This window comes from Tachyglossus aculeatus, chromosome 4 (genome assembly GCF_015852505.1).
Source record: "Tachyglossus aculeatus isolate mTacAcu1 chromosome 4, mTacAcu1.pri, whole genome shotgun sequence".
Lineage (NCBI taxonomy): Eukaryota > Metazoa > Chordata > Mammalia > Monotremata > Tachyglossidae > Tachyglossus > Tachyglossus aculeatus.
In genome coordinates, this window is record NC_052069.1 from 83,512,757 (window position 1) to 83,584,845 (window position 72,089).

Consider the following 72,089-nt stretch of genomic DNA (forward strand, 5'->3'; position numbering starts at 1 on the left):
GAGGGATGTGTGCAAGAGGTGGAGACGGCTGGTTCTGGGGAGCTTGAGGGAGCAAGGGAGGGGGACCCAGCTCTGGCCATCCTCTCCCGCTCTCCGGGATCAAGTCTGTTCTTGACCCCCATATGCCATTTCCCCCAAAGCTTCCCCAAGCTGCCACTCTCCAACATGACTGGCAGAACAGATTCGTTCATTCATTCAATTGTATTTATTGAGCGGTTACTGTGTGCAGAGCACTGGACTAGGCGCCCGGGGGACTGCAGTGCAAAAATAAACAGACACGTTCCCTGGCCACAGTGAGCTTACAGTCTCCTTTGTGCAGGTTCTCCATCTTGAAGCCTTAGTACCGAGGATCATCAGTCGTTTCTGACAGGGTGCATCATCATCACAGTGTATTATTATTATTATTATTATTAATGGTATTTTTTAAGGGCCTACTATGTGCCAGACACTGTTCTAAGCTCTGGGGTAGATACAAGCTAATCAGATTGGACACAGTCCCTGTCCCATGTGGGGCTCACAGTCTTCATCCCCATTTTGCAGATGCGTGAACTGAGGCCCAGAGAAGTGAAGTGACTTGCCCAGCGTCACACAGCAGACAAGTGGCAGAGCCGGGATTAGAACTCAGGTCCTTGTGATGCCCAGGCCCATGCTCTCTCCACTAATCCGCACCGCTTCTCTGTATCACTAACAGTTCTGCACATCCTTGGAGACTGTAAGCTCTTTGTGGGCAGGGATCAGATCCAACAATTCTGTTGTACTTTCCCGGTGCTTAGTACAGCGCTTGGCACACAGTCGATGCTCAGTAAATACCAGTGAAGCTCTTCACGGTATTCTCGTCTCTGTGATAGAAGGTATCCTTGTTTTACAGGTTAGAAATCCAGACATGGAACAATTGAAGTGATTTTGCCTGGGGTCCCATGCCGATCTAATAGAGCTAAAACAGGAACCTCCCCCTCCTTGCCCCTGCAAGTTTTGATTCATTAGTATTGACCTCTCTGATAAGAAAAAAATTTAAGTTCTGCATCCTACACTCCCATAGAGACCAGCTCCTGAACGCTTCTTCCTATCCTAACTTGCACTTCCAGGAATCAAGGCTCAGAATTAAAACATAACTCACCCTGGAATAGTCATTCCAAAAGATCTTATAAGTCTAATAAAACTAATGCAGTTTCATAGTAAATGTAGATTTGGTTTGACCCTGCTGGGCTTGGTTTTTCATTCTTCAGCAGTAACTAAAATGTGTAGGTCAATTTTTTTTTTTCTGTTTTTGTTTTCCTCGCTCAGTCCCCTCTCCATGCTGAAACTTAATTGTTTTGGTTGGTTGGTTCTAAACAGCAATTTATCTGTGTATTTCACAATCTGACAAAACACCTAAAATAATAATTATGATATTTGTTAAGCACTTACTATGTGCAAAGCACCGTACTGAGCACTGTATTGCCGCATTAATGCAGGTATAATGCAATTATACCTGTATATATGTATATATGTTTGTACATATTTTTTACTCTATTTATTTATCTATTTTATTTGTACATATCTATTCTACTTATTTTATTTTGTTAGTATGTTTGGTTTTGTTCTCTGTCTCCCCCTTTTAGACTGTGAGCCCACTATTGGGTAGGGACTGTCTCTATATGTTGCCAATTTGTACTTCCCAAGCCCTTAGTACAGTGCTCTGCACATAGTAAGCGCTCAATAAATGCGATTGATGATGATAATGCAGTCACTCATCCTATCCCACCTGGATTACTGCATCAGCCTCCCTGCTGACCTTCCGGCCTCCTGTCTCTCCTCACTTCAGTCCGTACTCTCCTCTGCTGCCTGGATCATTTTTCTTCAAAAAATGCTCAGGACATGTCACCCTGCTCCTCAGAAAACTCCAGTGGTTCCCCATCCACCTCCGCATCAAACAAAAACTCCTCACCATTGGCTTTAAAGTACTCCTCCTCCTCGTCCCCTCCTACCTCAACTTGCTTCTTTTCTTCTACAACCTAGCCAACACACTTGGTTCCTCTGGTGCTAAACTTCTCACTGTGCCTTGATCTTGCCTATCTCACGGCCGAGTCCTCGCCTACGTCCTGGAGCGCCTGCCTTCATCAAATCCGACAGACAGTGACTCTCCCCCTCTTCAAAGCCTTATTGAAGGCACATCGCTTCCAAGAGGCCTTCCCAAACTAAACCCCATCTTTCCTCATCTCCCACTCCCTTCTGCATCACCCTGACTTGTTCCCTTTGCTCTTCCCCACTCCCAGTCCCACAGCGTTAATGTACATATCTGGAATTTTGTTTATTTGTATTGATGTATATCTCCCCCATCACCCCCCGACCCCAACGAATCAGACTGTAAGCTCATGGGCAGGGAATGTGTCTTTTTATTGTTGTATTGTACTCTCCTAAGTGCCTAGTACAGTGCTTTGCACATAGTAAGTGCTCAATAAATATGATTGCATGAACTGGGGTAGACATAACATTATATTAGGTTAGACACAGTCCCTGTCCCAAATGGAGCTTACAGTCTAGGATTTAATCCCCATTTAATAATAATAATAATAATGATGGCATTTATTAAGTGCTTACTATGTGCAAAGCACTGTTCTAAGCGCTGGGGAGGTTACAAGGTGATCAGGTTGTCCCACAGGGGGCTCACAGTCAGTCCCCATTTTACAGATGAGGTAACTGAGCCACAGAGAAGTTAAGTGACTTGCCCAAAGTCACACAGCTGACAATTGGTGGAGCCGGGATTCGAACCCATGACCACTGACTCCAAAGCCCGTGCTCCGTCCACTGAGCCACGCTGCAGATGAGGAAACTGAGGCGCAGAGAAGTGAAGCGACTTGCCCAAGGTCACAAAGCAGGCTAATGGCAGAGCCGGGATTAAAACCCAGGTCCTCTGATTCCCAGGCCGTCAAAAAGTTTATCCTCTCTTGGGTGAGCTAACTCTACTCTAAGAAAGAGCAATTATTGTACTGCTAAGGTAGAGAGAAACCTCAAGATTCAAAATGCGTTCGGTAGGGCAAGGAAGAAACTTTGTTTTTCCAAAGTGTAGTTGATGAATAACCAAAGCTGCTATTTTTTTTTGAGTTCCACACATCTGTTCGAATTGGCAGAACTCCTGTCTTGCACATTCGTTCCTCCTTTGCTCGAAGTGACGTTTCTGGTTTCAGCCACCCTGGTTACTGTACTTGTAATCTGTTGTTGCACGTAAACATTCTCATTAAAAACTTCCATTATGGTATTATTAAAGATGATCCAGATCTGCTTGTTACTACCTCAAAGTAAACAGCGTAGTTGCATTTGCAAAATACAGTTCAGGTCCCTGGGGCAGAAGTGTTTCAATGATTTATTTATTGATGTCGGTCCCTCGGCATTTTCCATACGCGTTGTTGATGAATATTTTAAATAATAGCATGAAACAGCTCTGTCTCTTTATTTTGATTTAGAGAAGCAGCGTGGCTCAGTGGAAAGAGCCCGGGCTTGGGAGTCAGAGGTCATGGGTTCTAATCGCGCTTCGCCGCTTGTCAGCTGTGTGACTTTGGGCAAGTCACTTAACTTCTCTGTGCCTCAGTTACCCCATCTGTAAAATGGGGACCGAGACTGTGTGCCCCACATGGGACAACCTGATTACCTTGTATCTACCCCGGCGCTTAGAACAGTGCTTCGCACATAGTAAGCACTTAACAAATACCATAATTATTATTATAATTATTTTGATTTGTTTTTTGAACTGAAGATTAGTATTGCTCCTTTTTGAGTGAAGCATGTTTACCCATCACAGCTACTGCCCTACCACGTTTTAGTGTGAAGTGTGTCTTTTGTATTTCCCTAAAAAATGTGTGAAAGGCAGCATTCCCCAAGTTAAAGAGTATCTGAGAGACACACACATACACAGATTGCCTTTTCTCAGAGCTACTTGTGTTTTCAATTTACACATAATGTGGTAAATTTGGGCTCTGTGAATTGAGTAGGGCCAAACATTCTTCAGTGTTTTTTAGGGGAAAAATTTTGTGGGTGTGAATACTGTGGAGGTAATTACTTTTATGATTTGTTGGTGCACTTTTAAATATAAAACGTATATTAGAGGAGATACATTAAATGGCGAATATTTTAATGTGCCATTCTTGTGAGTAAAGTGTTGTCGGAAAACATGGATTATTTTTTGTGTATTTTATGTATTTTTCCTATCCAGACATCCAGTATTATTCTAGAAATGTGGCCCAGGTTGGGATTTTGGTGGTATTTTTCATCTTAAACTCATTTGGCAGTTGTAAAAATAATGCTAGTCAGAATTATACCCAGATGTTAGGGTTGAACCCTAGCGTGGTTCTGGAAAGTGTTTCCAGTTAAAGTGGACAGTGGAAAGTGTCACAGAAACATAGCAATTCAAGACTACACAGATTAAAACGAGGCCTTTCCCTTCGCACCTCAGTTGAACCCGGGACGTCTGAGGTGACTGTCTTGCCTTATATGTGCGGTGAATTAAAAAAAAATACTGGTAAGAAGCTTTTTAATCAGATCCAAGTCTACGAGTATTTTATTCTAAATCAAGCTCAGTGCCCATATTAATTTCCTAATCTTCCTTGTTGAAGAGATCAAAGTTGAACTTTAACACTCGTACCATATGTTCCAAAAAACTACTTTTTTTTTGCATTTCAGTGTAAAATTACTACATTTTCCTTGGGACATGCTGTATATAAACAGTCGGCCTTTCCACGTACTGGTTTTGCTTGGTTTTTTTTCCACTACTCATGTACAGTATCTCAGTTGACTTCTAATTGAGGAGAAGCAGTGTGGCCTAGGACCTGGCTTCTAATCTCAGCTCTGCCTCTTGCCTTGCTGTGTAACCTTGGGGAAGTCACTTAACTTCCCTGTGCCTCAGTTTTCCCAACTGTAAAATGGGGACTAAATACTTGTTCTCCCTCCTAACTTAGGCTGTGAACCCCATGTGGGACAGGGACTGTGTCCAGCCTAATTAACTTTTATCTACCTCAGTTCTTATAACAGTGCTGGACACACATAGTGGCTTAACAAATATAATGATAATAAAAAAAAGAAAAAAGTATTTTTTGTGTTTGCTTAGTTTTGTTGAGGGGAGAAAAGCCCTTTAATATGATTAAATTGGTAAAGACTCAGTTGTTAGGATGACCGAATCACCTATTTTCTTAATTGCTAGTTTGATTTGTAAATGAGGTATAAAAATTGAGCAAATGAAGTGTCCCACATTTTATATGGAGTGAAATCTCTCCAAGAGCATTTCCAGCAAGGATCATCCAGTTCCCGATGGGCGTCTTTTTGCCCAAAGCAGCTTTTTGCCTAGACATTATCCCTGGTTTTAATTTTCCAAGCGATTTCATAACTTTAAGTATATAATTAAACTAAGATGCGTGTGTTTGTTTTGCAGATCCCCTCTAAGAGTCACCTCCTGGAAATGATGCCTTTGTGAAAAATCTCTGGAAAGAATTCAATCTGTCAAGTAGCCTTAGTTCACAACATGACTTCATCTGGACGCAAAGACAGGAAAGCTGTTTTATCTTTTCACTTGAACTCCGATTAGCGTTCCGGGCTAACCGTGCCCCGGTTTCCGTTCTAATGAGTATCCTAGACATGAGTCTGCGCCGGCAAATGGGTTCGGATCGAGACCTGCAGTCTTCCACTTCCTCCGTGAGCTTGCCCTCCGTCAAAAAGGCTCCCAAAAAACGACGCATTTCCCTCGGCTCCCTCTTTCGGAGGAAAAAAGACACCAAGCGGAAATCGAGGGATCTAACGAGCGGAGTTGATGGCATCGCAAGTATCGAGAGCATACATTCTGAAATGTGCACGGATAAGAACTCCATCTTCTCCTCCTGTACCTCCTCCGACAATGGCACGGCCCCCGGCAGCAAGCAGAGCGGCGACTTTCTGGAGTGCCCCTTGTGCCTCCTGCGGCACTCCAAGGACCGATTCCCCGAGATAATGACCTGTCACCATAGGTCTTGCGTGGATTGCTTGCGACAGTACCTGAGGATAGAAATATCCGAGAGCAGAGTTAACATCAGCTGCCCGGAATGCTCCGAACGGTTTAATCCTCATGACATTCGCTTGATATTGAGCGATGACATCTTGATGGAAAAATACGAAGAATTTATGCTGAGGCGGTGGCTCGTCGCGGACCCGGATTGCCGGTGGTGCCCCGCTCCGGACTGCGGGTAAGGTGTCCCTTTCTGGTTCTCGTCCTGCTAGGCCCGTTAGATGATGATAATAATGGCATTTGTTAAGCGCTTCTATCTGCCGAGCACTGTTCTAAGCACTGGCAAGGTGGACAGACTGGACACAGTCCCTGTCCCACCTGGGGCGCACAATCTCGGTCCCCATTTTACAGATGAGGTAACTGAGGCACAGAAAAGTGAAGTGACGTGCCCAGGGTCACACAGCAGACAAGACGCGGAATTGGGATTAGAACCCATGACCTCCCACTAGATGTGCAACGTTTACTGTGTGAAGCGCACTGTACTAAGTGCTTGGGAGAGGACAGTACAGCAGTAAGCAGACACATTCCCTGCCCACGTGTTCGGTCTCTCTTGAAAGGAAACAAGAATTTGCTGAGAATTGAAAGGTGGAAAATTCACTCATTCGTTCATTCAGTCGTATTTATTGAGCGCTTACTTTGTGCAGAGCACTGTACTAAGTGCTTGGGAAGCACAAGTCGGCAACGCATAGAGACGGTCCCTACCCAGCAATGGGCTCACAGTCTAGAAGGGGGAGATGTGAAGTCTGAAACATCTGGGCATGGGAGTCAAGGGATGAGAAACATTGTGGAAAGAGAGCAGAGTAAGAGCAGGCGACGAAGAGTTTGAGGTGGACAAAGTCAGCCTGGTGTCTGGATTTCCACCATCTTGAGCCCAAAAGCGGAGGAAGCGGAGGTGATCCACGGCTGTGGACCATCGGCAGAGGGATGGAGAGAGAGGAGTTGAGTTCAGTGGAGAGAGTGGAGTTGAGGGTGAGCATGTGTGTGTCAAGAGAAGGTAGATTGGGTATGGAAACCAGACGGGGCAGGGTGACCTGGCATAACTGGGGGAGGTCGAGAGAGATCGGCAGCCTCTGTCAGGGACAGGGTAGACTTGTGGGGAGTTGGTGTGTAGGAGAGATGGCGTGTGAGGAGGTTGGGGTCTGAGAGTGGGAGTTCCTGAGTTAGTTAAGGTAGAGACCGGACAGTGTCAAGCGATGATGAGATAGAGCAGGTGTTCGAGTTGTTGGTAAAGTGGTGCAGATCTGTGTTGTAAACACCCTGAGGGCAGGGTTTGTGTCTCCCAAGCACTTAGTACGGTGCTCAGCACATAGCAAGTGCTCATTAAATAAGAAGCAGCGTGGTGTAGTGGATAAAGCACGGGCCTTGGAGCCATGGGTCATGGCTTTTAGACTGTGAGCCCACTGTTGGGTAGGGACTGTCTCTATATGTTGCCAACTTTACTTCCCAAGCACTTAGTACAGTGCTCTGCACACAGTAAGCGCTCAATAAATGCGATTGATTGATTGATCCTGACTCCGCCACCTGTCTGTTGTGTGACCTTGGGCCAGTCACTTCACTTCTCTGGGCCTGTTACCTCATCTGTAAAATGGGGATTGAGACTGTGAGCCCCACATGGGATGGGGTCTGTGTCCAACTCGATTCACTTGTATCCATCCCAGTGGTCTGTACAGTGCCTGGCACATTCATTCATTAATTCAATCGCATTTATTGAGCGCTTACTGTGTGCAGAGCACTGTACTAAGCGCTTGGGAAGTACAAGTTGGCAACACATAGAGACAGTCCCTACCTAACAACGGGCTCGCAGTCTAGAAGGGGGAGACAGACAACAAAACATATTAACAAAATAAAATAAATAGAATAGTAAATATGTACAAGTAAAAGAGTAATAAATCTGTACAAACATATATACAGGTGCTGTGGGAAGGGGAAGGACGTAGGGCGGGGGGGATGCACATAGTAAGTGCTTAACAAATACCATCATCACCATTATTATTATTATTGTTGTTAATAATTATAAAAAATACCATTGTCTTATTGATTGGTAGTAATAACAGTAGTTCAAGTGCTTACGTGAGGGAGCAATGAAGCAACAAAACATTAAATCAGCATGAAGGTCGAGGACAAATGCATAATACAACAAATAAAAGGAAAAATCAGTAGGGAGCTGTGGCTCAAGGAGCAGGCTAACTATTCAGAGGCCACAGCGTCCCCCAAAGCCACAGCAATGGCTACTGTAGCCACCAGCCCACCCTAGGTTTTAGGAAGCCTCATGCTGCAGAGGTTGTTCTCTTTCCCGCAGAATGCCAAGGGCAATCAGTCGTATTTATTGAGTCCTTACTGTGTGCAGAGCACTGTGTTCAGGGCTCAGGAGCGCTTAGAACAGCGCTCGGCACATAGTAAGCGCTTAACAAATACCATCATTATTAGTACACTACAACAGAGTTGGTAAGAGACATCCCCTGCCCACAATGAGTTCACAGTCTAGAGGGGCAGGATTTATTGAGCACTTTGTGCAGAGCACCGTACTGAGCTTGGAACTCCTCTCCCCAAATTCAGTCAATCAATCAGTGATATTTATTGAGCGCTTACTATGTGCAGAGCACTGTACCATAAAGCACTTTGGAGCATACAATAGACTCTGGACTGTGAGCTCGTTGTGGGCAGGGAATGTGTGTTTGTTGTTGTATTGTACCCTCCCATTCATTCATTCTTCAGTCGTATTTATTGAGTCCTTACTGTGTGCAGAGCACTGTGTTCAGGGCTCAGGAGCGCTTAGAACAGTGCTCGGCACATAGTAAGCGCTTAACAAATACCATCGTTATTAGTACACTACAACAGAGTTGGTAAGAGACATCCCCTGCCCACAATGAGTTCACAGTCTAGAGGGGCAGGATTTATTGAGCACTTTGTGCAGAGCACCGTACTGAGCTTGGAACTCCTCTCCCCAAATTCAGTCAATCAATCAGTGATATTTATTGAGCGCTTACTATGTGCAGAGCACTGTACCATAAAGCACTTTGGAGCATACAATAGACTCTGGACTGTGAGCTCGTTGTGGGCAGGGAATGTGTGTTTGTTGTTGTATTGTACCCTCCCATTCATTCATTCTTCAGTCGTATTTATTGAGTCCTTACTGTGTGCAGAGCACTGTGTTCAGGGCTCAGGAGCGCTTAGAACAGTGCTCAGCACATAGTAAGCGCTTAACAAATACCATCATTATTAGTACATTACAACAGAGTTGGTAAGAGACATCCCCTGCCCACAGTGAGCTCACAGTCTAGAGGGGCAGGATTTATTGAGCACTTACTCTGTGCAGAGCACTGTACTGAGCTTGGCACTCCCCTCCCCAAATTCAGTCAATCAATCAGTGATATTTATTGAGCGCTTACCATGTGCAGAGCACTGTACCATAAAGCACTTTGGAGCATACAATAGACTGGACTGTGAGCTCGTTGTGGGCAGGGAATGTGTGTTTGTTGTTGTATTGTACCCTCCCATTCATTCATTCTTCAGTCGTATTTATTGAGCGCTTACTGTGTGCAGAGCACTGTATCATACAGCACTTTGGAGCATACAATAGGCTCTGGACTGTGAGCTTGTTGTGGGCAGGGAATGTGTGTTTGTTGTTGTATTGTACTCTCCTATTCATTCATTCTTCAATCGTATTTATTGAGCGCTTACTGTGTGCAGAGCACTGTACTAAGTGCTTGGGAAGTACAAGTTGGCAACATATAGAGATGGTCCCTACCCAACAATGGGCTCACAGTCTAGATGGGGGAGACAGTAAAACAAAACATGTGGACAGGTGTCAAGTCATCAGAACAAATAGAAATAAAGCTAGATGCACCACATTAACAAAATAAATAGAATAGTAAATATGTACAAGTAAAATAGAGTAATAAATCTATACAAAGGCACTTAGTACAATGCTTTGCACACAATAAGCACTCAATAAATACGATTGAATGAATGAACAGAGTTGGTGGACACATTCCTTGCCCACAACAAATTCAGCAGGCCGCAACTCTTCCCATATTCAAAACCATCCTAAAATTCCACCTCCTTCAACTAACCTTCCCTTGTTAATTCCCAGCACCTGAAATTGGGTGATATTATCATTCATTCATTCATTCAGTATCATATTTATTGAGCGCTTACTGTGTGTACTAAGTGCTTGGGAAGTACAAGTCGGCAACATATAGAGACAGTCCCTACCCAACAGCAGGCTCACAATCTAGAAGGGAGAGACAGACAACAAAAAAAAACCATGTAGAAGCAGCATGGCTCAATGGAAAGAGCACAGGCTTTGGAGTCAGAGGTCATGGGTTCAAATTCCGGCTCTGCCAATTGTCAGCGGTGCGACTTTGGGCAAGTCACTTAACTTCTTTGGACCTCAGTGACCTCATCTGTAAAATGGGGTTTAAGACTGTGAGCCCCCCGGGGACAACCTGATCATCTTGTAACCTCCCCAGTGCTTAGAAAAGTGCTTTGTATGTAGTAAGCGCTTAATAAATGCCATCATTATTATTATTATTATATAGAGAGGTGTCAGCTAGCTCTTGCACCCAAGAACTTATTCATGCTCATCCTTGGCACTTTTATCACTGTTATCTTTCAATTGTTTATCCTAACTGCTCTGTAGATATTTTCATATGCGCCTCCCCTATTAAGAATGTAAGTTCCTCGTGGACTACTTTCCAAGTGCTTAGTACTAAGCATTGCCAAGAAGCTCTTACTACAGTGCTCTGCCCCAGTAAGCGCTCAATAAATACCACTGATTGAAGTTGGTGCTCTATACTTGCTCATCCTCCTCCGACTACTATGGGTTTATTGATTGATTTATCAAGTCATTCTCCGTCTTCTCCCCCGACCCGCCCAGACTAAGTAGTGCAGTGTGTTCATATCGGTTATCTCATTTTAATCTCACAATACCCTTGGAGTTAGAGAGAAGGAGGAATAATCCCCACTTTACAGATGAGGAAAACGAGGAACTTGCCCTCGACTGCATAGCAGACTAGTGTCAGAACTGGGTCTAAAACCCAGATTCGTATTATTTCTTATAGCCTACGCTACACGTTTGAGTCAAGTCACTCATGAAGAGGAATGGATAATTTCCATAATGCCGTGTTCATCTCATTCCATGCCAGTTATAAGGGCCATTTCAAAAACAAAATAGCCATTTACCTCACAGCATTGGCAGTAGCAAAAATATTCATCGCCTGGCATCATTGTCACTATTTGGAATGGAGAAATATTATAATTTGCACATGAAAAATGGATTAAAATAGCTTACTTCAAGCAGCCTCCTGCAAATAATTAGTAGCATTAAAGCCTCATATAGGAAACCCATTTCCTTCCTGTTAGCATCGTTGGGTGAAAAGAGAACAGGACTGATATTGGAGGACTAACTCCTGATTTCATCTCCCCTTTCTTAACTGCCGTCGCAGTTTGACCATCTGTAAAATGTAGGAAATACCTCTCTCTCTGAGACCCACAGGGATGTTGTGAGGGTAAATGAGATTAGAAGCTATTAAACAACATTTTAAGCAATCACGTGTGAATGATGGAGTGTTAGACATTAAGAAGAGAAGCCGACACGTGTTTGTTGTACTCTCCCAAGCGTTTAGTACAGGCCTTTGCACACCGTGAGCGCTCAATAAATACGATTGAATAAATGAATGAACGGAGGTGGTAGACACATTTATTGCCCACAGCAAATTCAGCAGGCTGCCACTCTTGCTGTATTCAAAACCATCCTAGGGAAGTCGTCGATATCCTTTTTTTTGTAACGGTGCCCATGAAAGGCTTAGGGGAAGTGATGTAGTGCGAGCTGCAGCTTGTACTTCCCAAGCGCTTAGTACAGTGCTCTACACACAGTAAGCGCTTAATAAATACAATAGATTGATGGTTGTAGTTCAGCCAGAGCCTTCTGGGGAACAGACACATTGTTGCTCTTGGAACTCCAAGCACCCTACTGCCCAAGAGAACATAAGGACAAAGAAACAAGCCACAGAAATTAATCAGATCTGTCTAACCTGCCTCCTCCCAGGTAGAGTGGTTCTCTTGCCCAGAAAACTCATATTTTTCACCTTTCTTTTTTATGATATTTAAGTGCTTACTGTGTGCCAAGCACTGTACTAAGGGCTGGGGTAGAATACAAGATAATCAGGTCGGATACAGTCCCTGTCCCATATGGGGCTCTCAATCTAAGCGAGGAGGGAGAACAGATAGTCCTTTTACCCTGTTGTGTTTATGACATTTTTTGTGGGCTGATGAATTTTTCTAGCTTATTTCTAAGGTTGGCCTGTTGGGAAGACCATATCGAATTGAAGGTCTCTATCGGAACCGTCCTCCTGTCTTTGATAGAGCCCGTTGTTGGGTAGGGATCATCTCTATATGTTGCCGACTTGTACTTCCCAAGCGTGTAGTACAGTGCTCTGCACACAGTAAGCGCTCAATAAATGCAATTGAATGAATGGAACACTCCTCCTGCTACTGTTAGCCCTCACTGGCTCCGCTCCCACTTCTCCCCTTCCCTCTGTGAATGCCTTTCAAGGCCCTGTTCTGGCTCCCCTACTCTTCTCAGTCAATCAGTGGTATTTATTGACTGCTTACTCCTCATCTTTCTCTGCCTAAATCCTTTCTTCCACCTGATTTTCCCGTCACAGTTGACAACACCACCATCCTCAAACCCACAACCTGGGCATCAACTTCGACTCCGTTCTCTTTTGCAAATCTTTCAGCAGTGTGATGATAAAACCCGTCATTATTTTCCTCCATAACATTTCCCAAGTCCACCCGTTTCCTTTTCAAGCCAAACCACCACCGTCCTGGTCCAGTTGCTTGATGTATTCATTCATTCATTCAGTCGTATTTATTGAGCACTTACTGTGTGCAGAGCACTGTACTAAGCGCTTGGGAAGTACAAGCGCTTGGGAATCGCACCCTCCACTCCTCTGCCGCTGACCTCCTCACCGTGCCTCGTTCTCGCCTATCCCGCTATCGGCCCCCGGCCCACGTCCTCCCCCTGGCCTGGAATGCCCTCCCTCCGCACATTCTCCAAACTAGCTCTCTTCCTCCCTTCAAAGCCCTACTGAGAGCTCCCCTCCTCCAGGAGGCCTTCCCAGACTGAGCTCCGCCTTCCTCTACCCCTCCCCGTCCCCCCCGCCCTACCTCCTTCCCCTCCCCACAGCACCTGTATATATGTTTGTACAGATTTATTACTCTATTTATTTTACTTGTACATATTTACTATTCTATGTATTTTATTTTGTTGTTATGTTTTTTTTTTTGTCTGTCTCCCCCTTCTAGACTGTGAGCCCGCTGTTGGGTAGGGACTGTCTCTGTGTGTTGCCAACTTGTACTTCCCAAGCACTTAGTACAGTGCTCTGCACACAGTAAGCGCTCAATAAATACGATTGAATAGTGATTGAATAAATGAATGTATCCTGGTTTGACTACGGTATCAGCCTCCTCACTGATCTCTGTCTTTCTTTAACCTCTGCCCTGTCCAGTCTTTACCTCACCCTCACCCTTCTAGAGCGTCATCCTGCCGACATTCTCCACTCCTAAAAACCTCATTTGGCTACCCACTCATCTTATAAATTGCAAACCTCTCGAAGGACGCGGTTCCGCATCTGTGTACTCTTTCCAAGTGCTTAATATCAATCAATCAATCAATCATATTTATTGAGCGCTTACTGTGTGCAGAGCACTATACTAAGCACTTGGGAAGTACAAGCGGGCAACATATAGAGACGGTCCCTACCCAGCAGTGGGCTCACAGTCTAGAAGAGGGAGACAGAGAACAAAACAAAACATATTAACAAAACAAAAATAAATAGAATAGTTATGTACAAGTAAAATAAATCAATAGAGTAATAAATACGTACAAACATATATACATATATACAGGTGCTGTGGGGAAGGGAAGGAGGTAAGGCGGGGGGTGGAGAGGGGGAGGAGGGGGAGAGGAAGGAGGGGGCTCAGTCTGGGAAGGCCTCCTGGAGGAGGTGAGCTCTCAGGTGGGCCTTGAAGGGAGGTAGGTAATTTTAATACAATGCCCTGCACACAGTAAGTGCTTAAATAAATACTGCTACTGCTACTAGTATCCCTAGTACTATTATTAGTGCTACTGCTCATGGCCTAGTGGCAGGAGCATGGGCTTGAGAGTCAGAGGCCATGGATTCTATTCTCAGTTCTGCCACTTTTCTGCTGGGTGACCTTGGGCAAGTCACTTAACTTCTCTGGGCCTCAGTCACCTCATCTGTAAAGTGGGGATTAAGAGTGTGAAGGCCTATGTCCACGCTGATTACCTTGTATCTTACCCCCAAACTTACCTCCTTCCCTTCCCCACAGCACCTGTATATATGTATATATGTTTGTACATATTTATTACTCTATTTTACTTGTACATATCTATTCTATGTATTTTATTTTGTTAGTATGTTTGGTTTTGTTGTCTGTCTCCCCCTTTTAGACTGTGAGCCCACTGTTGGGTAGGGACTGTCTCTGTATGTTGCCAACTTGTACTTCCCAAGAGCTTAGTACAGTGCTCTGCACACAGTAAGCGCTCAATAAATACGATTGATTGATTGATTGTATCTACCCCAACGCTTAGAACAGTGCTTGGCACATAGTGCTTAACAAATGCCATAATTATTATTATTACTACTGCTACTACTACTAGTATAACTGCTACTTCTACGACTAGAAGCAGTATAGCTTAGTGGCTAGAGCCTGAAAGTCAGAAGGTTAGGGCTTCTAATCCCAGCTCTACCATTTGTCTGTTGTGTCACCTTGGGCAAGTCGAGAGAAGCAGCGTGGCTCAGCAGAAAGAGCCCGGGCTTTGGAGTCAGAGGTCATGGGTTCAAATCCCGGCTCCGCCAGCTGTCAGCTGTGTGACTTTGGGCAAGTCACTTCATCATCATCATCAATTGTATTTACTTCTCTTATTTACTTCTCGTATTTACTTCACTTCACTTCTCTGGGCCTCAGTTCCCTCATCTGTAAAATGGGGATGAAGACTGTGAGCCCCCCGTGGGACAACCTGAACACCTTGTAACCTCCCCAGCGCTTAGAACAGTCCTCCTAGACTGTGAGCCCACTGTTGGGTAGGGACCGTCTCTATAAGTTGCCAACTTGTACTTCCCAAGCGCTTAGTACAGTGCTCTGCACACAGTAAGCGCTCAATAAATACGATTGATTGATTCTCTGGGCCTCAGTTCCCTCATCTGTAAAATGGGGATGAAGACTGTGAGCCCCCCATAGGACAACCTGAACACCTTGTAACCTCCCCAGCGTTTAGAACAGTCCTTCTAGACTGCGAGCCCACTGTTGGGTAGGGACCGTCTCTATATGTTGCCAACTTGTACTTCCCAAGCGCTTAGTACAGTGCTCTGCACACAGTAAGCGCTCAATGAATACGATTGATTGATTGATTTGCACATAGTAAGCGCTTAATAAATGCCATCATTATTATTTATTATAAGTCACTTCACTTCTCTGGGCCTCACTTACCTCATCTGTAAAATGGGGATTGAGGTTGCGGGGCCCACATGAGACAGGGACTGTGTCCAACCCGGTCTGCTTGTCTCCACCCCAGCACTAAGCACAGTGCCTGACGCCTAATAAGTGCTTAACAGGTGCCTCAGTGGAAAGAGTACGGGCTTTGGAGTCAGAGGTCATGGGTTCGAATCCCGGCTCCACCACATGTCTGCTGTGTGATCTTGGGCAAGTCACTTCACTTCTCTGGGCCTCAGTTCCCTCATCCGTAAAATGGGGATTAAGACTGTGAGCCCCACATGGGACAACCCGATCACCCTGTATCCTCCCCAGCGCTTAGAACAGTGCTTTGCACATAGTAAGCGCTTAACAAATGCCAATTATTATTATTATTATTATTATTATTATTACTACCACTACTACAAACTTCTGGTTATTGGCTTTTAGGCACTCCATCAGCTCTCTCCCTCTTACCTATTCTCTCTCTTCACCCCCAATGCACCCCAGCTCATAGTCTTCATTACTCTCCATCCTTTATTCTCCTACTTGCGACTCCTGGCTAATGCCCTTTACTAGCCAGACCCCCAAGTGACTCCCACCCCTGCTCCCCATTTACAGCCGATGCCAGCAGTCTTTTGTACCGGCCTGGAGCCGATCTACTGGTGAGTTTCCATCCCTCACTTACCCAACTGCAATAAAAACTTTCATTCCTCACATTTTATTGCCCCCACAGTTCTCATGAGCACCACCCAGAAGGTAGAATGATGTCAGTCACTTCCCTTCCCATGCACCCAGGATTCGTGTGCACTCTTACTTTTAATGGTATTTGTTAGGCACTTTCTGTGTGTGCTAAACCCTGAGATTAATCAGATTAATCAGGTTGGACACAATCCCTGTCCCAAATAGGGCTCACATTCTTAATCCCCATTTTACAGATGAGGGAACTGAGGCCCCGAGAAGTGAAATGACATGCCTAAGGTCACGCAGCAGACAAGTGTCAGAGCTGGGATTAGAACCCAGGTTCTTTTGGCTCCCAGGCCTGTGCTGTATCCACTAGACTACACTGCTTCTGGAGAAGCAGCGTGGCTCGGTGGAAAGAGCCCGGGCTTTGGAGTCCGATGTTATGGGTTCAAATCCTGGCTCCGCCACTTGTCAGCTGTGTGACTTTGGGCAAGTAGCTTCACTTCCCTCATCTGTAAATGGGAATTAAGACTGTGAGCCCCCTGTGGGACAACCTGATCACCTTGTAACCTCCCCAGCTCTTAGAACAGTGCTTTGCACATAGTAAGCGCTTAATAAATGTCATTATTATTATTATTGTTATACTCATGTTTTATATGCTTGGAATAATCTTCCCACTACTCATTTGCAGTCCTCCCGGTAACCACGGGTCAGCTCTTAGGTGGTCAGTTCTACCTACATCATAGCAGGGTTTCTCATCAATTTCAAGTTCAATTCAATTTCAATTTCAATTCAGTTCAAGTTCAATTTCAAGAGAAGCAGCGTGGCTCAGTGGAAAAAAGTCCGGGCTTTGGAGTCAGAGGTCATGGGTTCAAACCCCAGCTCCGCCAGTTGTCAGCTGTGTGACTTTGGGCAAGTCACTTAACTTCTCCGGGCCTCAGTTCCCTCATCTGTAAAATGGGGATTAAGATTGTGAGCCCCACGTGGGACACCTGATCAACTTGTAACTTCCCCAGCGCTTAGAACAGTGCTTTGCACATAGTAAGCGCTTAATAAATGCCATCATTATAATTATTATTATTATTAAGTTAGCACCTGCAGGTCTCTTTCAGCATTGTCCAGAGGTGCCTGTAGCACTTGGTACACAATTCACTGTACAACCTTTCTTTTGGGGAGGTGGTCCCCCTGGAAACTGGGGAATCGTCCCCATCACGGGAACCTCAACCTTCCCCCCTTTCATACCCCAACACCCTTCCTCAATTCTTAGAACTCCCTCCCCCTTCAAATCTGCCTGATCACAGCTCTCCCCGTTGCCAAAGTCCTTTGGAAAGCCACCTCCTGCTTTTCTTCTCTCTTGTTTAGTATATTTGTAACCCCTTAAGTTTGTACATATTGTTTTACGTACTCTACTATTGGCGCACTTTGCCCTATTTGTGGAAAGATGATCACTTTTGTAGAAGAGTGATCTACAGATGTTATGGGTTCAAATCAGCAGGGTGAAGTATGAACTGGAGAGGGAAGAGGCTCAAGAAAGACACTTGGCCCTATTTGTGATTCCTTTTATCTGTCTCCTTGACTAGACTGTAAGCTTCTCGTGGCCAGGGATGGTGTCTTCTTGTACTGTACTCTACCAAATGATTGATTGACTGATGGATTAATCGTAACCAGGAGCTTGGAAGAAAGAATGCTGGGGACCAAGAAAAGGGAGACATTTTATTCCAATGCTCCTGTCTGTTGAAACTTTCAAAAAAAGGTTGATATTTACCAGGATATCTTCAGCTGTTAAATAATGTATTTTTTTTTCCCTAATGGTACTTGTCAAATGTTTACTAAATACTGGGGTAAATCAGGCTGGACAGAGTCCCTGTCCCACGTGGTGCTCACATTCTAAGTAGGAGGGAGTAGGATTTAATCCCCATTTTACAGCTGGGGTAGCTGAGACTCAGAATTTGTGATTCATCCAGGGTCACGCAACAGACAAGTTGCAGAGCCGGGATTGGAACCCAGGTCCTCTGAGTCCCAGACTTGTGCTGTTTCCACAGGGCCATAGTGCCTCCCGTTTCTCTACATTTCTGTATTTCCCTGAAAACAAGAAAAAGTGTGGCATTAAAAATAAAGACTTTATCTTAATTGCAGTGTAATCATTTTACGCATCACTCTGTGACTGAGGCCACTTCACTCCCAAATGCTTCCTCTTTTAATAATAATAATGGCATTTATTAAGTGCTTACTATGTGCAAAAGCACTCCCCTCCTCCCTCAAGCAGTGTTCGAAGAGGAGGCAAAATAATTAGGATCGTGGTATTTGTTAAACACTTCCTATGTGGCAAACACTGTACTAAGTGCTGTGGTCAGTACAAGATAATCAGGTGGGACACAGTCCATGACACACAGTCTAAGGAGCAGGGAGAACAGAACCTTGGACAAAGTTCAGAAAAAAAACAATCAGTCAGTGGTATTTATTGAGCGCTTACTGTGTGCAGAGCACTGTACTAAGCGCGTGGGGGTGGGAGGGGGAAGAGTACAATATAAGCAAGGTTGTAGACAGCCCACAAAGAGCAGTCTAGAGGAAGGCCTATCTATGCCTCTTCCCTTTGTGACTTCAGTTCAGCCACTCCTTTCCTGGGTGTATCTGTCCCTTCAAAGCGTGGAGAGACGTCTCCCAAATGAGACCCACCACAAACAAATGTGAATTTAAGGAAAGAATAAAATGCTATTTGGGCATCTGTACTTGTGAAGAGAGGAGATTCGGGGACGGTACAGTGTATCTGTCTCTTCAAAGCGTGGAGAGACGTCTCCCAAATGAGACCCACCACAAACAAATGTGAATTTAAGGAAAGAATAAAATGCTATTTGGGCATCTGTACTTGTGAAGAGAGGAGATTCGGTGACGGTACAGATGTTTATCCCTCTTCAGTGCCTTACCTGTTGCCCCCTCAAACCGTTTCACTAGGGAAGAAAAAAGTTTTAGGGAGTCGGTGAAAGAGAGAAAAATTGGATAAGTACCTACGGTGGTGACCTGACCGGACAGGTCACTGATAATAGTCACGGAGTTGTAGGAATCCATTATTATTAGGAGAATAAATCACATTTCAATTCTTGCAGTATTAAATTTCATAAATGCCTTCTTAGAAGTGGGGTTACCTTGATTTAGAACAGCCTGGTAAGGAAGAAGTACAGTTATTTTGGTACTGTTCATTCATTCATTCAATCATATTCGTTGAGCGCTTACTGTGTACAGAGCATTGTACTAAGCGCCCGGGAGAGTACAGTATAACAAAAACCACACATATTCCCTGACAGCAGCAAGCTTACAGTCTAGAGGACTAGACTGTAGAGGACATGTTAGACTGTAGAGGACATGTTAATGTCGCATGGTTGCTTTGTCACAGAATGTTACTCCATTGTGTTCATTAAAACCGTTTTCTATTACAGTGAAATGAAATATTTCAGCATTTTTACATTGAGAAAAGTGCATTCCGTTAGAAAAGCCTAGCCAAATTGGCTACAAGTTCAATACTGTGAATTCAGTTAAATTCATTCATTATTCAGTTCAATTCATGAAGTATCATGGGTGTTTTATATCCAATCAGAAGTATGTTTTTACCACTTTAATCAGTGGTATTTGCACAGAGTAAGCGCTTAATAAATTCTGTCATTATTATTATTTTTATTACTTATTGAATGCCTGTGTTCAGCGCACTGTACGATTCACTTTAAGACATCAGAATCTCTCTCTGTATTATGTATATTCAAATGTAATCAAATTACATATAAAGAATAAAAATAGATATTATAATAATGATGGTATTTGTTAAGCGCTTACTATGTGCCAAACACTGTTCTAAGCACTGGGGTAGATACAAGGGTATCAGGTTGTCCCACGTGGGGCTCACGGTCTTAATCCCCATTTTGCAGAAGAGTAACTGAGGCACAGAGAAGGTAAGTGATTTACCCAAAGTCACACAGCAGACAAGTGGTGGAGCCATGATTAGAACCCACAACCTCTGACTCCCAAGCTCGGGCTGTTTCCACTAAACAACGCTGCCAAATTTGTTTTAAAGATGGACCATTTCCTATGTTGAACATCCACTGTGCACTGGATTTTATCTCTCAAGGGACATCCAATTACCGCACTAGAGATTTGGAGTGAGCAGAGCAACACAAGCAGAGTTCTGTTTTTTTCTCATTTTTCATTCATTCATTCAATCGTATTTATTGAGCGCTTACTGTGTGCAGAGTACTGTACTAGGCTCTTGGGAACTACAAGTCAGCAACATATAGAGATGGCCCCTACCCAACAACGGGCTCACAGTCTAGAAGGGAGAGACAGACAACAAAACAAACCATGTAGACAGGTGACAAAATTGTCAGAATAAATAGAATTCTAGCTATATGCACATCATTAAAAAAATAGATAACTAGAACTTCTCTAGTCCTTTATTGCACCGAGATTTCCACATTTTATTAGTGAAGTGTTTGTCAGGGCAGTTTAAAAGTACTGTAGAAAAATACTTTTGAATCCATCTGAGTTACATTGAAATTTATTAATGTCAGTAAGGCCGGGCCAGATCCCAGCATTGCATGTATTGTTGTAAAAAAAAACAAGCAAAAAAATACCTAAAGCGAATTTTTACCGGTTTAACACTGTTTTTACTGTTTTAACATTTAAGCACCGAAGATACTTTTATTCAGAATACCAAGTGAGCATTTGTAGCCCAGTACACTCAGTTCTCCTATATTTCTGGAGTGAACACCATTTTAAGGAAATTTGGGATGATGCTGACACAGTATACACTTTAAAAACGATTGATTGATTGATTGACCACTGCCATGCACGTGGGCAGCCACTTCTAATCCTGCACCCTGTTCTATCCGGATAGCTGCAAGTTGTTTGAAGACTGTTCCTTAACTTCCAACTGTCTTCTAATGTGTAGTGAAAACACACGCTAAGGCGGGCAGAGTTGACGCTGTGTATACAACCCTCTGTCACAACAGCACTTCCTCAAAATCAACTTCAAGCCTCTCCACCCACTCACGTCTCCCCTTTGCTTTCTTCTCACCCTGCCCTCCCCAACTTTCTCTTTTTGTTCCAAACTAACTTTCCAGCTGCACCTTTCATTGTCAGTCGTATTTCTCGGGCATGCACTGTGTGCAGAGCACTGTACTAAGTGCTTGAGAGAGTACAATTTAACAATAAACAGACACATCCCCTGCCCACAACCAGCTTAAAGTCTCAACTCTTCTCCCCCCAACCCTGCTCCATCCTTTTGTTTACACACTGATCCTCTGGCTTGGAACTCCCTCCCGAGATTCAGCTGCCCAAAATTATTTATTCCAAACCATCTTCAATCAATCAATCATATTTATTGAGCGCTTACTTTGTGCAGAGCACTGTACTAAGTGCTTGAAAATCCTGAAATTCCTTCTCCACCAAGCCTTCCCCAATCGTGCTCTGCACCCAGTAAGCGCTCAATAAATACGATTGAATGAATGAACTTCCAGCATCCAAGGTCGTGCGGACCCGTCGTTCATCTCTCGTGCACGGGAACTTGTCTGTACCTCCCCTCGTTTGTCTGCTGGTTTATTCAGTTAGTGCGTTCAGACCCTGTTGCATCTCCAACCAGGGAAACGTAAAATAGAACCAGGTTGGGCCAACTTCTCATCCCTGCCTTACCCCTAAGGGTTAGCAGGTAATCTGTGATTCTGACTTGTCCACGTTTATCATCAAGATGTAGTTATTCTTAAGGATTTTGATGGATTCCCCGAGGTACCAGCATTTACTTGGTATTTTCTGTTGATGACTTTGGTAGCAGCTTTGATAAACTTTGGGTGGTAGCCAGCCCCTTCCTTCAATTACCCCTTAAGTTCTCCAGCGGTTGTCTTGTTTGAGAGTCATATCTAAACTGTGAGCCCACTGTTGGGTAGGGACTGTCTCTACGTGTTGCCAACTTGTACTTCCCAAGCGCTTAGTACAGTGCTCTGCACACAGTAAGTGCTCAATAAATACGATTGATTGATTGATTGATCTCCTGGGTTGCATTTTGGTCTGAAACACCACTAAATTTCCAGAAGTAACGATGTTCTTCAAAGCCTTCCCCGAAAGCTTCCAGTTAGGGACTTGCCAACAATGGAGAGCAGAGACAGCCTGAGAGTAAAAGGGACCTGGGTTCTAGTGTTGGCTCTGCCCCTTGTCTGCTGTGTGACTTTGGGCAAATCACTTCATTTCTCTGTGCCTCAGTTACCTCACCTGTAAACTGAGATGAGGCCAAGCTAACCTGTTTAGCTTCTATCTGCCCTAGCACTTAATAATAATTGTGGCATTTGTTAAGCTCTTACTATGTGCAAAGCACTGTTCCAAGCTCTAGGGAGGAGACAAAGTGATCAGGTTGTCCCATGTGGGGCTCACAATCTTAATCCCCATTTTACAGATGAGGTAACTGAGGCACAGAAAAGTTAAGCGATTGGCCCAAAGTCACACAGCTGACAAGTGCCGGAGCCGGGCTTAGAACCCATGACTTCTCCCACTGTTGGGTAGGGACTGTCTCTGTATGTTGCCAACTTGTACTTCCCAAGCGCTTAGTACAGTGCTCTGCACACAGTAAGCGCTCAGTAAATACGATTGATTGATTGATTGACTCCCAAGCCTGTGCTCTTTCCATTGAGCCAAGCCTGGTAAATAGCGAGTATTTAATAAATACCAAAAAAAATAAAAAGAGCGCATGAGACTTCCTGTAGTTTCCTCCATCAGCATTTACTTTTTTTCTCTTGAAAATGTTCATTATGGAGGCATTCTGAAATCCTTTGGCTTTTCTTTAGTCTTCCATATGTCAAAAAAACGATTTTGGCTACCGAAGTCCTAAGTGTACTTCTTGCTTGAAGATCTCTGCAGAGTTTTTAGGACTCTGGCTGCAATAGTAGTGTTTTTCAAAGTTGAAGCAATGCCCTGCTTTCACATTTCAGCTCGTTTCCTATGTTTCCGAGGACCTTCTACTTAATAGTGGAAGCCACGTTGAGGAGATCATTGTAGTATAGTTGTTATCTCCTTAGGATCCCCTCCATAGCTGTGATGGGAATGGAGTTGTTTGTATTCATTCGTTCATTCAATTGTATTTGTTGAGCGCTTACTGTGTGCAGAAGACTGTACTAAGTGCGTGGGGAGTACAAGTTGGCAACATATAGAGACGGTCCCTACCCAACAGCGGGCTCACAGTCTAGAAGGGGGAGACAGACAACAAAACAAAACATATTAACAAAATTCATTCATTCAGTCATATTTATTCATTCATTCAATTGTATTTATTGAGCGCTTACTGTGTGCAGAGCACTGTACTAAGCGCTTGGGAAGGACAAGCTGGCCACATCTAGAGACGGTCCCTACCCAACAGCGGGCTCACAGTCTAGAAGGGGGAGACAGACAACAAAACATATTAACAAAATAAATAGAATAAATATGTACAAGTAAAATAAATAGAGTAATAAATATGTACAAACATATATACATATATACAGGTTATCTGTACTTGCCTGGTTCTCATCATTGATCAGATTAAAAAACTGACAGGTAATCATCTTTCCAATGTACGCCCGTTCCTTCTTATGTAGAGCTTACATCAAAATTAAGTGAAGTAAAATTTACTATCAGTCCAGAACTTGGGAAATTCTTTAAGTAACTCAGTCCTTACCCAACAGCGGGCTCACAATCTAGAAGGGGGAGACAGACAACAAAACATATTAACAAAATAAAATAAATAGAGTAGTAAATATGTACAAGTAAAATAGAGTAATAAATCTGTACAAACATATATACAGGTGCTGTGGGGAGGGGAAGGAGGTAAGGTGGGGAGGATGGGGAGGGAGAGGAAGGAGGGGGCTCAGTCTGGGAAGGCCTCCTGGAGGAGGTGAGCTCTCAGTAGGGCTCTCAGTTTGTACTGCTCAGCAGTGCTGCCGTAGCCGTATTTATTGAGTGCTTACTATGTGCAGAGCACTGTACTAGGTGCTTGGGAGAAAACAGTATAACAATGTAACAGACATATTCCCTGCTCACAATGCGCTTACAGTCTAGAGGGGGAGACAGATACAGGTACATATCTATTCTATTTTATTTTGTTAGTACGTTTGGTTTTGTTGTCTGTCTCCCCCTTTTAGACTGTGAGCCCACTGTTGGGTAGGGACTGTCTCTATATGTTGCCAACTTGTACTTCCCAAGTGCTTAGTACAGTGCTCTGCACACAGTAAGCGCTAAGTAAATACGATTGATTGATTGATTGATACATACATAAGTGATTTGGGGCCGGAAGGGGGCAATGAATAAAGGGAGCAGGTCAGGGCGAGGCAGAAGGGAGTGGAAGAAAAGGAAGAGGGTTTAGTCAGGGAAGGCCTCTTGGAGGAGATGTGCCTTCAGTAAGGCTTTAAAGTTGGGGGGGGGGGGAGTCATTGTCTATATATATGTTTGTACATATTTATTACTTTATTTATTTTACTTGTACCTATCTATTCTATTCATTTTATTTTGTTAGTATGTTTGGTTTTGTTCTCTGTCTCCCCCTTCTAGACTGTGAGCCCACTGTTGGGTAGGGACTGTCTCTATATGTTGCCAGCTTGTACTTCCCAAGCGCTTAGTACAGTGCTCTGCACACAGTAAGTGCTCAATAAATACGATTGATTGACTGGTTGATTGATTGTCGAATATGAAGAGGGAAGGCGTTCCAAGCCAGAGGGAGGATGTGAACGAGAGGGTGGTGAGACAGATGAGATGGAGGTAGAGTGAGAAGCTTGGCATTAGAGGAGGCGAAGAGTGCAGGCTGGGTTGGAGTAGGAGATTAGCGAGGTGAAGTAGGAGGGGGCAAGGGGATTGAATGCTTTAAAGACGATGGTAAGGAGTGTGGATCGCTTCCCTTCAGTGATCAATCACCGGTATTTATCAAGTGCTTTACTGTTTACAGAGCACTGTACTAAATGCTTGGGAAAGTACAATATAACAGAGTTGGTAGACATGTGATGGGCAAAAATCCAGATCAGCGTGACACTGGTTCTGTTCAGCTTTGACATTCCACTCATGACTACACATCCTTCTTAATTTGATCCGAGTGTTGCTGCAAAATTTTCTGGACTCTCGAATGCACATGGGAAGCCAAAAAATATGGAGGATACATTTTGCATTGCCGAAAATAGCTTTTTTTAATATTTGAATTATTTCCACTGAATCAGCAGTAGTAAAATGTGTGAAGCACTAGGGTAGATAATACTGATAATAATAATGATGGCAGTTATTAAGCGCTTACTATGTGCAAAGCACTGTTCTAAGCGCAGGGGAGGTTACAAGGTGATCAGGTTGTCCCACTGGGGGCTCACAGTCTTGATCCCCATTTTACAGATGAGGTAACTGAGGCACGGAGAAGTTAAGTGACTTGCCCAATTGGTGGAGCCGGAATTTGAACCCACGACCTCTTGAACCTTGAACCCAAAGCCCAAGCCTGGCAAATAGCAAGTACATAATAAATACCAAAATAAATAAAAAGAGCGCATGAGACTCCCTGTAGTTTCCTCCGTCAACATTTACTTTTTTTTCTTGAAAATGTTCATTATGGAGGCATTTTGAAATCCTTTGGCTTGCTTCTCAATATGTGGTTGTGCTATTGCACACCATCCCCCAAACACATGATGTTCAGGACATTGCCTTGCCATAGGAGTAGTCCTCAGCCTTGCTTGGGAGAGTAAGTGCTTAATAATAATAATAATAAGAATAATAATAATAATATTTGTTAAGTGCTTACTATGTGCCAGGCACCATACTAAGCGCTGGGGTGGATACAAGCAAATCAGGTTGGACATAGTCCCTGTCCCACATGAGGTTCCCAGTCTCAATCCCCATTTTACAGATGAGGGAACTTGAGGCACAGAGAAGTAAAGTGATTTGCCCAAGGTCACACAGCAAACAAGTGGTGGAGCCGGGATCAGAACCCACGACCTTCTGACCCCCAGGCCTGTGCTGTATCCGCTGTGTCGTGGTGCTTCTCTGCTGCTCAATAAATAGGATTGATTGATCGATTGAGAGGCTGAGGAAGGGCCCGTTTGCTATTCACATTGAGGTTTGCAGCCTGGATCTCTCATTCTTGCAAGGCTGCTGAGATTTCTCAGAATGCCGAGCAAGTGTCTTCGCCCTTCAGGCGCTTGATTTTAAGCCGTCACGGGGGTCTGAATGCCGCTTTTTCTATGACTAATGTGGATTTGACTGGAAAAGATGTTTTAGACCAAATTTCGAAAATGGTTTAATGAATCGTTTCACATGCCCTGCCTGTCGTAGGTTTGAAGGAACAAATTCCGCCTGCTGATCACAGTTCTTCTGGTCATGGTTTTGGAGTAGTAGAAGAAGTAGTTGTATTTATTAAGTGCTTATTTTATACTAAGCACTAAGCACTTGGAAAGAATTTAGAGGTGGAAATTAGACGTAGTCCCTGTCCCTCGGGGCGGCTCAGTCTAAGTATCCAGAACTCAATTTTCTATGTGCCATTTTGGCTCGTGCTGTACAGTTTTGGGAAACCATGCTTTTCTGTGGTCATGGATAATGCCAGCTTTAGTCTCGCATGTTATCTCGGATACAGGGATGCCACCTGCTTCTCTGGTCGATCAATCAATCAATCATATTTATTGAGCGCTTACTGTGTGCAGAGCACTGTACTAAGTGCTTGGTCCTAGTTCATGGTAACTTTTTTAAAGTTCAGTTACCTCAGTCAGCCACCTTTGGGTTTCCCATGTCATGCTTAGAACAGTGCTTTGCACATAAGTAAGTGCTTAACAAATGCCATCATTATTATTATCATCATTATTATTATTATGCTAATGAACTGATGTTTCAGTGTTACTTAGAATGTTTTTTTGTTGGGATTTCACCCAGTGTGATGGAAGCCAGACACGCCCTCAACGGCCTTATTCGATAAGCCTCTGGCCTTGGCAACCAAAAGGGCTTTCGGGAACTTAACCCCATGGGGTTGCCAAGGGAACACCTGCTCCCTTCCTCCCCAAGCCCAACATGCTGCAGAGAGAAACTTTAAAAAAAATAGAATTCAATTTAGATGTTGGTTTTAGCTTTGATGTCCTATCAGGTGATTAAAAAGACTGTATTGGCTTTGATAAAATAGAATCATAACCTTCACCTCCCTGTGCTTATGACCCATTTTCTAGAAAAAGTGAGTTGCTGTTGTTGTTTTGTTTGTGCTGTTGTTGTTTGTGTGTGCTGTTGTTTTGGGGTTTTTTTGGGTTTTTTTCCTGGTAGACTCTGCAGTGTTGTTCGCCGTTTCTGTAGGTCTTCATCTTTGGCTCATATTATTTCCTTCTTGATAAACACCAGTGGAGGCTTCCTCTAGTTTGCTCTGAACATCCAGAGAAGTGGAATCCCCTTATTGAAACTATTCCTCATTTACGCCCGCCAATAATAATAATTGTAGCATTTGTTGAACACATATTCATTCATTCAGTTGTATTTATTGATTGCTTACTGTATGCAGAGCACTGTACGTGTGAGAGTACAATACAACAACATCAATCATATTTATTGAGCACTTACTGTATGCAGAGCACTGTACTAAGCGCTTGGGAAGTACAAGTTGGCAATATATAGAGACAGTCCCTACCCAACAGTGGGCTCACAGTCTAAAAGGGGGAGACAGAGAACAAAACCAAACATACTAACTAAATAAAATAAATAGAATAAATAGAATATATATGTACAAGTAAAATAAATAAATAAATAGAGTAATAAATATAATAATAAACAATTAACAATGAAAATAATAAACAACAGACACATCCCTTGCCCACAGAAAGCATACAGTCTAGAGGGGGAGGAACGTACGTACCAAGTGCATCATGCTAAGCACTGGGGTAGATGCAAGTTAATCAGTTTGGACCCAGCCCCTATCCCACATTGGCCTTAAAGCCTAAGAGGGAGACTAGGTATTGAATCCCCCTTTTACAGATGAGAAAACCGAGGCACACATGTTAAATTACTTGAAGCTTCTCCTGGAGACCGTAAGCTCCTTGTAAGTGTGACGGCCATCTCTGATGTATCATATTCTCCCAAGCACCTAATACAGTACCCTGAACCCAAGGAGCCCTCAGTAACTACCACTGACTGATTGATGGCCCAAGGCCACGAAGCTTGTAAGTGGTGGAGCCAGGAGTAGAACCCAGGTCCTGAAGACTCCCACACCCTTGCTCTTTCCACTCAGCTTCTCTAGATTGCAAGCCCCTTGAGGACTGGTATCCTGTTCAGCAACTCTATTTTATTGTCGTCTAGACGGTAAGCTCATTATCATTATAATAATAATAATAATGGCATTTATTAAGCACTTACTATGTGCGAAAGCACTGTTCTAAGCACTGGGGAGGTGATCAGGTTGTCCCGCGGGGGGCTCACAGTCCCCATTTTACAGATGAGGTAACTGAGGCACAGAGAAGTTAGGTGGCTTGCCCAGAGTCACACAGCTGACAAGTGGCAGAGCCGGGATTTGAACCCATGACCTCTGACTCCAAATCCCGTGTTCTTTCCACTGAGCCATGCTGCTTTCTGTGGGCATTATGGGCAGGGGACGTATCCACTGAATCTGTTGTACCCTCCAAAGTGATTAGGAGCTTAAATGATTAGTGCTTAGTACAGTGCTCTGCACGCAGTAAGCGCTCAATAAATACGATTGATGATGATTAGGAGAGTGCTCTGCACATAGTAAGCACTCAATAAATACCATTGACTGACTGGACGTTCTTGTGGCAGCAGGATGGATATTCCCTCTAGACTGTAAGCCCGCTGTGGGCAGGGAATGTGTCTGTTTATTGTTATATTGTACTCTCCCAAGCGCGTAATACAGTGTTCTGCACTCAGTAAGCTCTCAGTAAATACGGTGGACTGACTGACTATCCACAAAAGACACAGACACGACTGGGGGTGTAGCTCCGTGGCAGAACATATGCTTTGCCTGTATAAGGCTCTGGGTTCAACACCCAACATCGCCCGTTTCCTTTAGACTGTAAGCTCTTTATGGGCAGGGAATGTCACTGTTTATTACTCAGTACCACGTGCTCAGTACAGTGGTGTGCACACAGTAAGCACTCAATAAATATGATGGAATGAATATTTTAGTATTATCATCATTTTCATCATATCATCACTGGGTTCTTTGCCCCAGTGACTGTGCAGCGGCCCACTACCCGCTGCACTTAATAATAATCAATCAATCGATCGATCGTATTTATTGAGCGCTTACTGTGTGCAGAGCACTGTACTAAGCGCTTGGGAAGTACAAGCTGGCAACATATAGAGACAGTCCCTCCTACCCAACAGTGGGCTCACAGTCTAGAAGGGGGAGACAGAGAACAAAACCAAACAAACTAACAAAATAAAATAAATAGAATAGATAGGTACAAGTAAAATAAATAAATAAATAGGGTAATAAATATGTACAAACATATATACATATATACAGGTGCTGTGGATGATGGCATTTATTAAGCACTTACTATGTGCAAAGCACTGTTCTAAGCACTGGGGAGGTTACAAGGTGATCAGGTTGTCCCACGGGGGGCTCACAGTCTTCATCCCCATTTTACAGATGAGGGAACTGAGGCACAGAGAAGTGAAGTGATTTGCCCAAAGTCACACAGCTGACAATTGGCAGAGCCGAGATTTGAACCCATGACCTCTGACTCCAAAGCCCGTGTTCTTTTCCACCGAGCCACGCTGATTTGTGGAGGTTCAACCCAACCTGAGAGCCGTGGGCTAGCCCCCCCAAGGATATTCATTCATCGTCGTACTTATTGAGTGCTTACTGTGTGCAGAGCACTGTGCTAAGCGCTTGGGAAAGTACAGTAGTACAGTAGAAAGTACAGAAGCAGTGGAAAGAGCCCAGGCTTGGGTGTCAGAGATCATGGGTTCTAATCCCGGCTCTGCCACTTGTCAGCTGTGCGACTTTGGGCAAGTCACTTAACTTCTCTGTGCCTCAGTAACCTCATCTGTAAAATGGGGATTAAGACTGTGAGCCCCACTTGGGACAACCTTGATTGCCTTGTATCCCCCCAGCGCTTAGAAAAGTGCTTGGTGCACAGTAAGTGCTTAACAAATACCAACATTATTATTATTAATTATTATTACAATACAACAATAAGCAGCGCCATTCCCTGCCCACAACAAGCTCACAGCCTAGAGGTGGGGAGGCAGACATCAACACGAATAAATAAAATAACAGCTATGTACATAAGTGCTGTGGGGTTTGGAGAGGGGAAGAGCAAAGGGATAAATAAAATGACAGTTACGTCCAGAAGTGCTTTGGGGCTGGGAGGAGGGGAGAGCTAGTCAGGGCGATGCAGAAGGGAGTGGGAGATGAGGAAAAATGGGAAGGCCTCTTGGAGGAGATGTGCCTTCAATTAGGCTTTGAAGCGGGGGAGAGCGGTTGTCTGGCATGTTAGAGGAGGGAGGACATCCCAGGCCAGAGGCAGGATATAGGCGAGGGGTCATCAGCAAGACAGGTGAGATGGAGGCACAGTGAGAAGGTTAGCACTAAAGCAGCTAAATGTGAGGGCTGGGTCCTATCCAGGACCCAGCTGCCTTGTCTAGACCAGTGCAGCAGGACACTTAAAGCCCAAACATTCCCCTCCCAATTTGGTAACTCCCTGGGTAGCTAGGGTGGTCCTAGAATCCTTTATATTTAAACTGATCTTCTATAAAAATGTATCAACCGGCCACTCCCCCAACCCTCCACCACCCATCCCCACCCCTCAAAAAATCACCCCTTAGAAGATAAATATAAGTAAATGAAATCGGTATTCTACCACTTGAAGATCCGTCACTGCTTGTACTAGCAAGTCAGAGGGTGTGGCGTTTTGCAATTCCTCCAACTATATATAAATTGGTATAAAGTCGCCGCCTCCCAGTGGCTCTAATTCCGGCTCCGCCACGCGTCCGCCGTGTGGCCTTGGACAAGTCACTTCACTTCTCTGTGCCCCAGTTACCTCATCTGTAAAATGGGGATTAAGGCTGTGAGCCCCATGTGGGACAGGGATTGTGTCCAACCCAATTTGCTTGTATCCACCCCAGTCCTTAGTACAGTGCCTGGCACATAGTAAGCACTTAAATACGAGGACTGTTATTTGAGTGGCTTGGAGGTGGCCTCGTGGGGTGGGAGGAGGGGGTTTGACAGGGCGGGAGGTGCCCAGTTAACATCAGTTTCCCTCAGCTGCAGGGCCTCAGCTGTTGAAAGACTGTGATGAAAATATCCCCGAGGGGAGGGTGATGACCTTCCTCCCCTTCCTCCCCTTCCTCAATAATAATTGTGGTGTTCCGCAAGCGCTTACTGTGTGCCCTCCCTCTGCCCATCTGCCAAGCTAGCTCTCTTCCTCCCTTCAAGGCCCTACTGAGAGCTCACCTCCTCCAGGAGGCCTTCCCACACTGAGTCCCCTCCTTCCTCTCCCCCTCGTTCACCTCTCCATCCCCCCCATCTTACCTAGTTCTCTTCCCCACAGCACTTGTATATATGTACATATGTTTGTACATATTTATTACTCTATTTATTTACTTGTACATATCTATTCTATTTATTTTATTTTGTTAGTATGTTTGGTTTTGTTCCCTGTTTCCCCCTTTTAGGCTGTGAGCCCACTGTTGGGTAAGGACCGTCTCTATGTGTTGCCAACTTGTACTTCCCAAGCGCTTAGTACAGTGCTCTGCACACAGTAAGCACTCAATAAATACGATTGATTGATTGATTGTCAAGCACTGTTCTAAGCGCTGAGGAAGATACAAGATAATCAGGTCAGACACAGTCCCTGACCCACAAAGGGCTCACAGTCTCGTAGGAGGGGGAACAGGTGTTTAATCTCTGTTTTCCAGATGAGGCGACTGAGGCCCAGAGGAGTGAAGTGACTTGCCCAGGGTCACACAGCAGTCACGTAGCGCCGCTAGGATTAGAACCCAGGTCTTTTGGCTCCCAGGCCACACTATTACTCCTACTACAAGTACCTAAGCTGCAACTGTTCTCTTCTGGTCCACTTAGTACCAGGAATACAGTATGCATTGCTGCTGGTTTTCAGTCTTCATAAGTGTGCGTGTGTTGGGGGCAGAGGACACGTGAGTGGGCATTTTGGGGGGCAGGGGAGCCATGGGGCAACGCGGGTGTACGAGGGTCTATCTGGTGTGCATGAAGGTATTCCCAGGAGCACAAGTAGAATATCTTGGGAGTTTGCCGAATGGGCGTGACAGGCACTCTCAGTGACCGATCCTTTCTTTCCACCTCTCCTCTGTCACCTGGCGAAACACAGAGCCTTTCTGTGAGGCGACATTACTCCAAATAGAGTTTCTATTTCCAAAATAGAGTGAATGAACTCTTTAAGAAGGGTGCGGTTGAGTGTAATTATATAAGGGGAGTTCCAAACCGATTTTAACTCGAGAGTTTTAAAACTGTCTCTGAAACAGTTGTCGGGCAAAATATTGCGATTGCAATGAAACTGGAAAACTTATTTTTAAAGTGGGATTATTAGCTTGACAGGGAGAGGTGCTGTTTCGTGCCCACTCCCCGGAGGGGGAAGGAGCTCAAGGACTAAAGAAGTCAGGCAGCAACCCTAACCGAACATTGTACTGTGTTTATGGAGTATCTACTCTGCGTAGAGAGTCCTACTTATGAGCCTCATGTGGGACAGCGACTTTGTCCAACCTAATTATCTTGCATCTCCCCCAGCGCATATTACAATGGTGGCACATAGTAAGGACTTAAAAATTAAATGAATAAATGAATAAATGAATAACTTCTAGACTGTGAGCCCGCTGTTGGGTAGGGACCGTCTCTATATGTTGTCAACTTGTACTTCCCAAGCGCTTAGTACAGTGCTCTGCACACAGTAAGCTCTCAATAAATATGATTGAATGAATGAATGAATAACCTCACAAGCCCTACTGAGAGCTCACCTCCTCCAGGAGGCCTTCCCAGACTGAGCCCCCTTTTTCCTCTCCTCCTCCCCATCCCCCCAGTCCTACCTCCTTCCCCTCCCCACCGCACATGTATATATTTGTGCAGATTTATTACTCCATATGTTTTACTTGTACATAGTTACTGTTCTATTTATTCTGTTAATGATGTACATATAGCTATAATTCTATTTGCTCTCAGGATTTTGACACCTGTCTCCATGTTTTGTTTTGTTGTCTGCCTCCACCCCCCTAGACTGTGAGCCTGTTGTTGGGTAGGGACTGTCTCTATATGTTGCCGATTTGTACTTCCCAAGCTCTTAGTACAGTGCTCTGCACACAATAAGTGCTCAATAAATACAATTGAATGAATGAATGAATGAATGAAATCACAACAGAGGAAGAAAACAGGATCTCTCCCCTCAGGGAACTTAGAATCCAACAACAGAGATAGAGAAGCAGCAAGGCCTAGTGGAAACAGCTTCGATGTGGCAGTCAGAAGACCTAAATTCTAATCTCAGCCTTGCTGCTTCCCTGATGTGTGATCTTGGGCAACTCATTTAATTTCTCTGTGCCTCAGTTTCCTTATCTGTAACAGAGATTAAAATACCTGTTCTCCCGTTTAAACTGTGATCCTCAAGAGGGACAGGGACTTTTCGCCACTACCCCAACACGTGGTAAGCACTTGACAAATGCTACTATTATTGCAACTGTTATATAGGTACAACATGATTAAAAGATGAGGAAGAATAATAATAAATAATAATGATGGCATTTGTTAAGCGCTTACTATGTGCAAAGCACTGTTCTAAGTGCTGGGGAGGATACAAGGTGATCAGATTGTCCCACATGGGGCCCACAGTCTTAATCCCCATTTTACAGATGAGGGAACTGAGGCACAGAGAAGCTAAGTGACTTGCCCAAGGTCACACAGCTGACAACTGGCGGAGCTGGGATTTGAACCCATGACCTCTGACTCCAAAGCCCGGGCTCTTTCCACTGAGCCACGCTGCTTCTTCAAGTGCTTACATAGCAGAAAATATACTTTGATATGTCCAAAAGTCTTGCGGACACTGTGCCTCAGTTACCTCATCTGTTAAAAGAAAAAAATGAAGATTAAGAGTGTGAGCCCAATCTGGGTCAGGGACTGTGTCCAACCTGATTAACTTGTATCTACCTCAGTGCTTAGAACAGTGCTGGGCACATAGTAAGCACTTAACAAATACTATATTCTTTATTATTATAAGTGCTGAGATGGTGCTATAATAACTGGGAGGATTTGACCCTGGGGAGAAGAAAAATTAATCAGGGAAAGCCTACTGGGTGAGGTGGAATTTCAGAAGGGTTTTGAAGGTAGGGAGAGCTGAGGTTGGGCAGATTTTGAAGGAGAGGAGATCAAGGCAGGAGGAAGGAAATGAGCCGAGGGTTGGAGGGAAATCAAGCAAGGCACAGTGAGGTGAGCTTGGAAAGTTCAGAGAGTGACAGTTGAGGGGTGTAGTCGTTTTGGAGTATCTACTGTAGTTGGAAGTTGCGGGGTGTAGATGTTTTATAACTACACTGTAAGCTCCTTGACAGGGATTGTATCTACCAACTCTATTGTACTGTACTTTTCCAAGCACTTAGTGCAGTGCTCTCTACACAGTCAGTGATCGATTAAATAACACCGAACAACAAGTAAGTACTCTATCACTTTAAAGCAAATGGCCACGAGTCCCTCCTTGATGCAGAGAGTGATAAGTAATGAGTGGAGACTTTTGAAGGGTAGGGAAATGTCTGCAGAGAGACATTTTAGAAAGACGATCAGAGCAACAAAGTACCGACTCCCCTGAAGAGTTCCATCTGGGTCATTTCCTGGCCATAATCGATATCAAATGGTGAGACAAGGTCATGAACAATGAAGCTCTGTACCGTAGTTAGTCTCCTAGCATCAAAGCTAGGGAAGCAGCACGGCCTAGTGGATAAAGCACAGGAAACTTTATCCAACCTCGGCTTCAGTGACACTGTCCTCCCCTGGTTCTTCTCCTATCTCTCTGGCCACTCGTTCTCAGCTCCTCCTCTGCCTCCCACCTCTGAACTGCGGGTGTCCCTTAAATTCAGTTCTGGGTCCCCCTCAATTCTCCATCTACACCCACTCCTTTGGAGAACTCATACACTCCCGTGGCTTCAACTACCATCTCTGGGTGGATGATTCCCAAATCAACATCCCAAGACCTGATCTCTCTCCCTCTCCGAAGCCTTGCGTTTCCTCCTGCCTTCAAGACATGTCTGGATGTCCTGCCATCACCTCAAACATATCATGTCCAAAGCAGAACTCCTTATCTTTCCACCGAGACCCTGACCTCCCCTCGACTTTCCCATCACTGTAGAGAAAACCACCATCTCTCCTGTCTCATAAACCGTAACTGTGGCGTTTTCCTTGACTCCTCCCTGTCATTCAGCCCACATATTCCATCTCTCACTAAATCCAATCGGTTCAGCCTTCACAACATTGCTAAAATCCACCCGTTCCTCTCTATTCAAATTGTTACCGTTTTAATCCAAGCATTTATCCTATCCCACCTTGCGTACTGCATCAGCCTCCGTGCTGACCCCTCTGCCCCCTCTCTCCACTCCAGTCCATACTTCACTCTGCTGCCCCAGTCATTTTTCTACAAAACCATTCAGTCCGTGTTTCCCCACTCCCCAAGAACCTCCAGGGTTGCCCAACCATCTCCACGTCAAATGGAAACTCCTTACCCTCAGCTTTAAAGCAGTCCATCACCTTGCCCTTCCTACCTCACCTCGCTACTCTTCTGCTGCCACCCAGCCCGCACACTTGGCTCCACTAATGCCAACCTACTTACTGTACCCCATTCTTGTCTATCTCACTGCCAACCTCTCACCCACGACCTGCCTCTGGTCTAGGACGTCCTCCCTCCTCCATTCCAACAATGACTCTCCCCACCTTCAAAGCCCTGTTGAAGGCTCATCTCCTCCAAGAGGCCTTTCCTGACTAAACTCTTGCTTCTTCTTCTCCTACGCACTTCTACATCACCCTGACTTGCCCCCTTTATACACCCCTCCAGTCCCACAACACTTGCATACATATCTGTAATTTGTTTATATTAATGTCTGCCTCCCCTCTAGACCATAAACTCATCATGGGCAGGGAATGTGTGTGTTATATTTTTGTGTCGTACTCTTCCAAGAGCTTAGTGCAAGTGCTGTGCGCACAATAAGCACTCAATAAATATGATCGATTGAATGATCTGGCAGTGCTGCATCCCAGCTGAAAACTAGGCATCAGGTGCTAAAGATAGACCAGCAGCAGAAGTGGCTAGTTTTGAGCAAAAAGTTCATCAGAAACAAGAGAAAACAGTGCTAAATGCCGCAAGCTTGAAACGTAACACAATAAGGGAGCAGCCTTTTGGTTTATTCAATGTGTCCAGGACCGTGAGTCCCTTCTGCAAGCCTTTTTAGTCACAGGCGCACTTGGTGAATATTTTTTAATGGCATTTAAGTGCTTACTATGTGCCAGGCACTGTTTTAAGGTAGATGCAAGGTAATCAGGTTGGGCACAGTCCCTGTCCCACATGGGGCTCACAGTCTTAATCTCCAGTTTACAGATGAGGGAACTGAGGCACAGAGAATTTAAGTGACTTGCCCAAAGTCACACAGCTGACAATTGATGACCCAGGATTTGAACCCATGACCTCTGACTCCCAAGCCCGTGCTCTTTCCATTGAGCCATGCTGTATAAATATATATACTACATATATATATATTTATGCCCTTCACACAGTAAGCGCTTAATAAATAAAACTGACTGATACATATATACATATATATTGTAAGGGTTGCATCTTTCTGGGGTAGCTTTAAGTGTAGTGAACGAATTTCTCAGGTATCAATGTTCACATTGAATTAACCTGTTTCTACCTCTATTCTTTAAGGTACGCCGTGATAGCATTTGGCTGTGCCAGCTGTCCCAAACTTACATGTGGACGTGAAGGCTGTGGAACCGAGTTCTGCTACCACTGCAAACAGATTTGGCACCCCAACCAGACCTGTGATGCCGCCCGCCAGGAGAGAGCTCAGAGCTTACGCCTGCGAACGATCCGTTCTTCGTCCATTAGTTACAGCCAAGAGTCTGGAGCAGCAGGTACGTTCTCCCGCCTTCCGGGCCTGTAAAGGAATACCGCACGTGATGCATCTTAGCAGCTTCCCAGTTTTCATTCTCTCTGATTTTTCAGGGATTGAGGCCACTCTTCCCAGAAGTACTCTGGAATGTCAAGAGCAGTGGCGTTCACTTCACTTGAAAGTATTGGTTCTCAAAAAAGGAAGTGTCTTCATCTATGTAGATAAAAACAGATCTCACAAGTAGAAGCGCTTGGTACAGTACTCTGCACACAGTAAGCGCTCAATAATCAATCAATCGTATTTATTGAGCGCTTACTGTGTGCAGAGCACTGTACTAAGCGCTTGGGAAGTACAAGTTGGCAACATACAGAGACAGTCCCTACCCAACAGTGGGCTCACAGTCTAGAAATAAATGTGATTGAATTAAAAGTAGAAGTTGTGCCTCCATCTGAGTCACCCCAAGCCCTTTGTTTGGCTCAGAGGTGACCTCGGGTGAAGGTTGGCTGAGAGAGGGATGAGCCCTGGAAAGGCTCAGAGCCAGAGCAAGGGAGAGGGCCGGGGGAGCCCACGGGGAAGATGGGAAGCAGAGAAGGCAGGAGGAAAGCTGAGGTGCAGGAGCCTGGAGCTAGTAGGAGAGCTGAAGGTGAGGAAAGAAGTGTGGTAGTAGTGGCGGCGGCGGCGGCAGCAGCTTTAATCCCTTGGGAAAGAGAGGCAGGCTGCAGAGGGAACAGGAGCAGAGCCAGGGATTGCTCGGGTAGAAGCAGTATGGCCTAGCGCATAGAGCACAGGCTCAGGAGTCAGAAAGATCGGAGTTCGAATCCTGTCTCTGCCAGTTGTCTGCTGGGTGACCTTGGGCAAGTCACTGAACAGTAATAATAATTGTGGCATACGTTAAGTGATTACCAAGTTCCAAGCACTGTTACAGATGGGGTAACTGAGCCCAGAGAAGTGACTGGCCCAAGGTCACGCAGCAGATATGTGGCAGAGCTAGGATTAGAACTCACGGCCCATGCTCTATCCAGTCCGCCCTGCTGCTTCTCTAATTAATTTCCCTGGACTTCAGTTACCTCATCTGTAAAATGGGAATTAAGACTGTGAGCCCCATGTGGGCCAGGGACTGTGTCCAACCTGATTAGCTTGGCCCAGGACTTAGAACAGTGCCTGACAAGTAAGAAGCACTTAAGTAATACCATCAGCAGCAGCAGCAGCAGCAGCATGGCTCAGTGGAAAGAGCCCGGGCTTTGGAGTCAGAGCTCATGGGCTCAAATCCCGGCCCTGCCAATTGTCAGCTGTGTGACTTTGGGCAAGTCACATAACTTCTCTGTGCCTCAGTTACCTCATCTGTAAAATGGGGATTAACACTTTGAGCCCTTTGAGCCCCCCGTGGGACAACCTGATCACCTTGTAACCTCCCCAGTGCTTAGAAACAGTGCTTTGCACATAGCGCTTAATAAATTCATTCATTCATTCATTCAATTATTCAGTTGTATTTATTGAGCTCTTACTGTGTGCAGAGCACTGTACTAAGCACTTGGGAAGTACAAGTTGGCAACATATAGAGACGGTCCCTACCCAACAACGGGCTCACAGTGTAGAAGGGGGAGACAGACAATAAAACATGTGGACAGGTGTCAAGTTGTCAGAACAAATAGAATTAAAGCTAGATGCACATCATTAACAAAATAAATAGAACAGTAAATATGTACAAGTAAAATAAATAGAATAATAGATCTGTACAAACATATATACAGGTGCTGTGGGGAGACAGCTGAGATCTTGGGGTTGGAGGTCAGGGAGGGATGTTCTGTGGCTCCGGCTGGCAGACAGACAGATTGTCATCCTCACCCTGCATCTGGTGACACGGGCATGCGCACAGCCGTCTGTGCAGTCGCCACATCACATTCCAGCCAGACATTCCCCTGATTTCCTTAACGGCTTCCCTCCCAAATCTTCTGCTTCTCCTAACTTTCCCATCCCAGTTGACCAGCCACCCACCCACCCATGCTCCCCACCTCTCAAGCCCTTCACCTCAGCCTTATCTTCGACTCTTCCTTCTCCTTCAGTCCCCGTTCTCTAGCTTTCTGTCTGCCACATTTCCAGAATTCACTTCCCCTCCATCCAATTTTCCACAAGCCTATCCCAACTCGATTTCTGCATCAACCTCCTCACTTGCCTCCTCTGTGTCCCCTCTCAAGTCCATACTTCATTCTGCTGCCCGGATCATTTTTCTAAAACATCAATCTGCACGTATCTCCCCATTCCTCCAAAGTTTCCAGTGATTGCCTATTACCGGCTTTGGGGCAGTCAGTTTAGCTTCCTCTCCCCGCTACGTATCAATCAATCAATGGTATGTATTGAGCGCTTACTACATACAGAACACGATACACTAAGCCCTTGGGAGATTACAACAGAATTAGCAGACATGTTCCCTGCCCATGATGAGCTTGCTCTTCCCCCTGTGGCTGTCAATCAGTCATATTTATTGAACACCTACTGTGTACATACCATTCTACTAAGCGCTTGGAAGGGTACACTATAACAGAACCCTACATTCCAAAGAGCATTTTACATTCCTCTCTACCCAAACTACTCTCACAGCCTGGCCTTGTGGATAGAGCAAGGGCCTGGAAGTTGGAAGGACCTGGGTTCATTCATTCAGTCAGTCATATGTATTGAGTGCTTACTGTGTGCAGAGCACTGGACTAAGCGCTTGGAAAGTACAATTCGGCAACAGATAGAGGCAGTCCGTACCCAACAACAGACTCACAGTCTAGAAGGGGGAGACAGGAAACAAAACAAAACAAGTAGACAGGCATCAATACCATCAAAATAGATATATAGAATTATAGCTATATGCACATCATTAATAAATAGAATAATAAATATGTACAAATGTACACAAGTGCTGTGGGGCAGAGGGAGGGAGTAGGGGTGATGGGGAGGAGCAGAGAAAAGGGGGGGCTCAGTCTGGGAAGGCCTCCTGGAGGAGGTGAGCTCTCAGTAGGGCTTTGAAGGGGGTAAGAGAGCTAGTTTGGTGGATGTGAAGAGGGAGGGCATTCCAGGCCAGAGGTAGGACATGGTCCCGGGGTCGATGGCGGGACAGGCGAGAACGAGGCCCAGTGAGGAGGTTAGTGGCATCAGCGGAGCAGAGGGTGCGGGTTGGACTGTAAAAAGAGAGAAGGGAGGTGAGGTAGGAGGGGGCTTGGTGATGGAGAGCTTTGAAGCCAATGGTGAGGAGTTTTTGCTACATGCCGAGGTTGATAGACAACCACTGGAGATTTTTGAGGAGGGGGGTGACACGCCCAGAGCATTTCTTCCCGGCTCCACCACTGTCTGTTGGATGACCGTGGGCAAGTCACTTCACTTCTCTGGGACTCAGTTCCCTCATCTGTAAAATGGGGATTAAGACTGCGAGCCCCATGTGGGACAGCGACTGTGTCCAACCTGATATGCTTGTATCCACCCCAGCAGTTAGCACATTGCCTGGCACACAGTAAGCACTTAACAAATACCACAAGTATTATTATAATTATTGTTATCTTCCCACCTCTGACTTCTTGCTCAGGGGCTTCCTGTCTGCCCGGAACTCCCTTGCCCTTCCAGCCCTCCCCTTTTGCAAAGCTCTTTGGAAATCAAATTTCCTCCAGAGGACATACCTGCAGAGATTCAGTTTAAGCAGGCTCACGTGGCCTTAAGGTGGAAACACTCAAAGGAATACTTAGACATATAATTAACAAGTACCTGCATCAAGAACAAAGGGGAGAATAGGAAAGAATCAGAGAAGTATAAGACCCAAGGAAGAGAACATTAGTCAGAACAGAAGAAGAAAAATGAAATCAGGAAGGGGAAAACAAAAGGGAGAAAAATGAGCTCATCTCATTCCATCTAACTGTCGTAACAATATCTTATAGACAGGTTTAACTAGGCTTGTCATCATCATCATCATCAATCGTATTTACTGAGCACTTACTATGTGCAGAGCACTGTACTAAGCGCTTGGGAAGTACAAATTGGCAACATATAGAAACAGTCCCTACCCAACAGTGGGCTCACAGTCTAAAAGGGGGAGACAGAGAACAAAACCAAACATACTAACAAAATAAAATAGAATAGAATAGATATATACAAGTAAAATAAATAAATAAATAAATAATTGTCCCTCTGAGGTGGTTTTCCTCCAGGAACAGTAGATGAACCTGAATCCTGAGACCAACGCATTATGCCGAGTGCTTTAGTATTGTGATTTTTTTTTTTAACAGAAACCTGTTAAATTGCAAAGTGTAAAAAAGACTTTCTATTTTAACACCGATTCGTTTCATTCAGTGTTATTTATTGAGCACCAGCTGTCTGCTAAGTGTGCTCCGCTGACTGCCGGAGGAAAATACAGTAAGAGATAAATGAGTCCATTTCTGGCCCTCTCAGGGGGCTCACAATCTGAAAGGCAGCCTGGTAGATCGGCACCTGACACAAGAAGATTGAAATCCTTAAAATCACTCCAGGCATTCTTCCTCATGCTCATTTTTGGTCAGCAGCCCTGAGCCTCATTTCTGAGGAGCAACTGTCGAATACGGGTGGTCAGTCACGCATGGTGAGGCTGCTGGGAATTGTAGAAATCAGCTAAATGAGGGGCAGGGAGCGGGAAAAGGTGGGAATAAGCATCAGAGCCTGGCCTGCTACCAGTCACGTTTCGAGGGTTTGACCTCATCACCGAGAAGCAGCGCGGCCTAGTAGACAGAGCACGGGCCGGGGAATCAGAAGTGCAAGGGAGTGGGAGAAGAGGAAATGAGGACTTAGCCAGGGAAGGCCTCCTGGAGGAGATGTGGTTTTAATAAAACTTTGAAGATAGGGAGAATGATTGTCAGATGTGAGAGGGGAGGAAATTCCAGTCCTGAGGCAGGACATGGGCGAGGGGTTGGTGGTGAAATAGATGAGATCGAGGTAGAGTGAGTAGGTTGGCATCAGACGATGAAAGTATGTGGACTGGGTAACATATCTGTAATATATTTTATTGTCTGTCTTCCTCACTAATAATAACAGTGGTATTTGTTAATAGCTTTCTACGTACCAGGCACTACTGTCCTAAGTGCTGGGTTAATCATAAGAATCAGGTTGGACGTAAGAATCATCCGGGCTCTGCTACTTGTCTGCTGTGTGACCTAGGGCCAGTCACTTCGCTTCTCTGGGTCTCCGTTACCTCCTCTGTAAAATGGGGATTGGCCATGAGCCCCATGTGGGACACGGACCTGGGACCTACCAGCTGACCCAAACTCTTCCAGAGCTCGAGGAATGGGCCTCCAGCACTCAGTTCCCAGAGATGATTGGGAAGGAGAAAATTGTAGGAATGTAAGTTAAGTGCAAGTGACCAAAAAAGGGAATCTGTGTAGTTAATCCAAGCAGCGTGGCTCAGTGAAAAGAGCACGGGCTTGGGAGTCAGAGGTCATGGGTTCAAATCCCGGCTCCACCAATTGTCAGCTGTGTGACTTTGGGCACGTCAGTTAACTTCTCTGTACCTCAGTTACCTCATCTGTAAAATAGGGATTAAGACTGTGAGCCCCCCGTGGGACAACCCGATCACCTTGTAACCTCCCCAGCGCTTAGAACAGTGCTTTGCACATAGTAAGTGCTTAATAAATGCCATCATCATTATTATTCTCTGAGCCTCAGTTACCGCATCTGTAAAATGGGGATTAAAACTGTGGGCCCCACGTGGGACAACCTGATCACCTTGTATCCCCCCCAGCGCTTAGAACTATTATTAACAGTAATAGTAAGCGCTTAACAGATGCCATCATTATTATATTTTCAGAAAGTCGTAGCATAGCGTCTTTTTGCGGGAGCATTTAATCCCATTGAGATAATTCAGTCTTTGGTCTCCAGAGGCCCCTGATTTGGTTGCTGGTTTAAGAATGACCTTCCTCTTGGCCAGGATGGTCCTCATATGTCCCTTTTACTGCTTAAAGTTTTTAAAGTAGCCATTGGGATCGTTGGCCAGTTTTCAGTCAGTAAACCAAAAGCAAGCTGCCCTGACCGAGCAGCTGACTGTAAGAAGAAAGTCACAGATGTGAAGAGGCAAACTGAGGAATTTGCAAAGACTAAGGGGGCAAAATAGAATTGGAATCTGAATGTCATTTGGAGTGGGAGGGTATGTCCGGGCGGGGTTTTGAAATATCGATGTTCAACTTGTCAGCAGTGAGAGAGTGCCAGATAATTCCCCACCCACAAAACCATCTTAACTAAATTGTTTAGAATCGTTTTGAAAGAGTAGGTCTTGTATGGGAGGGAACTGGCCAAAAGCATTGCCGTCTGCATAGGTACTTGGCGACCGACTGCGTATGTGGGTTGAATGAGAGACACGAGTCCGATAATGCCAAGGTAACGGACTTGTGAGGCACAGGACGGTGGTGTTGCCTGCAGTGATAGGAAAGTCAAAGGGAAGACAGGGTTTGAGGTGTTGGCAGGACATCCAAGTAGAAATAATAATAATTAATATTAACAATAACAATAATATTAATGGTATTTGTTAAGCCCTATGTGCCAAGCTGGGTAAGTGCTGGGGTAGATACAAAATCATCGGGTCCCACATGGGGCTTACAGTCTAAGTAAGAGGGAGAACAGGTAGTGAAGCTCCATTTTACAGATGAGGGAACTGAGGCACAGAGAAGTTTGGGGGGTGTTTTTAATGGTATTTGAAAGTACACTAAGATTGGGGTAGATTCAAGTTTATCAAGTTGGACACAGTCCGTGTCCCACATGGGGCCCGCAGTCTTAATCCGCATTTTCCAGATGAGGAAACTGAGGCCCAGAGAAGTCAAGCGACTTGCCCCAGGTCACACAGCAGACAAGCGACAGAGCCGGGATTAGAACCCAGGCCACCGAAGGCAGGAGGAAACTGAAGATTGCAGAGAATCAATCAATCAATCGTATTCATTGAGCGCTTACTGTGTGCAGAGCAGACAGAAGCCAGATTGCAGAGGGTCGAGTTGGAGGAAAGAAAGCGGAGACTGAAGAGGTGACCAACTTATCCGAGGGGTTTGGAGAGCATTGGCGGGAGGGTGATGGGTCCATAACAGGCGTGGTCAGGAGAGTCAAGGGAGGGTTGTTTTTTTTTAAGAATGGGTAAACGTGGACGGGTTTGATTTGGCCATTTTCTACCAGAAATTATTCCGCAACGAAAAGTGCACACCGACTGCATTCCAACTGCTTTTAAATTTCAAGCGACGTCTCCTATGACTTGTTTCAACAGCTGACGATATAAAGCCATGCCCACGCTGTGCCGCTTACATAATCAAAATGAACGACGGAAGCTGCAACCACATGACGTGTGCCGTCTGTGGGTGTGAATTCTGTTGGCTGTGTATGAAAGAGATCTCAGATTTACATTATTTAAGGTAAGTTTAGGAACAGATGGCCCAGGGCCATTTATTCTGGAGCGAGGGCATTTTGGAAAGTTTGATGACTAGCATTTTTAACAGGCTCTTGTAACTTAAGCCTGGAGATTTACCTTTTGTTCCATTTCCGTGCCATAAATGTAAGAGGAAAGGAGCAGGGTAGCATTTAGTGGGATTGTCAAAGTTCTGGGAAACCATTTTTGCGTAACCATGCTTGGTAGCCCAACTTTGTAAAATTGTAAAAATAAAACTTAAAGTTCGATTAGATTCCGAAAATAGATCTGCCGGGGGTTTGTCAGTCGCACAGGCATTTACTGTTTGATTAAATAATTGAAACATGGGCAGAAAAAAAGTCCTTAATTGATTTTAGGGATCCAAAGACTGAAAGAGGAATATGGCAGTATGTCGGATAAGGAGGTAAAATAAATGCGTGAATTGCTTTGATCAATCAGTCTCTCTGTAGGCTATAAGTTTTCTCTAGACTTTAAGCTCGCTGTGGGCAGGGAATGTCTTTATTGTTGTACTCTCCCAAGCTCTTAGTACAGTGCTCTGCACATGAAGCACTCAACAGTGCTCCGCACACAGTAAGCGCTCAATAAATACGATTAAATGAATTGACAGGAAAATCAGCCAGTGGTATTTATTGAGCGCTTACTATGTACAGAGCACTGTACTAAGCACTTGGGAGAGTATAGTACAACAGAATTAGTGGACCTTTTCCCTGCTTAAAACAAGCGTACAGTCTAGAGACTGCTTCCTTTGTAATTTCCCAGACCATGGTTTGGCTGTAATAATTTTGAGTTTGCAGGGAGAGTAGGTGGGGTTTGCACCTCAAAAGAGGTAGTAAATTATTGATGTTTAAATAGGCAGACATTTCATTTCACAAAAGTATTTTCTGCTCTTATGCATTGCCAATAATTTCTGAGGATTAAGAGAAACGTAAGAAATCCATAGGATGGAAGGTGGGATCTTGAGTTGAAGGCTTCCCAGCAGCTATTGTTTAGTTTCGCAACTGGCCATGAGAACTGCTTTACCTAAAAATGTTTCTATTAGCCCATCAGGTTGTACTTTTTGGGGGAAAAAACCCTGGAGTCGGAAGAAGAAAATATTGTGGCAGCTGGGAACGCTTGTGGGTGCTCCTGTAGGAATTGCTTTAATAGCAGGCATTGCTATTCCTGCCATGATTATCGGAATCCCTGTGTACGTGGGGCGGAAGGTAAAGTTCTTTGTTCTGCTGGGTTTGAGGGTTTTTTTTCCCTTTTTATTCTTAAGTGCATCTCTCTTTACACCACGCGTAGTGTTTTTCCTTAAATGTAAATGTGCCTTTTTACTAGGAAATAAAAACCAAAAATATACCCTTCAGTCTAGAAGGCATTTAAAAAGCCACTTCATTAACAGAGTGAAAAATTGCTCCCCAAGTGGTCTAAATCCAGAAGCCTTGGCAGTCTTGCATGCTTCCAGTTATTAGAAATCAAGAAATCACAATGGACATGGACATATTACATTTCACATCCACATTCCTTCCCTCCCCTACACATAACCTTTGTGGAAAAAACAAACATTGTTCCTACCGTCTTAGAAATCTGAGAATATAATTTTGTTTTTTGAAGTGGCAACTATTTCATATGTGCCTGTTCTGATGTGTGGAGCTGGGTTACTCTTCAAATACAATAAACACGGGAAGCAGCAGATAGAGCTCGGCCCAAGAGTCAGAAAGACCTGGGTTCTAATGCAGGCTCTGCTACGTCTGCTGTGTTACCTTGGGGAAGTCCCTTCACTTCTCTGGGCCCTCCATTCCCTCAACTGTTAAAGGGGGATTAAGACTTTAACCTTATGTGGAACAGGGACTGTGTCCAACCCGATTAGCTCGTACCTACCCCAGCACTTAGAACGGTGCTTGACAAATAGTAAGCGCATAACAAATACCATCATTTTGCGTATTGCAGTGTGATTTGGGTGCAGAGGGGGGGATCACAGGTGGCAGGTGCCCAACACGCTCCAGCTCACAGCTCCTTTCTGGTGCCCAAAGGCCCAAAAGTTAGCCGGTAACGATCCTCTCGAGTGGCCCGTGAAGGCTAGCTCAGGGCCAGAAACCTCCAGTGAGCATCTTCAAGTGATCCCAAGAAGATGGACTTTGTCCCAGTCCCCCATCCCAGTAGGGCCACACTCCTAGGCAGCACCGCTATCCAGATTTGACTCCCAGGAAGGCTGGATGCGGGACAGCCGAGCTTCATTCATTCATTCAGTCGTATCTATTGAGCGCTTACTGTGTGCAGAGCACTGTACTAAGCTCTTGGGAAGTACAGGTCGGCAACATATAGAAACGGTCCCTACCCCACAACAGGCCAGAGGAGCTTTCATTTAGCCATTTCCCAGATTGAGGGGGCACCAGTTCAGAGATGAAGCCCGTCAAAAGCACCAGTATTTCCTTTTTGTGATAGTAGTCATAGTAATTATTAAGCGCTTATGGTGTGCAGAGCACTGCACTAAGTGCTGGGAAAGAGAGCACAGGTGCGTATTAGACACAGTAACTGTCCCTCGGGGGCACACAGTCTAACATTGCAGTAAGAGCTTCCTATGACCTCTCTCCTGTTTATATTTACAAAGATTGTTTGCCCCAATAAAAACCTGGAACGTGGCTGTTCAACCAAATCAATCAAATGCCCAGCTCAGGGCCATATTTATTTGGATATTTCGTACATAATTTTGGTGGAGCTGGAGCTGAACAAATGTGTTTCAATTACTTTTATTAAAGCCAGTTGTAAGGTGACCCACTTTCATGATCATCGAATGGATTTAATAGGTTCATTCATTCATTCAAACGTATTTATTGAGCACTTACCGTGGGCAGAGCACTGTACTAAGCGCTTGGGAGTGTGCAATACAACAATAAACAGACACATTCCCTGACCACACGGCATAACCTCTGTCGTGTATTGTTCGAAACAGACACCCTTTTCATTCTTTCTAAACATAAGGATCACAGTTCTGAAAAGAACTGCGCTGTTACTCGTAAGTGCTTAATTAAGATCGATTAACTTTGATCCTAAACTATTTCATTGCCCTTTCCTTTGAAAGTTTTCAATTCAAAAAAAGAGGGTCAGTGTTGGAGGAATCCAGCCCCAGTGCAAGGGAGCTGTTTTAAAATTAAAGAGTTTTCACTGATGTCATTTTATTCTAATTCACCCTAAAACTACTATTACTAATAATAATAATAGTGGCATTCATGAAGTGCTCACCATGTGCCAGGCACTGTACTAAGCACTAGGGGAAATACAGGCAAATCGGTTTGGACGCAGTCTGTGTCCCACATGGGGCTCACAGTCTTAATTCCTATCTTACAGATGAGGCAACTGAAGCACAGAGAAGTGAAGTGACTTTCACGAGGTCACATAGCACACAAGTGGCGGAGCAGGACTAGAACCCAGGGCCTTCTGACTGGGCTTCTGTTCTATCTACTAGACCACGCTGCTTCTCATTCCCTCCCATATGGAGGAACAATAGGCATACAAATATTTTAATTAATAGCATTTAGACATGCATATTTTTATGGTTTTTTTGGTCTAAATATCTTCTACTAAATTGTCCATCAGAAAAAGGTATATGTAGGATAATAAATTGTACATATATCATGAAACTGAAAACAATCACCATAGTTTAAAACCAAATTTTGTCCCTTATAGTAGTTTGTTACTGCTCGGGATTCTTCAGCGGTAAAGGCAGGAAAAAGACCACTCTGCTGCAGAAGGCCGTGAATGAGCATTTGGCCTCACACTCTTTTTCCCCATATAAAGGAAGAAGGGAAACACAACTCCCGCTCATCATTCAGTGGTATTTATTGAGCACTTACTATGTGCAGCACACTGTACTAAGGGTTTGGGAACCTACACAGTCCCTAGTATACACAATCCCTACCCTCAAGGAGCTTACAGTCTTCTAAGTCTCGTTCACTAGAGCTTTTCCCCGTGGTCAGAAAAGAATTAGGAAGTAGGGGGCAAATTTCCTATAAAATGAATTTATTGGAATTTGTACCGTAACAAATCGGAAAAGAAAGAAACCTACATAGCAAAAGTGTCTTTGAGCCTCGGATCTTCTTCCAGTATCCAATAATTAACCATATTAAAAATGAATTTGTCTGCTGCATTTTCCATTTTATTATTCCAACAGATTACACCTGGCCAGATCACTTTTCAACAGTGAACAGTTAGAAAGACTGATGTGAAAAATTTAATGCGATTCTAAGGGGCCAAAATAAGTTACTGCCTTTGTTACGTAGCTTTGTAGGGAACCCAAGATGCAGTTGTGTGTAATGCTAGAAATCATGCTGGATAAGCAGCCTTTGAATTTGCTAGGCCATGAATTCTGAACGAAATTAAAGTCAATTTCATTTATGTAGAATGCTCCCAGCTGCTTTGCCTAGCATCACTTTGGGAAATTCCATTATTTTTAAGGTGTCGCCTAAAGCGCATATATGGAAATTGGTGATTCTGGTCATGGGTCAGACATGTCTGGTCCATTGCACTGGCTCCCTTAAGGACTGAAATGCAGAAGAGGACAGACCAACACACATTCTAATATGGAATATAATGTGAGCCTGTGTAAACCTGTATATGTGCATTTTAGATACTGACATCTTCTTCCCCTTATCCCCTTCTTTTCTTTGTATTCTCAAGATTCACAACAGATATGAAGGCAAGGATATTTCAAAACATAAGCGGAACCTAGCTATAGCAGGTGGCGTAACTTTGTCCGTAATAGTATCTCCGGTTGTAGCTGCAGTAACTGTCGGTAAGGAAATAATGACAAACTTTCAGTGCTCCAAATTCTAGAATGCCCATGTATTAAAAAAAGTAAAGTTAATAAGACTTCCCCTTTGTTGAGCATGGTTGAGTACTGCAAAACTCTGTGGATCTGGGGAGGGAGCTGACGTCAGATGGGTGAATTTTAGTGGTATAGTTCATTTGTTATAGTGATTTCTACAGTGGTTTTGAAATATTTTGTAATCATATCTTATTGGTGCTCTTTTAAGTCTAATTCTTGTATTTTATTACAGGAATTGGTGTTCCCATCATGTTGGCTTACGTATACGGAGTTGTTCCCATCTCTCTCTGCCGAAGCGGAGGCTGTGGAGTGTCAGCTGGCAATGGAAAGGGAGTCAGGATCGAGTTTGATGATGAAAATGATATAAATGTTGGCGGAACCAATACGGCAGTAGGTGAGGAAGGCTTGCGACTGAAGCAAACAAATGTTTTTATCTGGAATGTTCTAGACGGCCTCATTTTTAACTCTTAAAATTGTGTTTAAGTGTTAAAAGCAAGGGCTGTTTTGCATTTTTGAAAATCTGTTTTTATCCTACTGGTCCAAAAAATGGCAGGGAGAGTCCAGAGTGAAGCAGTAGAACAACTTCACATTATAGGCTGCAGGTTTTCATCACTGAGCAAAGAGGAGAATCTGGTGAAGGCGCTTGGCATACAGGAAGCTTAATACAGAGCTCTGTACCCAATAAGCATTCAAATACTGTGATCGATCGGAAGGGTGTGGTGAAAATTCACCTTTTAACCAAATCCTGATCAGCCCTAAACGCTTTCCATGGTGAAAGTTACAGATCCTTCCCACCCAGAGCCAACCCAGTTCGTGGAGAACTGTGCGTTTATTCATTGTCGTATTTATTAAGCGCTTGGGAGAGTATACAGTATAACAAACAGATACATTCCCTGGCCACATCACGCTTACAGTCTAGAGATGCCACTGCTGGCATGAGTTTTCACACACGCTACTGCTCCCAAGGGACACCCCCCCCAAGATAGTCCGGCATACCTGTCCCTCCTCACAGTCTCACCCACACCGAGTTGCCGGCCCGGTCTAAAAAATAGCCCGGGTCGTGCCAGGAAGTGGGAAGGATGTGTGCAGAGCGAGGCCTCTGCTACCATTATCCAAGTGATGGAGAGACAGGGGCCCAATCCACTGTTGGGTAGGGACTGTCTCTATATGTTGCCAATTTGTACTTCCCAAGCGCTTAGTACAGTGCTGTGCACATAGTAAGCGCTCAATAAATACGATTGATGATGATGATGATCTTTGGCATCGGGTCTTCCTCTGGACCCGAACGCTGTAGGAGATTCTAAAACATAGGTGGAGGGCACATTTCCCACACAGCCCCTAGGACGGTTGTAGCTGGGGCGAAGTCACTGATGGTGACGTTTACCTCTGGGGCTCTGTGGGGGCCAACAGTTGGCAAACGTACCACACACACACCAGAATTGTCCATCATTATACCATCATGTTTGTCTCCAGGACCCATTGCTGCTTTCAGATGGTGTAATTCTCTTCAAGCCTCTGTTCCGAAACATCTGGTCCTATATGCCCCCTCATGTATATTAACTGGCACTTGTAATAATAATTATGGTATTTGTTAAGCGCTTACTGTGTGCTAAGCACTGTTCTGAGTGCCGGGGTAGATACAAGGTAATCAGGTTGTCCCACGCGGGGCTCACAGTCTTAATCCCCGTCTTACAGATGAGGTAACTGAGGCACAAAAAACTTAAGTTACTTGCCCAAGGTCACACAGTAGGTAAGAGGCAGAGCTGGGGTTAGAACCCACATCCTCTGACTCCCACGCCTCTAGTCTTGCCACTAGGCCATGCTGCTTCTCAAAAACTTATCAGAAACAGAGAAAAGTCTAAAGGAATACTATAACTGTTAATTCCGAAAGTAGGTATCCCCTTCAGAGAAGCTTGCTCCAATCACAGCAAGTAGTATTTTCCGTTTGTACTATTTTCATGTCAGTAATAGCGTGTGCTTTTCATATTGATATTAGCATCCATCTCATCAGATTATGTTTCCAAGAAGGTTCAAGAACTGAGTCCTACTCAGAAAGGTGCACCGAAAACTTTTACGTTAACAATAAACAACCTGGAAGCAAAAACGGGTTCAATAGCAGTAGCCTTTTCTGAGGACCGATGGTGGGCAGGGCACTCTATCACAGTCTCCCAAGTGCTTAGTACAGTCCTCTGCACTCAGTAAGCACTCAGTAAATACTAGTGAATGAATGAAAACATATTGGGTATGGGAATAGTCAATGAAAGTGCAAGGTCTGTACTCTTCCTTCAGGATGCTGTCAGTCTGATGGAGGGAGGGAAGCAGAAACAGATTGCAAATATCCAATAAGAAAGAAGAGAAGATAATGAAACGTAGGCAGTTAAAAAAAAAAAAGCGTCAAGGGGGGGCTAAAAGGAGGCTGGTAGGAGGCTTGACTAGAAGGTTGGGGATCAAACCGGCAACGTCTGGTAGGAGGTGGGCTTTTTGGGGAGCTCTGGAAGTGGGAAGGCCCAAGCGACAGTCCATAAGGGGAGAAGCAGCCGAACAGAGAAGATTGCAGTATGTTTGGGAGTGGGGGAGCAGTCTCTCCTGGCCTTATCTCTCTGTCATCTTGGCTTTACTGGCCTTGTACATCTCCTTCTCGTGGTGTTTTCTCTCCGGGAGAGAGTTGGGGGAGGGTTTGTGTGCAAAAGACTCGACAAGCGAAGGCTCCTCGTATTTTGTGGTGTTCTCTCGAAATTCCCCATGGCCAGATTAATCGACATTTCCGATTTTTGAAATCTTCTATTCAGATACGACTTCAGTAGCAGAAGCCCGGCACAACCCTAGCATTGGGGAGGGAAGCGTCGGTGGGTTGACCGGCAGTTTGAGTGCAAGTGGTAGCCACATGGATCGGATAGGAGCCATTCGTGACAATCTCAGCGAAACCGCCAGCACCATGGCCCTGGCCGGGGCTAGTATAACAGGAAGCTTGTCGGGAAGTGCAATGGTCAACTGTTTTAACAGGTGAGAAATGATTTTTACTTCACTCTAACGGGATACAAATTGATCGGCAAGGCGTGATATCTCACTGTTCAACAAGGGTCAAGGAAATGTCATCAACAGTGTTTAGCCGGGTTAGCTCAGAATCACTGGTGTGTGTACCTCAGTTACTAGAGCAGCTTTCCTTAGTACTTAGGACTTTAATTCCTCTCTTTAGCACTTGGGGATATTTATCGGCATATTCAGTTTATTCAGCTATGTCACCCTGACATTTTGTCTGTCTCCCCCACTAGATTGAGGCAGGGGAATGCAGGTCTTGCTTCTGTTGTAGTCTCCCAGGCAATCAGGCACTCCAAAAACACCACTGACCACCATTGAAAAGACTTAAATTATGCCTGTTCTAACAGTAACCATAGGTATTCTTAATCAAGCAGTGAAGCCTAGTAGATAGATCACAAACCTAGGTTTTAATCCCGGCTTCACCACTTGTCTGCTGTGTGCCTTTGGACAAGTTACTTAACTTCTATGCCTCAGTCACCTCATTTATGAAATAAAACTTTAAGCCCCATGTGGGACGTGTCCAACCTGATTAGCTTATATTTATCCCAGCTCTTAGTACAATGCCTCGCACATAGTAAGCACTTAACAAATGCTATTAAAAAAAGGTCAGTGGTGTTTGCCCCCACAGATCTTTGGAGTGGACTCTGTTTGCTCTTCCTGGGTCTGAAAACACCCACAGCGGTGACTTTTCCTGTGAGATTTTGAAGCCTGTTCCGTCAAAGTCTTCATCCTCTCTAAAAATTCTTGCCTCCTGTTCAACTCCACATTTAAAATGAAAAGTTGGCCCTAGGCCAGGTGATGAATAGAAACGTTTTTTCTATTTTCATCAACATCATTTCAAATTCTGTAAGTCAAAGGAAACAGATTCTACTTTGGCTACTGAATTTTTTTGTGGCATTTTGTTAAGCACTTACTACGTAATAATGATGGCATTTATTAAGCACTTACTATGTGCAAAGCACTGTTCTAAGCACTGGGAAGGTTACAAGGTGATCAGGTTGTCCGACGGGGGGCTCACAGTCTTAATCCCCATAACTGAGGCACAGAGAAGTTGTGACTTGCCCAAAGTCACACAGCTGACAATTAGCAGAACTGGGATTTGAACCCATGACTTCTGACTCCAAAGCCCGTGCTCTTTCCACTGAGCCACGCTGCTTCTGTATATGTCAAGCACGGTCTTAAGTGCTGGGGTAGGTACAAGATAAATCAGGTCAGATACAGTCTTTCTCCTGCACGGAGCTCACAATCAGAGTAGGAGGGAGAACTGGTTTTGAATCCCCATTTTGCAATTGAGAAAACTTAAGGGATTTGCCCAAGATCACACAGCAGGCAAATGGAGCCGGGACTAGAACCCAGGTTCGTCTGACTCATTCATTCATTCATTCAGTCGTATTTGTTGAGCGCTTACTGTGTGCAGAGCACTGTACTAAGTGCTTGGGAAGTACAAGTTGGCAACATATGAAGCAGTGTGGCTCAGTGGAAAGAGTATGGGCTTTGGAGTCAGAGGTCATGGGTTCAAATCCCTGCTCCACCAATTGTCAGCTGTGTGACTTTGGGAAAGTCACTTCACTTCTCTGGGCCCCAGTGACCTCATCTGTAAAATGGGGATTAAGACTGTGAGCCACCTGTGGGACAACCTGGTCGCCTTGTAACCTCCCCAGCACTTAGAACAGTGCTTTGCACATAGTAAGCACTTAATAAATGCTGCTATTATTATTATTATTATTATTATTATTATCATATAGAGATGATCCTGAAGAAATTTTATGTTAGTACTGTTTATCAACATTTTCAATTTGGTTAAAATCCTTAGTTGCCCAGAGTAAACCTGGTCCTTATTGGTTTGGATCTTATTCTAAATCCTTTATTCTAAAGGAATGTTCTGATAACTGAGGGTCAGCTCTACGATTGGAGTTAATGTCAAAAGGGAACCTACACCTCTGCTTAACGGCCAGTCTCAAGTCAGATATCTCCAAGGTTGAATAAATAGGCTCACAGGCCCATACTCTATCTGCTAAGATATGCTGCTTCCCAATGTTCCTGGTCCTTTTCTTCTCCTCTTATCAAGCTATACGATTGTGATTAATCAATCAGACAATAACATTTATTGAGCTTCTGCTGCGGGCAGAGTATTGTCCTGAGCACTTGAGAGGCATGATCTCTGCTCTCAAGGAGCTAATGGCCTAACTAGGGAGACAGTTTTCAGATATGAAGTTCAAGAAAAGGATAAGGTAAATGTGCCGGAGGGATAAATATTTAAATAGCGAAGGATGTATGTCATTGTGGACAGAAATGCCTTCTGGGGTGGAGGTAGTTGAGAGGGCATGACGGGGGCAAGAAGACAGATACATTGGGGAAAGGCTCTGGAGAGGGAGGGGGTTACAGGCAGAAAGGACTTGAGCAAGGGGAGACGACACTGAGAACAAGGCAGAGTTAGCTTGAGGGGAAGGATGAGAGCCGAGAGGAGATAAACAAAATGAAGAGATTTGATGGAGTGCCCTGAAAGACAGGAGTTTCAGCTTGGTGCAGAGAGGTAAGTACTGGAGGTGTTTATGGTATGCAGAGACAGGTGCCAAACTACATTGAAGAAAAATGTTTCAGGCAGCAGAGCAGTGTATGGGCTGGGTGGGGAGAAACCAGTGAATAAGCTGACTATCCTCTTCTGGCCTCCCTGCTCGGAAAAGTGGCTCCCTGAAAAGCTTTCTTACTGGGATATGGTGGGAATTAAAAGATTTTCCCGTAGATGAAGAAATTGAGATGACACGGATGGCGGTCTGGTTTGAATTGGAAGACCTAAATATGAGGCCCGATCCAGAACCATGTCTCACAGAAATGATTCATTCCGTAAGATATTTTTGTGAATTTTCACCTTAGGTTTCCGATCTTTAGGGCAGTGAAATTTGTAGTTTAAACTTTTAAATGGAAATGAAGTAGAGACTGACTTATCTCCTGGCTAATGGGCATTCAGAAGTAAAATTATCTGTTTTGAGAGTTTCTCTCTGGGTCACACCACTGCTTTAGCCAAATTAATACCACGCTTAAAACAACCAAGGCCAAAAATTGTCAGTTTGAGAAACTGCAAAGTGACTATCGAAAGTCACTGAGCCCATGACCTGTTAAGTCTGCTGCTCATTTTGCTTACTTGTAAAACCAGTCATGGAATGTCCTCTAACAAAGATCCCACCTACAACAGAGCATTATTCTATTTCTATTCATTTATTTATTCTATTTATTTATTTATTCTATTTATTTTATTTTGTTAGTCTATTTTATTTTGTTAGTATGTTTGGTTTTGTCTCCCCCTTTTAGACTGTGAGCCCACTGTTGGGAAGGGACTGTATATGTTGCCAATTTGTACTTCCCAAGTGCTTAGTACAGTGCTCTGCACACAGTAAGCAATAAATACGACTGATGATGATGATGATGATGATTTCTTCCAGTGGGTCAGGTCCTGTCAGGTACTTCCAAGTTGGCCACTTGAAGGCAAAGTGCCAGGAGCTAGGAATGAGATTCAAAAACTGTTTATTTTCTTAAGTGCAAGTTCCAAAAAGCCCTATTTCACATTCTAGGATTTTCCTGTTCTGAACTGATGAAATGGTGTAGTCTAAAAGAACACTGCTATTAAGCAAGAGAAGTGTTCTTGAAAATGTTTTAATTTTCTGAAGTGACTATCAAACCAGCACAAATTTTCAGACTATAATAGCGCCAGTTTTGTGCGGTGGGTGGTGTTTCTTATCGGATTTTCTTTCTTCTCCTTGTCCCAAGGTTGGAAGTACAAGCAGATGTACAGAAAGAACGCTACAGCCTGAGCGGTGAATCTGGCACTGTCAGTTTGGGAACAGTCAGTGATAATGCCAGCACCAAAGCAATGGCAGGATCCATTCTAAATTCCTACATCCCACTGGATAAGTAAGAACAAAATTATTTAAAATTGAGAACTACTTCTGCCTCTCCCAGTTCTTAGGCTGAATATTCCGTTTGGTAATTTGATCACTGAAGTCATTTCACCTAGAATTTGAAACTTAACCAAACAACACTCTCAGTACTCTACTTGGAAAGGAAATGAGTTAGGAGAATTGGAATTTTGGTACTTAAGCTAACAGTGAGATTATAGAATAACACGATACTCTCAGGCCTTTTATTTGGAGAGGAACCGAGTTAGGGGAATTCAAAGTTTCACAATAATAATAATGATGGTATTTGTTAAGCGCCTACTATGTTGCCAAGCACTGTTCTAAGCACTGGACTTAAAGTTAACAGTGATTATAGACTAGAGGCAGGAATTGTCCAGGGAAAAGGGAAGGGGCTTAAAGCCTCTCTGGAGATGTGCTTGACTTGTTAACTTTTTATAGAATCCTTTTCAGTTTACATATGAAAAAAGTTGTCAGCTGAATTAAATACATGGTAATGTAGCATTCACTGGTATTCAGTAATTATGGTATTGCGTATTTAAGTGCGTCATCATAATTACTGGTATTCAGTAATTATGGTATTGCGTATTTAAGTGTTAGGGTAGTTGCATGGTCATCAGACAGTCTGTACCGCATGGGGCCCACAACCTAGAAGATTGGGAAAATATTTATCTCATCCCAGTTTTACAAAGGAGGAAACTGAGGCACATGGAGTGGTTAAGTGACCTGTCCAAGCCAGCCAGTGGCAACTCTGCTTCTTGGCTGTGTTAATATAGGCTATCCTGGTAGGGTACAGTAAATCAATCAATCGTATTTATTGAGCGCTTACTGTGTGCAGAGCACTGTACTAAGCGCTTGGGAAGTACAAGTTGGCAACATATAGAGACAGTCCCTACCCAACAGTGGACTCACTAAAGAAATACAGTGTCTGGCACACAGTAAGTGCTTAACCAAATAACATTTTCAATGGTATTTGTTACCAGAAAGTTTCTTCCCATCAGCATCCATCCTAGTATTTCTCCCACTTTCCCCCACAAAAAAATCAGTGAATCAATGATATTTGAGTGCTTGCTGTGGGAACTAATAATAATGATATTTGCTAAGCACTTAAGTGCTAGGCACTGTTGGTAGATACAAGATTGTCTGGTTGGACACAGTCCCTGTCCCACATAGAGCTCACACTCTTAATCCCCACTTTACAGGTGAGGGAACTGAGGCCCAGAGAAGTTAAGCGACTTGCCACAGCAGACAAGTGGCAGAGCTTGGATTAGAACCCATGACCTTCCGACTCCCCAGGCCTGTGTTCTATCTACTAGGCCGTGCCACTTCCCCGCCCAACCCCTAAGGAGCAATAGCTGCCTCTGCTGAAAAAATCATCATCTGTGTTATTTATTGAGCACTTGACAGGCACATTCCCTGCCCACAACGAGTTTACAGTTTAGAGGGGAAGCCAGAGTTAGGCCATCTTTCTCCAGCTGCCCTGGCACTTGTGCCAATGCTACCCCTCTGCTGCTCGCTTCGTTCCTCATTGTTTGGGGCGGTCCCTGAGCCTAGAAATAGTGTGAAGAAAAAATAGTGTAAAGTGTAAATAGTGTTGCCAATTTGTACTTCCCAAGCGCTTAGTACAGTGCTCTGCACATAGTAAGCGCTCAATAAATACGATTGATTGATTGATTGATTGAAATAGTCACTGATGCTCAGAAACCAGGCCTTTTCACTCTCTCGAGCAGCTCGCAAACAAATGCTCACCGGCCAAGCTGAATGGCAGTCATATTTATTGGGCGCTTACTGTGTGCAGAGCATAAGCGCTGGAGAGAGTGCAATATTCAGACACATTCCCTTAACTTCTCTGTGCCTCAATTACCCCATCTGGAAAATGGGGATTAAGACTGTAAGCCTCCCGTGGGACAACCTGATCACCTTGTAACCTCCCCAGTGCTTAGAACAGTGTTTTCTTGTCAGCTGTGTGACTTTGGGCAAGTCACGTCACTTCTCTGGGCCTCAGTTCCCTCATCTGTTCCCTCTCCCCATTTTAGACTGTGAGCCCACTGTTGGGTAGGGACCGTGTCTATGTGTTGCCAATTTGTACTTCCCAAGCGCTTAGTACAGTGCTCTGCACATAGTAAGCGCTCAATAAATACGATTGATGATGATGATCTGTAAAATGGGGATTAAAACTGTGAGTCCCACGTGAGACAACCTGATCACCTTGTGTCCCCTCAGCGCTTAGAACAGTGCTTTGCACATGGTAAGCACTTAACAAATGCCATCATTATTATTATTATTCCCTGCCCACAAGGAGCTTACAGTCTGGGGGGGGAGGCGTGGGGGACAGACATTAATGTAAATAAATAAATTACCGGTAAGCTGTGGGTCTGGGAGCGGGGGGATGAATAAAGAGAGCAAGTCAGAGGGACGCAGAAGGAAGTTGAGAGAAGAGGAAAGGAGGGCTCTACTTGTCCGTGTTTCCGCTTCCAGGGAAGGCAACAGCATGGAGGTCCAAGTCGACATCGAGTCGAAGCCAGCCAAGTTCCGCCACCACAGCGGGAGCAGCAGCGTGGACGACGGCAGCGCGCCGCCTCGGGGAAACGCGGCGGCCGGGCCCGGCAGCGGCCTGCCGGACAGCAAATCCAGCGGGCCCAAGTGGTCCAAAGAAGCAGCCGCCGGGAAGAAATCCAAAGGGAAACTGAGGAAAAAGAGCAGCATGAAGATCAACGAGACCCGGGAAGACATGGACGCCCAGTTGCTAGAACAGCAAAGCACCAACTCCAGCGAATTCGACTCCCCCTCGCTGAGCGACAGCCTGCCGTCGGTGGCGGAGTCGCACTCGAGCCATTTTTCCGAGTTCAGCTGCTCGGACCTGGAGAGCATGAAGACTTCCTGCAGTCACGGGTCCAGCGACTACCACGCCCGTTTCGCCACGGTCAGCGTCCTCCCCGAGGTGGAAAACGACCGGCTGGAAAACTCCCCGCAGCCGAGTGGCGGGGACGGGCCGGCGCTGAGCCACGGGGCCGAGGAACACTCCGACCCCGGGGGCACTGGCGCCGTCCGCTCCTGCTTCGGGGACGTCCTGAAGGAAGCCAACAACAACCACCACCCCCAGCCGGATAGGGAACTGAACGCTGCCATCCACACGGAGATCTAGGCCGCGAGATGTGGACCGCTCAAAACGGCACACACACCCCACCCGTCTGGAGTCCAGTCGAACGGCCCGTGGCTACGGTAAGCTTCCAGAGGCCGGGAGAAGCGACTTCTTCGGAGGACGGGGCAATTCCATTTTCTACGGCAGAAAGGCAGGACATCGCAACGGGTGGCTCTTGGCCGCCAGACTTCTTGAAGTGAAATGAAGGCTTTAAAAGTGCATTACAACGGACAATAAACTGTAAAGTCAAAACTAACGGGGTTTTTTTTGTGCGCACGCGCGTGTGTGGGTGGGCGTGTGGGTGTCTGTGTGTATGTGCTAGCCACAAAACTTTGCTTGGAAGTACTTATTTGTGTATTCAGATGGAAATTTGGTTTAATTTATAACGGATATCTCTCTGTATATCTATCTAGTAGGTAGATATAGAGAGACATATATAAAATACCAATGAAGTCCTCCCGTCTTCTCGAGACAGACTTGAGGCCTAGGGTTAAGTGGGTGGTGGCAATTTATCGAAACCACTAAGGATCACTGATTCAGCAAAATGAATCACCTCTCCCACCCCCAACCCCCCCAGGAATCTCACAGGCTGTTCTGCACTAATTACGATAATAATGATGGCATTTGTTAAGCGCTTACTATGTGCCAAGCACTGTTCTAAGCGCTGGGGGGAATACGAGGTAATCAGGTTGTCCCACATGGGGCTCACAGTCTTAATCCCCGTTTTACAGATGAGGTAACTGAGGCACAGAGAAGTTAGGTGACTTTCCCAGAGTCACACAGCTGACGAGTGGCAGAGTCAGCATTAGAACCCATGACCTCTGACTCCCAAGCCCGAGCCCTTTCCGCTGAGCTACACTGCTTCTCTACGGTTAGGGTTATCCCACTCATAACTGGGTGGAAACCTGGGATGTTTTTCTTCCCGTAGAAACCATATGCAACATGGATCTAAAAAGCTGACCCTCTGACTACCGGTTGGACACTTGTATGTTTTGAGCGAGGTCACGGCCGTCTTTGCACAACTTTGAAATAACGAGACACGGTACTTGATAGACCTTGCAGACCCTCGATGACACCTTATAAGAGCGTTGTAATGGTAATGAAGACAAGCAATGCTAAATGTATGAAAATTGTAAACCAAGCCTCCGTTGGTCTAGCAGCATTTTCAAGAAAGCCACTTTTCATTCAAGGCGGGGAGACCATGACCCATTGATTCTCGGTGCCTTTGGAACAGACTGGGTTGAAAGTGCCTGGTCGTTTGAGGATTTGGCTGTAAAAATCCTCTCTGGCCACCTTGGATTCTGAAGAAAACTAGAGGAAAATAAAAATGACTGTGGTAGATAGTTAACTACGTGTTGTTATTAATAATAATGAAAATGTATTAGCCTACCAAAGACTCACTCAGGCTTTAGTGGATAACACTTTACATCCCCATCGGTTTGCAAAACCCAGACATCTCCAATCACGGAATCAAAGCACAGGGCAGAGGTCGCACAACTTTAAAAGGAAGGAAGGTTCAAAATACGGCTGGCTTCTTCTCTTACGCGCTCGCTTATGACGGATGTCAGCTAACACCAACTAGAGTTGGCCAAACTGCCTGCATTAACCTACCTATGTAATTCACTAAAATGCAAAGCAAGTGACTATCCAGATAAGTGGAAAAAAAAAAAGAGTTCGGTCTCCTGTGTTTCTTGTAAGTATTGCCATTATGGTGCTACTGAGAGTTTCGATTTGATAAAAAAGAAAAATATCACGAGCTGCAGTCCTCTTTCATGATGCCGCCTCCTCCTTGGTTCCATTAATATGCTTATAACACTAGTGCCAGTTATGTTCTTTGATGCTTGTTATGGTATTTGTATATTTGTTGCGATCCAATTTGGCTCAGCAATATGCGTGTACACTGCATAACGGAAATAAATGTAAGTACTAATGCTCTGTCTTTTTTGTGCGTAAGCCTCTTTATAGAGCAGGAATGGATTATTTGGCACGGAGGGGGGGCGCGGGTGGCAGAGCAGAGTTCACATCAATATTGCCAAATGTCAAGATGACTTTGCTTCTTGGGCAAAGTCCAGAGTTATTTAGGCCAGTCCCAGCAAGTCACTAGCCCCGAGGAGGAAAGGTTGGAGATGGCATAGTATTTTCAAATCCCAGTTGGCCAAAATCCGGACCGCTTGAGCTCCTGTCCTGCTACCCTTCCCACAGAGAAAGTTTTGATCTAATGTTAACTCTTATTCCTTCCTCTTTTCCAGTGTCCTACTCATCCTTCCTTAACCTTCCATCCACTAGGGCCAGACTGGAAGTTTACTCATCAGTAGGGAATAATTTCTAGTGCATACAACATGGAGCTCCAATTCAGGAGTGCTTAATTTGAAAGTCAGAAACTTATCCTTTACTCCAACCTGCCAGGTAAATAAAGCCTTAAAAGTATGCTCGGAGGCGGGGGTGGCGGGGGCATGCTCTGCTAAAGGGTGCTGTAAAGTTCATATTCCAGAGCAGGTCCCTCTGCCTGTGAAACATTCATTCATTCATTCATTCTTCAATCACATTTATGGAGCGCTTACTGTGTGCAGAGCACTGGACTAAGCGCTTGGACGGTACAATTTGGCCAAAGATAGTGACAATCCCTACCCAAAAATGGACTCACAGTCTCGAAGACTGGTAGGCAATCTCTTTTAAATGATAATCATTGCCATTACATGAAAATTGAGTTCACTCAAATTCCCAAGTGGCTAGGGAATGATAATAATAATAATGATGGCATTTATTAAGCACTTACTATGTGCAAAGCACTGTGCTAAGCGCTGGGGGGGTTACAAGGTGATCAGGTTGTCCCGCAGGGGGCTCACAGTCTTCATCCCCATTTCACAGATGAGGGAACTGAGGCCCAGAGAAGTGAAGTGACTTGCCCACAAGTCACACAGCTGACAATTGGCGGCGCTGGGATTTGAACCCATGACCTCTGACTCCAAAGCCCGGGCTCTTTTCCACTGAGCCACGCTGCTTCTCATTCATTCAGTCAGTCATTTATTGATTGCTTACTGTGTGCAGAGCACGGCACTAAGCACTTATGAGAGGATAATGCAACAATAAACAGACAAATTCCCCACCCACGAGCTTACACTTTATCAACGTGACCACTTGGATGATATTTTTTAGCCAAAGCATTCATTACCAAATAACTAATATCAGGTAGCTGCTCAAAACTGTAAGTTCATTGTGTGCAGGTAATATGTCTGTTGTACTGTACTCTCCCACAGGCTTACACACGGTAAGTGCTTCAAAAATACCAATGATTGATTCCCTGGAAGTACCACAGTGAACACCAAATGCCCCAGCCACACACAATTCATTCTACTCCATCCTGAAAACCGGTGAGGTTCTGACCCAGAGAGCAGCAGTGTGGCCTATTGCACAGCATGGGACTAAGAGAAGGAGCTGGGTTCTAATCCTTGGCTCTGCTGTGTGACCTTGGGTGAGTTACTTAACCTCTCTGTGCCTCAATTATCTGTAAAATGGGGATTAAGACTGTGAGCCCCATGTGGGGCATGGATTGTGTCCAACCTGATTAGCGTGTATCTACTCCAGTGCTTAGTACAATACCTGACAAATAGTAAGCACTTAAGTATAATTTTAAAAAGTCCCAGAGGGGGACAAAGATAATAATGGTATTAACTGCTTACTATGTGCCAGGCACTGTTCTAAGCACTGGGGTGGATACCTGCCAATTGGGTTGGACACAGTCTCTTGTCCCACGTGGGGCTCACAGTTTCAATCCCCTTTTACAGGTGAGATAACTGAGGGCCAGTGAAGTGACTTGGCCAAGGTCACCCAACAGACAAGTGGCAGAGCCGGGATTAGAACCCATGACCTTCCAACTCCCAAAAGCGTGATCTGTCCACTAGGCCGGGGACAAAGGGCCTGGCCAATCTGGCCTGCAGACTTTCCACTCACTCACCTCACCCTGCCCACGATCCTGCCCAGGACCACGATCCTGCCTCGACGTTTCTCGAGATTGGAGGTGTCCGGTGCGCGGGAAAAAGCAACACAGTCCTTCTCTCAGGACGTCAAGGTGAGAAATGTGCTTGGGTATGGTATCGGAAGCCGGCGTACCCTCCATGCTGCCATAACGCTTGTTTTCACTCTGCACTGTGACCAGACCATCCATGGTCAGGGAATTAGAGGCCGCTCGGCTGACAACTCGAGACCATTTTGATGCTTGTGCCTCTGTGTCAGAAGAAACCATGGACGCCAGTTCAGGTGAGCGCTGCAGTCTGACTTTTCATTAGTGCAAGGTTGGGCAAGAACGAAATCCCGTATTTCCTGAAAACTGGTTGGGTACAAAGAATGATAAACGGCAATTAATATTCGCCTGCATGACATTTCTAGACCCTAGATATTCTTATCTCCCCAAAATAATGTGCCCCCACCCATTCCAAGCTCACCAGCGGTGCTCTTCTCTCCTCTTCCAGAAACATTCTCTGATCTTGAGGCAACTCAAGCGAGCCCTAGCATCCATTTTGTGCAACATCTTAGCACTTCTGCAATTGCAGGATTGCAGTGTCCGCTTAAAAGGCAAGTGTGACTAGTAAAACCAGCAAAATCCCCATTCTGTCTGCAAACCTAGAAACCACAGTAGTGGTTTACCAGTGAAATTCAAGGTTTTACTGATAGCCTTGTTCTTGAGCACTTCATGAAGAATGAATTAAATCCCCTTTAAGAACGCTTTAAGATGCGCTTTTGATTAGGTCATAAACAATTTGTTCAATCTTTGCTCTACTTTCCTTTCAGGCCTCCTCCACTCTTTTCTGCTCCTTCACCATACGGCAGTTTGGCTGTTTGTTTGTTCTGGTACATTATGTACTTTTCTGTTGTGGCTTCCTTGGCATTCTGCTTATTTATAATAGAAGCTGCATTCGAAGATGTAAACAACTATTACAGGCTTGCTGGGGATTTTGTTTCTCGCAGCCTTTATGTAGATGATGTAGTCCATCGGGCCCCTGTTTTCAACATTTTGCTACAAGCTTTCAGACCTGCTAACTGAATGAAATTTCTGTTGCGCCCCCCCCCCCCCCCCCTCAAAGAACATTTATTTGGACCACGAATTGCTAAGAACCTGTAACACTGCTTTAAGCAACCTTCTGACTGTGCCTTGGTAGGAGAGACAGGGCGGAGAATGAATCAATCCGTTGTATTTCTTGAGTCCTTACTGTGTGCCGAGCGCTGTACTTAAATGCTTGGGAGAGGATAATGTAAACAGAGTTGGGAGACGTGTTCCCTGCCCATAACAAGCTTAAAAGTCTAGAGAAGAAAAGCCCTACTGAGAGCTCACCTCCTCCAGGAGGCCTTCTCAGACTGAGCCCCCTTTTTCCTCTCCCCCCTCCCCATCCCCCCGCCCAACCTCCTTCTCCTCCTCACAGCACCTGTATATATGTTTGTACAGATTTATTACTCTATTTATTTTACTTGTACATATTTACGATTCTATTTATTTTGTCAATGATGTGCATCCCCCTCCTTCCTCTCCCCCTCCCCCCTCCATCCCCTCGCCTTACCTCATTCCCTTCCCCACAGCACCTGTATATATGTTTTTACGTACTTATTTTACTTGTACATATTCTATTATTCTATTTATTTTTTGTTAATATGTTTTGTTGTCTGTCTCCCCCTTCTAGACTGTGAGCCCACTGTTGGGTAGGGGCCGTCTCTATATGTTGCCAACTTGTACTTCCCAAGAGCTTAGTTCAGTGCTCCGCACACAGTAAGCGCTCAATAAATACGATTGAATGAATGAATGAACGAATGAATCTAGCTTTGCTTCTATTTATTCTGATGACTTGACACCTGACCACATGTTTTGTTTTGTTGTCCATCTCCCCCTTCTAGACTGTGAGCCTGTTGTTGGGTAGGGACCATCTCTATATGTTGCCAACTTGTACTTCCCAAGCGCTTAGTTCAGTGCTCTGCACACAGTAAGCACTCAATAAATACGATTGAATGAATGAATGAACGAATGAAAGAGCAAACTCACTGAGAGCTCAGCCAGTTGCCACACTGATCTAAGCACTTCTAGCCCACCTGAACAATTGCATCAGCCTTTCTGGCTCTCCCCTCTCCACCCCTCTCAGCCACGTAAGCTGCCTTGCTATTTGTCCAGTGGAAAGAGGGCTTAATCACGGAAGGCCTCTTGGAGGAGATATTAATGTCTGCCTCCCCCCGAAGACTGTAACCTTGCTTAATGCCTGCCAACTCTGTTGTGTTGCTCTCCCAAGCGCTTAGTACAGTACTCTGGACATTATAAGTGCTCAATCAATACCGGTTGTGGGTTTGAATCCCGGCTCCGCCTCTTGTCTTTTGTGTGACTTCGGGCAAGTCACCTGACTTCTCTTTGCCTCGGTTACCTCATCTGTAAAATGGGGATTAAGACTGTGAACCCCACGTGGGACAATCTGATAACCTTGTATCTACCTCGGCGCTTAGAACGGTGCTTGGCCTATAATAAAGCGCTTAACAAATACCATCATTATTATTATTATTTATTATTATTACTATTGATTGACTAAAGGTTAATGCCAAGGTTACAGGCTTGAGAGATGGGAAATGTGGAGCTGCCTACAGTGATAGGAAAAATCTCAGGGAGGACAGAGTTTGGATAGGAAGGCCAAGAGTGTTCTTACAAGCCTGTAACCTTGGCATTATCCTTGATACCTCTCACTTATTTAGATACCTCTCATTTAGAGAAGCAGTGTGGCTCAGTGGAAAGAGCCCGGGCTTTGGAGTCAGAGGTCATGAGTTTGAATCCCGGCTCCGCCACATGTCTGCTGTGTGACCTTGGGCAAGTCACTTCACTTCTCTGAGCCTCAGTTCCCTCATCTTAAAATGGGGATTAAGACTGTGAACCCCACATGGGACAACCTGATCACTTTGTATCCCCCCCCAGCGCTTAGAACAGTGCTTTGCACATAGTAAGCGCTTAACAAATGCCAACATCATTATTATTATTATTATTATTATTTATCCACATATTTAGTATGTCACCAAATCCTTTCAGTTCTGCCTGCACATGTCTAGAATCTACCCTTTCTTCTCCATCCAAACTGCTATGCTGATCCAAGAATTTACCCTATCCTGCCTTGATTACTGTATCAGCCTCCTCGCTGACCTCCCTGCCTCCTGTCTCTCCCCACACCAATCCATACTTCACTCTGTTGCCTGAATCATTTTTCTAAAAAGTCACCCTCTCCTCAAAAACTTCCAGTGGCTTCCCATCCAGATCCACATCAAACTCCTTAGCATCAGCTTTAAGGTGCTCTTTCAGCTCTCCCTTTCCACTTGAACTTGCTGAAAGTCAAACCCTGCCCAAATCCTCTCTCCCCCTCTCCTCAACCCTCCTAAAAATCACATCTCCTCCAAGAGGCCTTCTTAAACCCTCACACTTCCTCAACTCACCCTTCCTTCTGCATGCATTACCTTTGCCTTTGGGTGTACACCCCTTAAAACACTTTTTCCACCACACTGCACTTCCGTAAATATCTCTCCATTATTTATTTTAATGTCTCTTTCCCACTTTAGAATGTGAACTCCTTCAGAGATTGTGTCTACTAAATCTGTAGACCCTGCCAGGAGCTCAGTACAGTGTTCTGCAGGCAGTACATACCCAGTAAATTATACTGATTAACTGAAAAGCAGCGAGGCTCAGTGGAAAGAGCCTGGACTTGGGAGTCAGAGGTCATGGGTTCTAATCCTGGCTCTGCCACTTGTCAGCTATATGACTTTGGGCAAGTCACTTCACTTCTCTGTGCCTCAGTTCCCTCATCTGTAAAATGGGGATTAAGACTGTGAGCCCCACGTGGGACAACCTGATTACCTTGTGTCCTCCCCAGCTCTTAGTGCTTGGCATGTAGTAAGCGCTTAACAAATACCATCATTATTATTAACTGATCCTCCGTGTGAGGGTACTGTGGTGTCTGCTGCATTGCCATCTCGGAAACGGCTTTTATGACCTCAAATTCCACTCAGTGTCCCGGCCAGCCTTCTTGTCCCTGGACCCTGCAGGTCAGGTGAGAGTGTGGACGGTTCTGCCCAAACTATCACCACTACTGCCAAAGCCACTCCAGTAGGCATCCTGTTGCTAGTAGGACGTGCCTTTTCCCATTTAACCACTGGTGTTATCCCAGCGGCAAAGGGGCCGTGGACAAAGTACAAGCCTAGAAAAGACAATCCTATTCAAGGAGCTCTCTAGAGGAGGTCCTCTGCTTCCTCTAAAATTCTCCTCCCTCCACCTGTGCTGCTTCTGACCCCACCCTTTCTCATCTTATCAAAGCACCATATCTTCCCTCCCCGACTGTCATCTTCAGCCCCTCGCTTTCCCTCCCAATCCGCTTTCAAACATGCCCATGTATCACCAAACCTAAGAAACCCTCCCTTGACCCCAGGGTACCTTCCAGATATCACCTTATCACCCTTCTACTACTCTTTTTTTTTTAATGGCATTTATTAAGCGCTTACAATGTGCAAAGCACTGTTCTAAGCGCTGGAACACTACTCTTCTCCACGTTCCTTGAGCGAGTTGTTTACACTCTCTGCCTCCACTTTGTTTCCTCACCCCCCTGCAACCTAACTTTTACCCGCTTCACTCCACATAAACAGCCCTGTTTAAGGTCACTTAGGACCTCCTTCTGGGCACATCCAGCGGCTTCTAGTCCATCCTAATCCTCTTCAACCTTTCCGCTGCCTTTGACACTGTCAACAAGCCCCTTTTCCTGGAAACCTCATCCAATCTTTGTCTCACCAACACTGTGGTCTACTGGTTCTCCTATGTCTCTGGTCCCTCACTCTCAGTCTCTTTTTTGGGCTTCTCCTCTGCCTCCCACCCCTTAATTGCAGTGGTCCCTCAAGGCTCAGTTACGCATGCCCTTCTATTCTCCATCTTCCCCCACACCCTTGAAGAACTCATTCGCTCCCATGGCTTCAATTACCATCTCTACGTGGATGATTCCCAAATCTACCTCTCCAGCCCTGACCTCTCTCCTTCTCTGCAGTCTCACATTTCTGCTTGCCTTTGGGGCATCTCTACTTGGATGTCCCACCATCACCTCAAACTAAACACAGCCAAAACAGAACTCCGTACCTTCCCACCCAAACCCTGTCCTCCCCGACTTTCCCATCACCGGCACCACCATCCTCCCTGTCTCACAGGCTCGTAATGTTGGCATTACCCTTGACTCATCCATCTCACTCAATCTACAATTACAGTCTGACTTGCAATCCTGTCAGTTCTACCTTCACATCTAGAATCAGCCTTTTCCTCTCCCTTCAAACTGCTACCATGCTGATCCAAGCATTTATTTCCTGCCTTGACATCAACTTTCTTGCTGACCTCCCTGCCTCCTGTCTCTCCCCCCCTCCAGTCCATACTTCACTCTGCTGTTCGGATCATTTATCTGAAAAACCATTCAGTCCATGTCTCCTTACTCACTTCTCAAGAACCTCCAGTGGTTGCCCATCCACTGCTGCATCGAACAGAAACTCCTTACCATTGCCTTCAAGGCATTTAATGATCTCTCTCCTTCCTATGTAACCTCAATGATCTCCCACTAACCCAACCCACAAACTCTGCTCCTCTATCACCAACCTACTCTCTGTACCTCAATCTCGGCTATCCCACCACCAACCCCTTAGGCCCACGTTTTCCCTCGGGCCTGGAACCCCCTTCCTCTCCCCCACTTTTTAATTGTATTTGCTAAGCACTTACTATGCACCAGGCACTGTACTAAGCGTTGAGGTAGATACCAGCTAATAAAATTGCATGCAGTCTTAATCCCCAGTTTAAAGATGAGGTAACTGAGGTATGGAAGTTCAATGGATTTGCCCAAGGTCACACAGTGGAAAAGTGGCTGAAAGAGGATTAGAACCCAGTCCTGTGCTCTATCCACTAGGCCACACCGCTTCTCACACTGTTTCCCCTTCATATCTGACAGTCTACCACTCTCCCCACCTTCAAAACCCTCCCAAAAGCACATCTCTTCCATGAAGCCTTCCCAGACTAAGCTCTTTTTACTTCCTCTATCCATCCTCCCCTCTGTGTCAACTATGCAGTTAGCTGTGTCCTCTAGAGAATCAACGTGGCTCAGTGGAAAGAGCCTGGGCTTTGGAGTCAGAGTTCATGGGTTCAAATCCCGGCTCTGCCAATTGTCAGCTGGGTGACTCTGGGCAAGTCACTTAACTTCTCTGGGCCTCAGTTACCTCACCTGTAAAATGGGGATTAAGACTGTGAGCCCCTCGTAGGACAACTTGATCAACTTGTATCCTCCCCAGCGCTTAGAACAGTGCCCTGCACATAGTAAGCACTTAATAAATGCTATCATTATTATTATTATTTAAGCACTTTGTTACTCACCCCAGCCCCACAGCATTTAGATAGTCATACTCTATTTCCCCCATCAGTAATTTTATTTCAATGTCTTTCTCTCTGCTTTGGACTGTGAGCTCCTTGTACCCATCAAATCTATTGCACTGTTCTCTTTCAAGCACTTAGTACCATGCTCTGTACACACTAAGCACTCAATAAAGCAGCATGGCACAGTGGATAGATCCCGGGCCTGGGAGACGGAAGGACCTGGGTTCTAATCCTGGCTCCACCACTTGTCTGCTGTGTGACCTTAGGCAAGTCGCTTAATTTCTCTGTGCCTCAGTTACCTCACCTGTAAAATGGAAATGAAGACTCTGAGCCCCATGTGGGACAGGTACTGTGTCCAACCTGATTAGTTTGAATGAATCCCAGTGCTAGAACAGTGCTTGTCACACAGTAAGCGCTTAGCAAATGCCATCATTATTACTAATGTCTCACCATCAGCAGCATCGTTTTCCAACTAAAAGACAACACTGCCTTCTCCTTTCCCTCTCACTGTGGCAGCAGGGATACCATAAATGTGGGACAGGGACTGTGTCCAACCTGATCCTGATTAGTTTGAATGAATCCCAGTGCTAGAACGGTGCTTGTCACACAGTAAGCGCTTAGCAAATGCCATCATTATTACTAATGTCTCACCATCAGCAGCATCGTTTTCCAACTAAAAGACAACACTGCCTTCTTCTTTCCCTCTCACTGTGGCAGCAGGGATACCATAAATGTGGGACAGGGACTGTGTCCAACCTGATTAGTTTGAATGAATCCCAGTGCTAGAACAGTGCTTGTCACACAGTAAGCGCTTAGCAAATGCCATCATTATTACTAATGTCTCCCCATCAGCAGCATCGTTTTCCAACTAAAAGACAACACTGCCTTCTCCTTTCCCTCTCACTGTGGCAGCAGGGATACCATTGCTCCCACATCCAGTCGGGCTAAAATCCTCACGCTCTGGGCATATTACTCCCCTCCTCAAAAATCTCCAGTGGCTACCAATCAATCTGTGCATCAGGCAGAAACTCCTCACCCTGGGCTTCAAGGCTGTCCATCACCTCGCCCCCTCCTACCTCACCTCCCTTCTCTCCTTCTCCAGCCCAGCCCGCACCCTCCGCTCTTCTGCTGCTAATCTCCTCACTGTACCTCGTTCTCGCCTGTCCCGCCATCGACCCCCGGCCCACGTCATCCCCCGGGCCTGGAATGCCCTCCCTCTGCCCATCCGCCAAGCTAGCTCTCTTCCTCCCTTCAAGGCCCTACTGAGAGCTCACCTCCTCCAGGAGGCCTTCCCAGACTGAGCCCCTTCCTTCCTCTCCCCTTCGTCCCCCTCTCCATCCCCCCATCTTACCTCCTTCCCTTCCCCACAGCACCTGTATATACGTATATATGTTTGTACATATTTATTACTCTATTTATTTATTTATTTATTTTACTTGTACATATCTATTCTATTTATTTTATTTTGTTAGTATGTTTGGTTTTGTTCTCTGTCTCCCCCTTTTAGACTGTGAGCCCACTGCTGGGTAGGGACTGTCTCTATATGTTGCCAACTTGTACTTCCCAAGCGCTTAGTACAGTGCTCTGCACACAGTAAGCGCTCAATAAATACAATTGATGATGATGATGATGATTATTCTCTGTCCTAGCTGGCCCTCTGCCTCCACACAGAAGTGATCACAAACACAGCCAGCTGACCTGAGCGTCTAGTTCCATCCACTGGTCCTGGAGGTACCAAGGACGGGAGGGGAGACCTCTCCTCCACATGGAAATCCCTTTTCCTCTAGAGGCCCGAGTCCGAGTGACCCCTGCTAGGCGACAGGTAAGAAGGTGCCGGTCATTCTCTCTACCCTTTCCTCTGGGCTACAAGTCACCCCCTCGGAAAGCCTTCCCTGATAAAAACCTTTTTTTTCCCCAACTCTCCCCTTCCTGCATCGCCTTTGCATTTGGAGCTGTGTCCTTTACACCCTTGCATTTGGAGCTGTATCCTTTACACCCTTGACATTCACCCCATCCTCAGCCCCACAGGACTTCTGGAAATATCCATAATTGATTTTAATGTCTTGTCTCCCCCGCTGGACTGTAAGTTGGTTGTGAGCAGGGAGCACGTCTACCAACTCTGTTGTATGTT

The 72,089-nt window shown here is 45.0% G+C and overlaps 1 protein-coding gene across 1 annotated transcript; it reads left to right on the forward strand.

Annotated features, from left to right (window-relative positions):
• Nucleotides 1-5,412: 5,412 nt before the first annotated feature.
• Nucleotides 5,413-60,238, forward strand: RNF19A (ring finger protein 19A, RBR E3 ubiquitin protein ligase). Its single transcript, XM_038745379.1, has 9 exons — nt 5,413-6,185; nt 37,075-37,283; nt 44,505-44,649; nt 45,703-45,865; nt 49,323-49,437; nt 49,703-49,864; nt 52,260-52,473; nt 56,275-56,418; nt 58,899-60,238. The coding sequence occupies exons 1-9, from the start codon at nt 5,590-5,592 to the stop codon at nt 59,563-59,565; spliced, it is 2,415 nt and encodes an 804-aa protein (XP_038601307.1). The 5' UTR covers nt 5,413-5,589; the 3' UTR covers nt 59,566-60,238.
• The last annotated feature ends 11,851 nt before the right edge of the window (nt 60,239-72,089 follow it).

Coding starts and splice junctions, on each gene's coding strand:
- RNF19A (XM_038745379.1), top strand. CDS start 5,590: ATGAGTATCCTAGACATGAGTCTGCGCCGGCAAATGGGTTCGGATCGA. Junction 37,284..44,504: donor CCAAGAGTCTGGAGCAGCAG/GTACGTTCTCCC, acceptor TTGTTTCAACAG/CTGACGATATAAAGCCATGC. Junction 49,865..52,259: donor CGGAACCAATACGGCAGTAG/GTGAGGAAGGCT, acceptor TCTTCTATTCAG/ATACGACTTCAGTAGCAGAA.